This window comes from Durio zibethinus, chromosome 12 (assembly GCF_047325235.1).
Source record: "Durio zibethinus cultivar Kanyao isolate XHJ-2024 chromosome 12, ASM4732523v1, whole genome shotgun sequence".
Classification (NCBI taxonomy): domain Eukaryota; kingdom Viridiplantae; phylum Streptophyta; class Magnoliopsida; order Malvales; family Malvaceae; genus Durio; species Durio zibethinus.
In genome coordinates this window covers 26,415,631-26,476,578 of record NC_143173.1, presented here as the reverse complement: position 1 = coordinate 26,476,578, position 60,948 = coordinate 26,415,631, and the positions used below count along the sequence as shown (strand labels likewise).

General features: G+C 34.8%; 5 protein-coding genes, 2 long non-coding RNA genes and 5 pseudogenes across 10 annotated transcripts in view; 4 read left to right on the top strand and 8 right to left on the bottom strand.

Moving 5' to 3' along the window:
• Nucleotides 1-920: 920 nt before the first annotated feature.
• On the top strand, nucleotides 921-2,778 carry LOC111297268 (uncharacterized). Its single transcript, XM_022891942.2, has 5 exons — nucleotides 921-1,358; nucleotides 1,448-1,524; nucleotides 1,659-1,695; nucleotides 1,804-1,924; nucleotides 2,009-2,778. Exons 1-5 carry the CDS (start codon nucleotides 1,103-1,105, stop codon nucleotides 2,613-2,615), a joined length of 1,098 nt encoding a protein of 365 aa, XP_022747677.2. The 5' UTR covers nucleotides 921-1,102; the 3' UTR covers nucleotides 2,616-2,778.
• Nucleotides 2,779-3,100: 322 nt separating this feature from the next.
• On the bottom strand, nucleotides 3,101-6,361 carry LOC149515939 (uncharacterized). Its single transcript, XR_016326310.1, has 3 exons — nucleotides 6,148-6,361; nucleotides 3,365-4,187; nucleotides 3,101-3,256 (listed from the first exon to the last, which is right to left on the bottom strand). It is a non-coding gene; the product is annotated as an uncharacterized LOC149515939 (long non-coding RNA).
• Nucleotides 6,362-8,615: 2,254 nt separating this feature from the next.
• Nucleotides 8,616-11,132, top strand: LOC111295892 (nudix hydrolase 15, mitochondrial-like). The gene is made up of 4 exons (XM_022889691.2): nucleotides 8,616-9,842; nucleotides 10,046-10,188; nucleotides 10,273-10,392; nucleotides 10,770-11,132. Exons 1-4 carry the CDS (start codon nucleotides 9,551-9,553, stop codon nucleotides 10,986-10,988), a joined length of 774 nt encoding a protein of 257 aa, XP_022745426.2. The 5' UTR covers nucleotides 8,616-9,550; the 3' UTR covers nucleotides 10,989-11,132.
• Nucleotides 11,133-11,872: 740 nt separating this feature from the next.
• Nucleotides 11,873-15,970, top strand: LOC111295889 (ammonium transporter 2-like). Its single transcript, XM_022889686.2, has 4 exons — nucleotides 11,873-12,653; nucleotides 12,744-13,029; nucleotides 13,128-13,231; nucleotides 15,287-15,970. Exons 1-4 carry the CDS (start codon nucleotides 12,009-12,011, stop codon nucleotides 15,719-15,721), a joined length of 1,470 nt encoding a protein of 489 aa, XP_022745421.1. The 5' UTR covers nucleotides 11,873-12,008; the 3' UTR covers nucleotides 15,722-15,970.
• Nucleotides 15,971-16,753: 783 nt separating this feature from the next.
• Nucleotides 16,754-19,532, bottom strand: LOC111295890 (BAG family molecular chaperone regulator 4-like; annotated as a pseudogene). The gene is made up of 4 exons (XR_016326225.1): nucleotides 19,111-19,532; nucleotides 18,290-18,609; nucleotides 18,037-18,183; nucleotides 16,754-17,074 (listed from the first exon to the last, which is right to left on the bottom strand). The product of XR_016326225.1 is annotated as a BAG family molecular chaperone regulator 4-like (transcript).
• Nucleotides 19,533-19,810: 278 nt separating this feature from the next.
• LOC111295891 (cytochrome c-type biogenesis protein CcmE homolog, mitochondrial pseudogene) lies at nucleotides 19,811-21,760 on the bottom strand (annotated as a pseudogene).
• Nucleotides 21,761-21,906: 146 nt separating this feature from the next.
• Nucleotides 21,907-26,035, bottom strand: LOC111296341 (receptor-like protein 49). Its single transcript, XM_022890602.2, has one exon. It carries the CDS (start codon nucleotides 25,410-25,412, stop codon nucleotides 22,002-22,004), a length of 3,411 nt encoding a protein of 1,136 aa, XP_022746337.2. The 5' UTR covers nucleotides 25,413-26,035; the 3' UTR covers nucleotides 21,907-22,001.
• Nucleotides 26,036-30,516: 4,481 nt separating this feature from the next.
• LOC111297862 (uncharacterized) lies at nucleotides 30,517-38,067 on the bottom strand (annotated as a pseudogene).
• Nucleotides 38,068-45,173: 7,106 nt separating this feature from the next.
• Nucleotides 45,174-53,982, bottom strand: LOC111297861 (receptor-like protein 7; annotated as a pseudogene).
• A 980-nt stretch (nucleotides 53,983-54,962) lies between these two features.
• LOC149515938 (uncharacterized) lies at nucleotides 54,963-55,292 on the top strand. Its single transcript, XR_016326224.1, has 2 exons — nucleotides 54,963-55,093; nucleotides 55,166-55,292. It is a non-coding gene; the product is annotated as an uncharacterized LOC149515938 (long non-coding RNA).
• A 729-nt stretch (nucleotides 55,293-56,021) lies between these two features.
• LOC149515937 (dnaJ protein ERDJ3A-like) lies at nucleotides 56,022-58,702 on the bottom strand (annotated as a pseudogene). The gene is made up of 7 exons (XR_016326358.1): nucleotides 58,574-58,702; nucleotides 58,342-58,532; nucleotides 58,167-58,243; nucleotides 57,607-58,118; nucleotides 57,177-57,516; nucleotides 56,608-56,981; nucleotides 56,022-56,451 (listed from the first exon to the last, which is right to left on the bottom strand). The product of XR_016326358.1 is annotated as a dnaJ protein ERDJ3A-like (transcript).
• Nucleotides 58,703-60,267: 1,565 nt separating this feature from the next.
• Nucleotides 60,268-60,948, bottom strand: part of LOC111297197 (ERBB-3 BINDING PROTEIN 1-like) — a 3,861-nt gene continuing 3,180 nt past the window's right edge. For both annotated transcript variants that reach the window (XM_022891833.2, XM_022891834.2), the window contains exons 9-10: nucleotides 60,775-60,948; nucleotides 60,268-60,647 (exon numbers count right to left, since the gene is read on the bottom strand). The exon at nucleotides 60,775-60,948 is cut by the window's right edge and continues 6 nt beyond it. In XM_022891833.2, the coding sequence (XP_022747568.2) occupies nucleotides 60,565-60,647; nucleotides 60,775-60,948 (257 nt within the window). In that variant the 3' untranslated portion in view covers nucleotides 60,268-60,564. The remainder of the gene's footprint in view (nucleotides 60,648-60,774) is intronic.

Below are 60,948 nucleotides of genomic sequence, written 5' to 3'. Positions count from 1 at the left end.
CCAACGAAACAGGTTTAAAATTGATAAAATAATAGTAGTAAGAATTTATATTTGATGTATTGTTAATGTATAAATTTTATACAATATTAATAAATCAGGTGATGATATTTTATTGATGAATAAATATTAATCCTTAAAATAAATATATAAATATTAATATTTTTTTCAAAAAAAAACTTATTCATTAATGAGATATTTTTATCTAATTTACTTTATATTAAGGACATTCTCTGATTTGTTAACGGTATATAAAATTTATATATTAATAGTACATTAAATATAAACTCACAATTATATATAATAATAAATTTTCTAATTTCTTAAAATAGTAAGATGCATATCTCTAATTAATTTGTTTCGGGTTTCAAATTACTAAGACACCCTGATTTCATACTCATTGCATTTGCTAATAGACCTGTCAAACTCTTTTTTTTTCATATTAGTATTACTTATTATTTTATATTTAATTAATGCGTTTCTAAGGGTAATTTCTAGTGTTATAAAAAAAAAGAGTAATTTCTGATGTAGTTAAATCATGAAAGAAACCCACATGAGGGGAATATATATTATATATGTATGTATTGGTCCATATATATATATATATATATTACACACCGTATATATATACTTCAATGCATGACTTGACATCCATCCATGCATAAACATGTGTTGCATGGCATGGATGATATAATATATTCCTAATATATACGTAAGGATATGAGTACATATTATTGTTTACTAGTCCCGTTCCCAAGAGAAAGAAGGTAGGGCAGAAGAAAACTGGTTTGTCTGTCTTCCCTGTCAAGATCTAGGGTTTCCCATATCCTCACCTCTGTTCAAAGACCTGTAGCTTTGCTTGGGGTTTGATGCTTCCTTTCACCTAGTTTTCTCTCTGTCTTGCGTCTGCAATAGGAGAAAATAAAATAAGCTTATTTTGATCAACCAAGAAAGCTACACCCTACTTTTTGTTACAAGTTAGAATAGTATATGGCTTAATTTTAAGCCTCCATGTTCATAGCCCTTTGTATTTTTAGTCTCTTATTTTGTGCTATGATTCCTAGACTTGGATACTGATGATAGAGAGAGGAAGCTAGCTGGAAAGATGGAGGGAAATAGTGCAGGGGAATGTTCAAAGACAAGCCCATCAAAACATAATCAGGCTGAGAGTGAGAGTGAGGAAAATGATGGTGAAAGTAAGCCTAGAAATGGGGGAAGCTCAAGCAACAGCACGGTGGAAGAGAATGAGAAGAAGCCATCCGTAAGGCCTTATGTCAGATCCAAGATGCCAAGGCTCCGTTGGACACCCGATCTGCACCTTCGTTTTGTTCTCGCAGTAGAGAGACTCGGTGGACAAGACAGTGAGTTCATTTCTACCCTTACCAATCTCAAGTCTGATCTAATTTGGTGGTAATTAACTAATTAGAAAAGATGATCTTCTGACTTACAGAAGCTACCCCAAAGTTGGTTCTTCAACTGATGAATATAAAAGGACTTAGCATCGCACATGTCAAGAGCCATCTACAGGTTATTAATTTGACCATATAGAAACTAGTAAAATAGCTAATATTTTCTCATTTTATATTCATTGATAGAATGAAATTGTTTGATTTTGTTTTTAACAATATTTTCCTTGTCTACCTTTCGGTATTTCTCATCAGATGTATAGAACCAAGAAGATTGATGATCCAGGACAAGGTTCGTACTTTAATTTCTCTATCTTTCTTTTTTCTTTTCCATTGAATTGATATTAGGTTTTCGATCAATGGTCGTCCCTAATGCAGACAAGTTTACTTTACATGACAGTCATAAGCGATCATAGGCATCTTGTGGAAAGTGGAGATCGAAATATTTATAATCTCAGTCAACTTCCCATGCTGCAAGGATACAATAACCATCATCAAGGCGATAGTTCTAGTAGTTTCAGGTACCAAAATTAACGATTAATGTACGTACTAGACTATTTCAAATATGGAATTAATTTCTACGCAAAATTTCACTTATTTTCAAGATACGGAGATGCTTTCTGGAATGGCCGCGGGTGCATGATGAGTAATCCTTATACAAGCAGTCGTTTCATTTATGAAGCAAGACCAGGATTGAATGGAACAGTGACAGAGAGGATCTTTGGCAGTAACAGTAGCAACAGGACCAATTACAATTTCAGGATGGGCACTTCCCCTTTCAATGCAATATCTAGCTGGAAAAGCCATGAACTGAAGAATGAATTCTCATCACCTCACAATCTTGAATCGTTCCAAAACCAGCCAAGATTAGACCCAATTGCGCTCAACCCCACAAACCAAATGCAAGCTAAAGGAGAAGATCATAAATATTTTAGCAGAAGCTGCCCTTCTGATTTATACAAAACTAACGCACAAGACTTTAAGACGATGAAAAGAAAGACTTCAGAATGTTGCAACCTCGATTTGGATTTATCTCTACGGCTAACGCAGGTGAACGAAGAAAGCCAGAGAAGTTCCAAGGAAGGCGATATTGTCAGTGAGTTATCTCTGTCATTGTACTCACCGTCATCCTCAAAGCTTAGCAGATTGAAAGGAGAAGATCATAGTAAGAAGAGTGCAAGAAGGGTAAGTACTCTAGATCTGACTATATGAATGGGACAATTCTAAGTGAGATCTTGAGGTACTTATCCGAGAGGAAGGTTTTCCTTATTGTATTGTACCAATATTACAGCAATTGATATAATAAACTTTTTGTTTTTATAATGATTCTCTGTCGTTTCTTGTGCATTATCTGCCCCAATGAAAATTGAATTTAGAATATGTCGAAACAAGACATGCTACAATTCCAGATTCATGTTCTTGCTAACAAAAAAAGACGAGCCATGTCTAGCTTGCAAGAAATTGGGGCAGAGGGTCCTATATATGTTTTCCCAAAAGTTGCATGAATGGCTTCATATTGATTCATCGAGATAGAAGTAAAACTGCTATATATAGAGAGAGAGCAGGAACCTCCATTGATCCATTATGGCCTTAAACAGAATTCTAATGATTCGAAAGCTTGCTTGATTTCACTTATTTGAAATTATTTTAAAGTGAATTGCACTATGAAAATAGAAAGGAAACTAACAACTTTACGAATATTAATGCAACAGGTTGGGTCCTGAGATTTTGATTTCAATATTGGATCTTGCAATCCAAATCTATATAGCTTTATTGTTTCTAAATGCCTTCTAGCATCAGGAAATAGGTGGAGGCAAGCATGTCTCTCTCGTCCTTCAATGTTTAGAATTCAGCTGCAACCAGAAGTAGGCTTAGCTACTCAATGTCTCAATTGCTAATGAACTTAGAAAAGAAAAATGAAGAAAAGATAAACTGATCAGTCTAGAATATAGGTGCTCCACCATAATGCACGATGATCAGATAAAGTTACTAATCCGCCTTCTTTTTTCGCCATTTCTGTCTCAAGAATTTCCATCCTTTCTTTTTGCAATATCATGCGTTGAAGTTCATAGAAAGCAACCTGTGGTGCTATCAACGATACTCTGGCCTGCAAATGTCACCTAAATAGAACATGACAAATGGAAGGAGATTGAGAGTTTATAATGTATTAGGTATTATAGGATATTCAATTTTTAATCATATATATAGGAAAACATTGAATTTTCAACTACTTGTTCAGTATTTATATCATTTTTTAGTTTTTCTATGTATTCCAGGTTGCTCAGCCGCGATTTCTGAGCTAAAACTCTGTTCGCAAGCAGTCTACAAAATTGATAAATAAATACTAGTATATATAGTATAATAGGCAAGTCCACCGTTTGATCTTGGGGTCCATGTTAGGATCAAGGCTCCGACCCCATATTTGTGGCTCAGTTTGGCTATGGGCCTTTGTTATGAGAGACGAGGCTGTTGATGAATCCTCAGATTTTTTTATGTTTTTATCGATAGCCTTTCCATCACTGTACCTCCATTGAGTTTCGAGCACCCTTGGAGCTCTGAAAAGATCCTGGTACAAGTGTTCAACCAAATAAGGCTTGTTCAGTAAGGGCCGGAAGCCCTGCTAGCTGGATTCAGTGACCTGGATGGACCTCGTCAACTCCAAAATGTCAAGGGAAGAGGATGAATAGCTCCTCTCTGGGCTCATCGTCTAATCAGGATTAACTTGGAGAATTTTGATACTTTGGAGGCATAGAGATATTTCTTGAGCAATGAGCAATACGCCACCTGCAAGGCAAAAGTTACAGTACTTATCTAATTTAGCACAGAAATAAATGAAAGCCATGAAAATCTGAAGGGATAACCAGCCATACTGTTAATTTTGTGTCTTCTCACTTAAAAAGACCTTCAATTTCTAAGATTGGTTCTATATTCTTTGCTCTATATAAGAGTATCCTGCTTTGAAACCATTATATATTTGTGGTTAGCTTCTCTATAACTGGCAAGGCATTGATAACAAAGTCTTTTATAAGTAGAATATATTTATACATACATACATACACACACACACACATATATATATATATATATGGGGTAAGTCTATCTATAACAAGCTGTAACAACTTGGCTAAATAAATGGTAATTCTATCGACCCTCTTCAATGCAGGTGTCTTAGCTTTTAGTAAAAACAAACTCATCCTAAATATTTTTAAAATTATAATTAAAAAGAAATTATTACTTACAGCAAAGATACATGGATGTTTTTAGTTTTTTTTTTTTTATTCATTTTGAGAAAGTCTAAGAAGAGAAGAGATTCAAACTTTGGAGTTCAATCTTTTTAAGGAGAACTGCTAAGTTTTATTTTTTTTATATAAAAGAGGATATCGTCTATCAAAAAACGTTGCAAGTGTTAACATTTTTTTTAACACAAAAGAGATTGCAATTTAGAAATGAAAAAAGAGATTGTAAGTGTTAAGATTCAAACTTTAAATTTATTAATGTCATGTCTTAAGAGTAACTAAATAAATTAATTAAGCTAATTTTCAAGTTTAATTTTTAACATTTTCCCATCATAATTTTCATTCCAATTGAAATTCAAAAATTGGCTGATTGAATGTGCTTCTGCTACCAAATTGCATATTAAATACACAACAAATAAAAAGAAAACAAAACAAATTAAGAAAGAAGAAAATGAAACTATTATTGGAATATGGAAAGACATGCCAAAGATTAAACGGGCTTGCAATGTATGAACTAATGGTGGGCCAATATACTAATCTATACGTTATTAATCAGTGCAACTAACCGAGTTAATCTTTTAAGAAATAAAATAAAATAAAATACGTGTGCCTCGTCAGATTGATTGAGATAAAATTTCATTCTAAATATTTTATTGAAATGTACATTTAATTTTTTAAACTCACAATTAAAGCTTCAGTGAGAATTCCCCTTACTCCAGACAATAGACAAGGATACAGCCCATAACAGGCCCTCAATCCGATATTCACCACGAGAAGTTTGGTTTCACACCAAATAAAATATTTCTTATCCCTTCTATTTCCTCCTCAAAATCTCGTGAAATGTACAATTTTCATTTTTGTTAGGCCGAAAAAGAAAGACAGAAAAGGCATTTTCATTTTTTCTTATTTCTCTTCTTAATTCTTTTTCTTTGAGCTCTTATATCCCTAAAATATTGCATTCATGATCAGAAAATGTTGAAATTAACAATATTTAGAACTAACGTATAATGATTATCTTTATTGTTAAAAACAATATGAAATTTAACAAAAAACATAGATGAATTCTTTATATTAGTATTGCTGAACTTTAGAAAAGATTTTACCAAATACTTATTAAACTTTTTGTTTTGGGGTGTTTTCCCACAAAAAAAAAAAATGGTCACTGATCTATTCTGAAATCATGCAGCTAATCCTTAATTGATGATGGAGACTTCTCAACAAAAAAAAAAAAAAAAAATCAAATTAGGCCATATGAGCTACTTGTTAAGAGAACTATTTTGATATTGCAAATCAAGCCAATGAAGTCAAATTAATCTCAAGTTGAGTTTTGATTTATAAATTAAATTCTAAACTAATTAGACTTGTAAACTATATTAAAATGGCATATGTTAAATGCATAGAATATCGACCTCTATTCCCTCCAGCTGGCTAGATTTAATTAATTTCTACATCCAACAATTACTATCCACCAGACCGTAGCTGCCACCCCATGGGGATTTTATCCTTACCTGCAGGATATGTCGCAATGAATCCCTGGTGGCCGGCCCTCCTCCGTGAAGTCGAGAAAGAGAGAACTGACAGGGGAGGAGAGGAACCCAAACTCCAAAATACACATATTCATAACTTTGATACCGTACCATTGGCTGGCTACACAGGTCGATTCATCAACACCTTTGAACCCCTTACGAACTGGGCCTTGGCCGGATGGACACCGGAGAATTTATAGGGCTACACTTGCTCGGTTGAATATTCTTGCAGACTAGCGTTACTGCGGAAGCCTTTTATGTAGAGGAAGAAGAGCAGAAAGGAAATAAAGGCAGCAAAAACTAGGAGAAAAATAAACATCATAATCTCCCCATGCAAAGCGAAGTTTTTATCACGAGAGAAAAGAAGTTGATCGTCTTGTTGAGGACCATAAGGGGCCATGGAAGATGATAGTTGAGGAGGAGGACTAGCCATATGGGAATCAATGGTGTATTATATGTAGGTTTAGCTAAAGGGCTGGGGCTGATATCAGAGGGTTTTAAATAAGATTCATAGAGTTAAATATTTCTTTCATGAGTATTTATTTATGCGTGGAAGCCGTGATAAATGGTGCGTCATTGTTTAAACAGTCAAGAATATTGTTTGGTATACAATTAGGATAACGAGGAAACAGTGCCAATGTCATACTTAATTTTTATCAAGAGCATAAGGGCGAGCGACGTGGCCTCCCCCTATCCCTACCCATGACTTCTCTAACTTGCGTATTGTTTTGGCCTGTTCTTTGTGAATCATGATTTGGCACCATGGCTTGGCCTCAAATATTCAAAGCTATATGCTTCCCAAAAATACTCCTTAATGAAACAAATTAAAGGGAGCAATTCTTAGGAATAAATCTTGAAAAAACAGCACTAAAACCAATAATAATTCTCAAGTACCCCCCTTCCCAAAAATTTATGGTGAAAATCATCATGAAATACCTAATTATTATCTATAAGGAGGGAATCTTTGTAGAAGAAGCTATGAAAGTCTCTATAAATAATGGAGATATTAGCAGCTTATAGACCTAGCAAGTTAATTGCTTCTGTAAAAACTTGTAAACTTGCAAAGATATATACCCCTGCGTCTATTCCCAGCTATAGTATGTATATATAGAGAAGAAGATGATATAACCAAAGTATAGCAAAAAAAAAAAGTTTTATTTTTATTTTTATAATTATACATTGGAAAAAAAAATGAAATGAAGAAAAACAAATTGATGATTGATATGGAGTAGGGACGTGTGAAAGAAAGAAGAAATAACCAAATATTGAGTAGTTAGGGATGTGCAGTCCTTAATTTGTGTGATTTAGATGTATATATGCATCTAAGAAATCTTTAGTTTATAATTATTGGTTAAGTCATCGTGTATGTTATTTCATGTAATGAAATAGCATAATTCCAATTAATTGGAAAATGACAATATGTCCTATATCTAGCAACGACTTAACATTCAAAACAAAGGGTGCTTGTCCAATGTCTTTCCGACAGACAGGCCTCAAGAGGTCCACCTTATATGACAAAATTGGAGTGGGGTAATGTTTAATTATCTATTCTCTTCTTTGTTGGTGATCTCATGATAGATTTTTCATCTTTTATTATCATTTCACCGGCCTTTCTTTTCCCTGATATGGTAAGAAATTAATTTATGTCGAGAACCATTATGAAATATCTGTAATTATATTATATATGTGGGAGGTTCCATAATTGACCTCTCACCTTATAACTAAGTATATAAGTTTCAGTTAATGAAATTTCTAAAAATTTACAATTTTCATCTCAAACTTCAATCAAGCTTCCTTCTGAACCCCGTTTTACCTTATGATATCATCCAATTTTTACTTTCTTTTTCTTATCGATAAACCTTTTGATGTGGTTTGCCCTCATCAGTCACCTAAAGTAAAGAATTTGCAGCCAAAAATCGATCAACCAATCAATTAATCCGAATGATTCCAAAATTTAAGTGAGACCCATGCCGTAAGAAACTGTAGAAGCATGGCCACAAAATTTTATTGTACATGATGATTAGACAAGTACTTTAACCTACGACAGCGATAATCCCGATAATGATTTCCAGGCGGACGGGGCTGAGAAGTGAGAAGTAGAAAATAACGAAAGTACTACAGTTATGTTCTCATCTCGTTAAGGAATCCTAATTTTCTTGGGAACTACTACTTTCCCTCATCAATGTCAACTTTCAGACCATTGGTTGCTAGCCAGCTGTATAAACTAACAAATATTTTCTAATTGGCAAGGGACAGTTAGAATCTTACTTTGTTTTCTGTCGGTGGTAGGACAGATTACATATCATTCCAACCTCTTTCTCTGTTTAAATATGAACTATACAAGCTAAGTAATCAAACACATAACAGCGTGCAATATTCTCTCCAATACTTCAAAATCATTGGAGGCAATAAACACAAGGCACCTACTAATTAATGAGACGAGAAAAATAAAACATCCTCCCTGCTAGCAGCTTAGACAGAAGAATCTCAATTGCCTTTTAACCCTTTTACATCACGCCTTACAAAACTCCCCAATGGCTGTCAGACCCGTCATCTTTTCTGTTTTTTCTTCATCTTGACTCTTTGAAGGTTCAAGACCTATGATTTACAATGGCTATGATCCATGGATCTATTCAGCCGTACATTGGCATACTACAAATCTTTCTCCAGCTCTTTCTCTTTCTTCTTTTGTTTGGATTCTTGGGTTGTCATTATGCAGGGAAGGTGTCTTCTCTTCCTATTGGGTTTGAGTCTAGTTTAAATATTTGTTCTGGATATGAGATAAGCCCATCTTATATAATCAGTTCCAAGGCCAAACCCATGTTGTTTCCGAAGCAAACAAGTTCACAAATTTGACTTTAATGGACTAATAGGCCCAACAATAACTTTACCCGAGTCAGGATCACGACAATTGGGACGAGCACGTATAGATGCAGCTGCAACTTGGACAAATTTCCTACTGGTTTAGAATTCCATCGTATTCTAGTGTTCCAACGAATATGCTTTCGGTGAGAATGAGTTAAATCGGTTTCCAAACTAGCTTGTCATTTTTATATCATTTGCTTCGATCAGTTATTTTCTTTCATTCTCAGTGAATGCTCCTAAAAACTGCATTTCCAGATTAAGTTATTTCATTGAACTTGACATTCCCACAAATTTAAACGTCAATTCTACTAGTGGGGAAGATTCGAATCATAATTGTTCGAGCATCATTACTCAATCTTGCATGAAAGGCATGTCCACCTAATTCAAAACTTGGAATCAAAGATATGTGATTTTCCTCCAGGATAGTTCTGTATATATGTTACAGAACTTGTAAACAACTTGACTAGGATCAAACTCTCGTGTGGCCAGTATTGGTCCACCTATATGCATAAGCAGGGCGATGGAATGCCAAAGAAATGAGGATTTGGGACCCCAAACGCTCCGAAGACTTGCAGAACAGCTTCAATGTTACAAACCATCTAGTCGGGTTGAAGAATTGGAGAACACTAACGGTCGTAATATCGGTTCTAATTTTGGAATCACTGATCCTCTAGAAGGTGAAAATGAGCAGTTTACTTGTGCAAACTGGAGGAAGAGGAGAGCAGCTGTCTTGATATGCCTCTTTGAGGGCTACCAAGGCGATCTACGCGTTATTCTTACCAAGAGATCTATGAAGTTGTCATCTCACCCTGGTAACATTGACAAATAATTCCAGTTTTGACCTGCAATTGAATGCTTTTTTATTTCTTGATTGAAACATGTTAATATAATTGTTATACCATGTTTGAAGCAACAAAAATTTTGAATTCTTCTCAAAGAGAGAACTTCATAGACGTAACTTGTGCCAGTTTCAACATGTCAAAAATCCTGAAGCATTTTTCTTTTAAGGAAATAGGAGATGTAGCATTGCCAGGAGGAAAAATGGATCAAGGAGATACGGATGACTCTGCTACTGCATTAAGAGAAGCTATGGAGGAGATTGGCTTGGACTCACGTTTGATTCAAGTAGTTGCAAATTTAGAGCCCTTCATCTCTCAGGTATTGTGAAATTCACAATTTTTAATAGGCTTTTTTTTTCCCCTGTAGATGCAAGTCTAAAATCTAAATCTAAACTTCATGCAGAACCAACTCAGGGTTGTTCCAGTGGTAGGACTACTTGCCAAGATTGAAGACTTTAGGCCTGTGCTTAACTGTGAAGAGGTTGATGCTGTTTTTGATGTCCCACTGGAAATGTTTCTCAAGGTCCAGAATTTGGTCAATTAATTAAGTTGAAAATGGGCAGCGAATGTTCCTGAATATATATTCCCATAATCACATACAATTGCTATGGCAATTGAAACAATTAATGTGAAGGAAGGTTATTAAGAGAAAAGGCGGTGAATCAAAACCAAAAAAAAGGCAGCAAAAAGATAATTACTTTCCTAAATCCATTCTTTAGATTCAGGGTAGTGATAATTGAAAACAGGGGGGACTTGGGGATATAGCGACTGTCATTCTATCAACTTATTAGCCAACCTGTCAAAATTAACTCGGAAAATCACATTCATATTATTGCAACCCTTACCATTGATGAAGAGATTCAGGATTTTGCAACTAACTTATATTCTGCTATTCTGCAGGAAGAAAATCATAGATCTGAAGAAAGGGAATGGAATAGTTGGAAGTATGTTTTCCATTGTTTTGACTTCGAAACGGAGCAAGGAGCTTTTACCATATGTGGTTTGACTGCAAGCATTCTTATTAGAGCAGCCTCGGTTATCTACCGGCGGATTCCATGTTTCGCTGGCGATCTCCCTGACTTTCAACAGTTGCAAAGAGCGTTGATTAATGCAACATAATAGTTGTGCTTCCATCGGGTTCAAAATTGCATAAGCATCAGCAAATCAGTGACCAAGATTTGATGCCTTCTTGTTTCCATGTAATTGTCAATCAATATATTAGGCTAATTTTGTTGAATATAACATAAATAATCTTTTTTCCGAGTCTCATATTTTATAAGAATAGCAAGTATATAGTATTACAAAGCAATTCTGCTTCTTCTCAGAAACTGCTTATAGTCTTCAGCCATATGTTTTTCTCCAAACTCCTGAGAGAGATGATATGAGCTGGTTTGTCAAAGTTAAAAACAAATCTGAAACTATTTAAACAGTTGGGTAACTTGCCAAGTTATCAATCTTTCTCCTTTTCTTAGAAAGACCCCAAAGACCTGACTTAGGTTTGAATGACTTTGAAGCTTCCATCGAACGACCTTGGTTTATTTGCAACAGGCTGGCAGATGGAATAGCAAAATTTTCATGTACTAATATACTATCTGCTCCTACATTCCTTAGAATATGTTTGAACATCTGTTTCACTCCTAAACAAATACTCTATGAAACCTCCGAATTTGAACACAGATTCGCGCCTACAAATTGAACGTAAGCATGATACCATGGAATTGCAATTGCAGTTGCATCATATCATATGTTCTCATTATTCAAGTATCACATGCATTGACCGACCAAGCTTAGCAAGTTCGCTACGGTTTCAGGTCGAATTCACGTGGGTCAAAAGATGGAGACCTTTTCCCAATTCAATATTTTCAACTTGGACAAGTCTAATTCATATCACCAAACACCAAAAAAAAAAAAAAAAAAAACCTTTCATTCTTGACACGAACCTTCCAATTAATTTACAAAAAAGAATAAGTTAAAATAAGGAAAAAAATGTTACTCCGCAATGCATTCACTTTCTTCTATTCAAAACCTACCGAACAGATATATAAGACTCGGGAGTAGTTAAACACGATATTTAACAATACATTTTGCCCAGGTGGATGCTTCTGAGTCAACCCTGCGCATCTCACGCTAATTTTAGCCATGGATGCCGGTCAGGTAGCCTACACAACACACGAGATCTCTCCAGCAGTGCCCCCATGGCTAAACAAAGGAGACAATGCATGGCAAATGACAGCATCGACTCTGGTGGCGATTCAGAGCATGCCTGGACTTGTGATCCTGTATGCGAGTATTGTGAAGAAGAAATGGGCCGTGAACTCTGCCTTCATGGCCCTTTATGCCTTTGCTGCGGTCCTTATTTGCTGGGTCCTTTTATGCTACCGCATGGCCTTTGGTGACGAACTCCTCCCTTTCTGGGGCAAGGGTGCACCGGCTCTAGGCCAAAAATACCTTGTTGACCGAGCCAAGGTCCCTGAGAGTAGGCACAGGGTCACCAAAGATGCCTATGAGACCACCGAGCCTTTTTATCCCATGGCTACGCTAGTATATTTCCAATTCACTTTTGCTGCTATTACTCTTATTTTGCTCGCTGGTTCTGTTCTTGGTCGCATGAATATTAAGGCCTGGATGGCTTTTGTCCCTCTATGGCTTATATTCTCCTATACTGTTGGAGCTTTTAGTCTCTGGGGTGGAGGCTTTCTCTATCACTGGGGTGTCATCGATTACTCTGGCGGATACGTTATTCACCTCTCCTCTGGGATCGCCGGTCTCACTGCTGCATACTGGGTAACATAAATCACAGTTCTTTTATAATCAAATTTCTCAAGGTTGATAATATCATTTGTTATTCTTACAATTATATACAATATGACACAGGTTGGACCAAGGCTAAGGAGCGACAGGGAAAGGTTTCCCCCAAACAATGTTTTGCTGATGCTTGCAGGTGCTGGGTTGCTCTGGATGGGGTGGTCAGGGTTCAATGGAGGAGCTCCATATGCTGCAAATATTGACTCTTCAATAGCAGTACTCAACACGAATGTTTGTGCAGCAACGAGCCTTCTTGTCTGGACATCTCTTGATGTTGTGTTCTTTGGGAAGCCTTCCGTGATTGGAGCTGTTCAGGGAATGATGACAGGACTTGTTTGCATCACTCCAGGAGCAGGTTCGTAAGTTTTAATAAAAACAAGAATTTGTGGAATCATAGTGCAATTTTGCAGCAATCGTTCAATTTAAAACTTTAAAGTGTTCGTTTTGTTCCAGGCTTGGTGCAATCTTGGGCTGCTATAGTCATGGGAATGCTTTCTGGCAGTATTCCATGGGTATCCATGATGATCCTTCACAAGAAATGCAGTTGGCTACAAAAGGTATGTACTATTTTTGTCCTAGCTTTTGTTTCGTCTGGTACGTGGCTCCCATCCTATTTGAGGCTTGACTAACTGTTGCCTTAGTTTGATTATTCGCATCACTCTTTGCACATTGAATCTATACAAAATTTGAACCAAAGGGTAGAGTTCTAGAAAAATTAGGTGGGTGGGTTTAAGTCTTTAAGAGCACTAGTGGGAAATGTCCAAAGTCATTGAATTTAGGACTCCAAAGGTTCTCATTTGCGGCCGGGCCACATCACACAAATCCAAGAGAGGCGAGAAGATTGACTATCTCCTCAACTTGCAAGCCTGCATGCTGTGACCATTAATTAAGGCTATTTCAGAAAGATGCTTCATTGAATATCGCCTCTGGAACAAAATTATTGGAATTTGTCATGGTGGTATGTCAAAGAATTTATATACCTATTAGATACCATTTAAATTTAAAAGCTTTAAGTTATTAGATTTTTAAATTTTTTAAAGATATTTTATTTAAATTTTTTAATAATATAAAATTTTTTACTCATATATAAATCATTTTAATAATTTTTTCTATTAACTTGTGAATTTTTATCTAGTTTCACTTTAGTTTTCTATGACAATAAATTCTATCAACATCTCATTTAGGTCAAACAATCTTACATTTGAGTGTACTTTAAGCCTAACATTCAACCTTGCCTCTATGTGAAATTAGGTTATCTCAATATCTCTCAAACTTGTATTTAATCACAGCACACAACCTTACTACTTAAGTAATTTCAATGCTTCTCAAGCTTGCAATCAATCATAGTTTTAACCTTATATTTCATCACAAGTTAACTCAATACATTACATTTTTTTTAAAATATTTTGATTCTATACACTTGTTGCATTCAAAGTCGAATTTTTTAATCTAATACTGATATTCGAGTACATAAAATTGATATATGTGATCAATATTTGATTTGTTAATAATTTCTTTCAGCAACACTATGAAATTCGAACCTGTAACCTTTAGCTTTAATATCAATTACTGAAAAATTTATCATACTTAACGCTCATAAAAATACATTAAAAAACACATACATATTGTATATCATTTGAATTTAAAAATTAAACCTATTAAATTTTTAAATTCGATACATATATATATGATATTTTATTCAATTTTTTTAATAACATAACTTTTTACTTACATAGCAACCATCTCAACAAAAATGTCAGCTTCACAAAAATTCATCTCCTTGTCTGTCGTGGGAGAGACTGATGTCCTAAGTTTTTTTTCCCTAGAAACTATATGCTATACAAGTTAATCGCTGTAAAGTCTCCTGTGCTGTACACAAGTTCCACGCAATTTACATTAGTTTCTTGCATCCATTTTTCTTAATTCAAATTGAAGATGTCGCCTCCTCGTCCTGGTTAGTCATCCGTATAAAAGAGAATAAAGCTCGTTGACTTTATAACCCGATGGGTGGGTGCTTGTCTTTTTGGCCTTTTCTCCTTGCTTAAAGCATCGTTTATCCGACACGAAATGATCAGGTTGGCCCCCACCTTTAGAAATTAACCCCCTGTCACTTTCAATGATGGAATTCTGAGCATTTTTAATCATGTTTCCATCTTAATTCCTGAATCGCAGAGTATATAATTCTTGACAATTTTTTACGTACGGATTGAAAAAGACCATATGTAAAAATATTGACACTTACCCTTGGTTAAAAAAGATCCCATTGGATTTTCTGTGAAGTGAGATTCGATCTTTTACTTTGTCCACTTCTCACGTTCGAAATCCTTCTTGTTTCTTTTCTTTAACAAGTTTAGTAGATTGAGCTATTCTTTTGTTTATTTTACCTTATACAAAAAATATATATATTGCGAGTTTAGAAACTATAATTGCCAATTCAATGTCTGTCCATAAATACAATAAGCAAATAGAAGACATGTAACAAACTGAATTTTAGTTGAATAATAAATTTCACTTGGATAATCAAGGCCTAAAATTCTTCTGAAATATTAGTACTGTTTTTCATATGTTTTGAGGTTTGAACTTGACGTTTGTTGGCTTTCATGTGACCACAGATAGATGATACTCTTGGTGTTTTTCACACGCACGCGGTGGCTGGCCTGTTGGGCGGCCTTCTCACTGGCCTATTGGCAGAACCAGACCTCTGCAAGCTCATACTACCAATCAACACAAGGGGTGCATTTTATGGTGGGAATGGAGGGATTCAATTCGTGAAGCAAATAGTTGCAGCCTTGTTTGTTATTGCTTGGAATGTAGCGTCCACAACCATAATTCTTCTAGTAATAAGGCTGTTTATACCTTTAAGAATGCCCGATGACCAGCTCGAGATTGGAGACGATGCCGTCCACGGAGAAGAAGCATATGCTCTCTGGGGTGATGGAGAAAAATATGACCCAACAAAGCATGGTTGGCATGCGTCATCGTACTCAGAGGTGACAGCACCTTCACCTTACGTGAATGGTGCAAGAGGAGTAACCATCAGTCTGTAACTGCATGCAAACATTAACAAAATATAGAAATATTTGCTGTAAATATGATTTTCCTGGTGTGAGATTGCTTGATGGGAGGTAATATAGTATATCAGAAGTAGGGGTTCTCACTTCTGAGCTCCAGGCCTCTTGAATTTTGAGAATGGAGACCATTGTAAGTGTAGTCTGCTTGTATTATGTACCCTTCAGAGGGGATCTGATTGGCACTGTTTTAATCTCAGCGATGTTCCTTTGTCTCTGTGTGTTTAATTAGTTGAATTACTTTAAGGCGTTTGTTGAAGTTTGTAATAAGTAAGCTATCATTTGCGAATGTTCAACCAAAATTTTGTAACGAACCTATGGATTCTGGAAGCATATCTAGTATCTATCGGCTGACACCTTTATTCGAAGCAAATGATTTTACAATTAAGATTGAATTATTATAAAATGAAAAGAAGCGGTAAAACGGGTGATGATTTCTTTAATTAAAACAACAGGTAACATCAGGCCTAGCAAAGACTTTAACGAGCAAATGTCAAGCGGGCTCTATCTGCAGAATCCATGATTCACGCTAGTTACCTTTGGGCCCCCCATGCGTCCTCTTCTCCTAATATACCATTCCTTTTTTGAACCCAATTGCATTTATATCCCATAAAAGTTGTTCAACAAAAGGATACATGCAGCAAATGTTATGTTTTCGAGTGAAAGAAAGCCAATTGGTTGGAATCTGCATTCTTATTCTTCCCAAATCCTATATAAAAACCTTGGGAAGTGGATCCCACCTGACGTTACTAGAGATCAAGGACACATCTCTTGTTATGAGTAAACTTGTTCGTGCAACCTGTAAGATTTGCGTCCGAGGGCAAACAGAACGAGAATAAAGCAGAGAAGCATGAGTTGAGTCCACAAACCTGCTTAAGAGACCATTTCTAAGGGTATAAACACATCTAATGGGTCATATGATCCCTTTCATGTGAACTGAATATCTCCAAGATACTTCGAAAATGGTAAAAGGCTAGTTAACAGCTCAACTACAACTAATGGAACAATTCATAAGGCACTAATTTAAGACCATTCAATTTAAGTATTATATCCCGATCGTTAAGAATCCATTCATGATACATATGTTCTGCTCCACAGATATGTTTTATAGGCCAAAGAATTGGAAAAAAATTAACTAATCAAACTGTTCCCGATCCTGCGTCATATTTGTTGAAGATGACATAGGAGGAGGGGCAGTGAAGCTTCCCATTCCAGAGTCAAATGTCTCCCATTTTGTTGTCACGACACAGCTTTGCTACTGTTGCTAAAAGGATCGGAATTTCTTGCCTTCAATTTGTCCAGTGTCTCATGGAAGTTTTGGACACGATGCACCTGATCAAGGGAGCAATGAGTCGATATAACAGCAGACAGCAGCATATACGCAACTCATTTGCTAGATACAGAATTTACAATTTTGTAAGCTTGACACATGATCCCACAAAATATTATACAACGCTGAAAATAATAATTGCATAAAATCCTTTCCTCTTTCAGCACAAAGCAAAAGATTTTTATGTGCTGTGAGAATTGTGCATGAAGTGTACATTGCCATGACTATGTCTACATGCTTATGTGTTGCCTCCACACTTGTATTCTCTTGTCATGTCATAGTTGACATGAAGGAGAACAGGTTTATAGTGCAAAATATAAGGAGGAGGATCTGTCATGGATTTGCTAGTGCTCGGTCATTACAAGGAGTGGCAAGTTACAGCATCACCAACTAAAGGAGTTCCAAGGAAAAATAGCAGTATTCTCCTTACAACAGGTGTCAATATCAAGGCAACACACAGCATTTCCAAAAGAGAAGACCATTGGAACCAGGGACTGGATATCTTCCATTTACCAGGCAATTTGATTGAAATATCAAGCAATAATGGTCCTATATTTCTCACGTAGAGTAGTTCTCGGCTGGCATAAAAATGCAATAACTTAAGACTTACTAACCACATTCCCAATGATAAAAAATGGAAACAAGGATTCCGGTTGCAACGCATTCCCAAGGCCTAATCTTTCAATCCAAAATAGCTAGACTGGACATTACATTTCACAATCGTTTCTAACAACATATAATACAGGGCATGGGCTAGAAACAACTTAGCTTAGATAAAAGGATATAAATACACATTGATATTCATCCATAAGGACTATAGTTGACCAATCTCAAAAAAATTGGTTTAAGTTCGACTTTTTTTAGATAGCAAATGACGCAATAAATGAGTGCAACAAAAATGATGCAACATGTGAATATTGTCCAAAAACAAAATCTGATAAACCTCAATTCCTACAATACCAACCTCAGCCTTCCGCTGTAACTTTGCTTCTCCTTCAGCCTCAATCCCATCCAATTTCAGCAGCTCTCTCATTAGTAACTCCGTTGATACATCAAATTCCTCATCTGCAACCTTGGTTCCACCGTTCACAGCCACTTCTAATGCAGCCACCTATCCAAATGAACAAAATATAGAAAAAAAAAATCCAATTAAGTCTCAATTTATTATATAGGCTTCACTGTCCATACTAATAAATACAACAAGCTAAGAAACTCACTCTCTCAGAAAGCTTGTCAACCTCTTTGCTGATGCCAGCAACTGCCGCAAAAGCCTTTGACATTTCTCCACTTTCCTTCATCTCCTCAACCTTATTCTCTTTGCTAGCTGTCGTCTCTTCAGCCTTCTCTTTGCTACTCGTCATCCCCTCAACCTTCTCCTCCTTGCTTGCTGGATTCTCTAGAACCAAAACCTTCGAATTATCTTTCACACCAGCCGAGTGCAAATGCACCTTGCCCTCTTTCTGTTTCCGTCTGAACAAAACCCTTAGTTTATCAGGTTCCAAACCCATTTTTTGAGCAATTTCTTTCTTCAATTCCCCTGCCATCACTCAATGAATACAAGAACACATGAATTTGTATCAATACAATAAATCATAATTCATAACAGGAAAACATAGTTTCTTTTTACCAAGCTGAAAACATCCAATCCACCAATCAAACAAGTCTTCAAAATTTTTGAGAAATGTTAAAAATTTGGTGACCAAAACAGAAAATCTTGAAGTTAAAATGGCAATAAACAGACAAATTTTACAGACATGTGATACTAATCTTAAGTTCACACAAAATAAGAATCCATTTACGAACTTAATAACTGCATTAAAAAAACAGAGAGTAATACCAGAAGCAGGCTTAGGAGTGGAAGCCCCAAGACCCATATGAAAGGCGGAAGCAAACGACAAAAACCCTAATTACGCCTCATTCTTTATCCACACCATAGCTCCAATAGCACGGGCATGAAGACAATATTAACCTCAAAAATAAAAAAAGAAGTCCTCTTTGTGTTTTAATTTGAGGAAAGAATTAAGTACAAGCAAGTTACCGAAAGTAGAATGGGCGGGGACATAGAGCTGGTGCTGGGCCGGGCCACGCATGACGTTGATCTTGATCATGGGCCCTCCAGAAGAAGCAGCAGCAGTTTCGTAATTGTGTGTGTTTGTTATGAAGATCATCATCTTCATCGAGGTCGTCTCTTCGCTGGACCATAATGCCTCCTGGTCTCACCTCGCGATCCGTTTCTTCGCTTTCGGCGTTGGGATTTTTCATTTGGGAAAAAAAAGCGTGCGATAATTCTTTTCTTTATATCAGTTGAAGGAATATTTGACTATAAATCTAACCAGCAAGACGAAAAGAAACTGAAGAAGAAGAAGAAGAAGGAGAGCGTGCTTTTTCCAGCCCAAAGATTTGGGTGAATGGTAACACTGGGTCTGTCGGTTCGGTCGGTTTCCATGTGGGATTAGAGCTCAGGCGGCTCCATTTTACATAACTAAGGTCCAATCCAAAGGCAAAATCTTATTTAATCTAAGCCAATACTTCCAACGGTGTCGTTTATCTCGAGTTTTAATAAATTGGAAGTTTTTTTTTTTCTTTTCTTTTTTTAGAAAATCAGTACGACAATTTTTTTTTTTTTTTTAATTTCATCTGCTAAAACTAGCAATGATGGAAAAAGAAGATAAAAAAAAAAACACGTGGCTTCATATATAGATCTGGATGTGCTTTGCTTTGGTCGTAATCGTAAATCTCATGTTAACTTCATTATCAAAAGTGGGTCATACCAATCAAGCGACCGATTCCCTAGCTCCTTCCAGCCCTTCCTCAGTCTTCTTCTTGTTCTTCTCAATAGCAGCTGCAGCCTCTTTAGGCATATACTTTTCATCATGCTTGGCAAGAACCTTAGTCGCCGAAAAATAACAGTCTCCGCTCCTAGCTTTCGCTTAAACGCTTCTCGACGAAACGTCCCTTTTAATCTCTTCAGTAAACGGCTTAACAAATCCTTCAACCACAACGGAATGTCCCTCTCTGAACAAATCTGGTAAGGAACCTTCGTACCTAATCAACATATCGGTTATCAAATCGGTAATGACAAACTCCATTTCTTTAGAAGAAGCCGGCTGAACCACGCTTCCTTCCAGAACCAGACCGCCGAGTCTAAACTTTGTTTTTGATGGGTCTTTCGTGTATTTTTTGAGGGCGTGGCGTCGGTTGGGGTAACGTAAAAGACTAATTGTTCTTGAAAATTGTTGAGAACTAAAACTACAAAGCCCGCAATGCAACTGAAGGTTAAGGCGTAGGTCCGGAGGCGGCGGGTCTGGGGTTGGCGAGCTTGGGCCCCGATGTCGACTTTTTTGAGCGGGGATGCGGCGGGAGGAAGTGGAGAGGAAGCGGAGGGTGGAGGGTGTGAAGAAATAGTCAATGGTGGCGATGGAAAGAGGCGCGAGATGCGCGATCTACGGTGGAGATTGAAGGGCAGAGAGAGTTGATGGTTTCTGGTTGTGGAGCCTGCGGAGGAGATAGGATCTCAGACGGAGGACGAGCCTAGTGGCCATTTGATTGATCTTACCTTTTGGTTTTCTCGCGAAAGGGATGGAAAATTCTGGGAAGTTTGGGGTTTGGGATGTACGGAAGATGGAAGTTTGTAACTATAAATTAATTAATATAAATCTTAATTGAAATATATTTTTAACAAAAAAATTCTTAAACGTTAAAAAATAAAAAAAAAATAATTTTCGTCCATTTCTTTGATTTTATAAAATATATAAAGTTTAATGGAAAAAATTGATTCAAATAATGCATTAATATTGTATAAAAGAAAAACTATTGTTGTGACAAAATTTAAATTATCATTTGAATAAAATCTATTATATTAACTATAAAATATATGTTTTTGGTTTTGAAAAGATACATAGTATTCGCTTGATCTATGTAAAAAATGGCTAAATCTTTTCATCATGTTAAAATCCATTTAAAAAATTTGTTGAAATTTACTAACTTGAATTATACTAAAGTGAAACCTTGGTTCGAAATGCAAGGATAGCTTTATTTGACGAAACCTAATAATAAATTCAAATTAAACTAAGATTTGATATAGTAATTAGCGAGATATCTAAGGTATACTAATATTTAACCATAGTGACCAGTACAAGAAAAGAAATAGAAAACAAATATTGCATAGAGAAATGCATGAAGCTCCAGATACAGAACTTTTTTTTCTTTACAAGCTTTAATTTTATTTATTCAAAACTACCAGAAAATCTGTTAAAATACAATTATTTCATCATCTTTATAAGATATCAAAGAATAATATTCTAATAGCAGCCTTTTATACTATAGTTATATTAAGATTTCGACCAATACAAAAGTCATTTGTTAACTGTATCTCCTGCAGTCCAACTCAGCCCATGCCACATGTTCTTGACAATGTCCTTGATTTGTTCTCTTTATAAAAGAGAACATACTAACTAATAAATGGGCTCCAGAGCTCTAGCTAATTTAGAACATGGAATGCCCCAACATTCCGTCGATCAACTCATGAAGGGGAAATGTCCGGCCGATCAACAACAGAGGGAACGAGGACACTGTTTTTTAGACCCACACACTGATTCAAGGCCGTTGATATATGCACATCAAGAGAATGGCAATAGGCACATCCTAATTCCTAAAATCTGTAAGTGTTATTTTACTCTCAGATTGTGCTTAAATTTCATGACTAGTTTTAGCATCTACGAGTCTTCAAGTGTTCGGCGAAATTCCTGAACGAAAATTATTGTTCTTGTCATATCGTGTATTTGCTTGTGAGGGAAGTTTAGCAACAGGCAGATAGAGCCTCTGACTGAGTCTATTGAGAGGAAAAGTTGCTTTGAATTATTTATTGAGGATCCGGAGTTACATGTTCATTTCTTATCACCCCATTTCCAGAATTGATTCTTTCCTTATCTATATACAAAACATACAAACTAAACCAAAAAACAAGTGAAGGGTCTGAGGAGAAAAGGAAGAAGATGTGGAAGAAGAAGGAGATAAAGATGGTGAATCATAGCAGGTGCAACATAGGTCATGAATTACCTTCTTCCTAGTTTTGTCAAGTTTGGAGCAAAACACACAGTATCTCCCACGAAATTCTTCACCTTTTGCCTCTTTTGCCTTGCTTTCTTCTGCTTCATCGTCTTTTTCTGTGTTGTCTTCTTCAAGATTTTCTTCTGCCTCAAACTTTGCATCATCAGGACGTGTGTAAATCAGACCCACCTTTGGAAGGATCACCGCAAGGATTTTATCGACATTATCATTGACCCATTTACTTGCACTCTTCCAAAATATTAAGGGTGCAACAAATGCTGCTGCACCTACACCAAAGCCCACCCCAATGAATATGGTCTGCCAATCAAATCCATCCGTTGATCGAAATTCTGGTATATTTGGTGCATTTTGACACGGTACACTTAGAGGAGGCCCACACAATCCTGTGTTGTTCTCAAATGAAGCTTCTGAAAATGATTGAAGCTGGGTGCTCGTTGGGATCCGTCCCACTAGCTTATTGTTTGAGACGTTAAGGAATGAAAGGAAATTGAGGTTTACTAGCTGGAAAGGGATCCCACCATCTAAGTTATTACTTGAGAGGTCCAAGGACTCAAGCTGTCGCAGGTTTCCTAAAAATGATGGGATTGTCCCTGCAAAAGCGTTATGTGAAAAGTTAAGGACATAAAGTGCATTGAATGTTGAGATCACTTCTGGTATTGGCCCTTCAAACTTGTTGCATGAAATGTCAATAGAGGTAAACACGGTTAGGATCTTCTGCAGCTCAAACTCTAAACCTTTCATGGTAATTTTTATTGAGTCCTGATAGTAATATGGATTGAGTTTTAGGAATTTAAACTGAAGATGTTTGAGCTTTGATTGGGCTTCATTTTCGACAGCCTGCATAGCCTCCCAGGTCGCCAAACATGTTTGATGCAGTTTGCCACTAAAATTGTTGGATGCTACGTCGACAATCTGAAGCATTGGCCAGGCACTATTGTTCCCAGGACAATGAATGTTACCATTGAATTTGTTGGATCGTAAAACAAGGACACGCAACTTGGTTATATTCTTCAAATGGCATGGGAACATGCCGTTGATCTGATTGTTGCCAATATCTAAAACCTCCAGCTTTTTACAATTGGCCAATGATTGCGGAACCTCTCCTTCCACTTGGTTTCGATTGAGATCTAGGGTTTGTAATCGACAGTTTTCTGGAAATGTGTCAGAAATGATGCCACTGAGATTGTTTCGCCTTAGATTCAGTACTCCAAGAGACACACTCATCTGAGTCAAGCATTGAGGAATTGGCCCACTCAGGGAATTATTAGATAGATCAAGTACTTGAAGATATGAACTATTGCATAGCGACCCGGGGATACTCCCAATAAAGTTATTACCTGAGAGGGAGAAGAAAATTGCAAACTGGAGGGAGTCACCAATCTCAGGTGGCAAAAGAGAGCTGAGATTATTGTTTGAGTAATCCAGATAGGTGGCATATGGTGGAAAACTTGGTATTTTCCCTCGGAGCTGGTTGGCATGAAGGTCAACAACAATTAGAGAAGAAGAAATATACTGCAAAGGTCCTTCAAATTTTGCAAGAAAATTCTGAGAAAGATTCAAGTAAGCAAGGCTTTTAATTTCCCAAATCCAATTTGGTATTTCCCCCACAATCTGGTTTTTTGAAAGGTCTAGATGGTTTAACTTGGCTTGAGTTTTCAAGAAAGCAGGGAATTTGGTCAAGTTGCAGGAAGCCAGCTTTAATGTGGTAATGTTGGGAAAGGAAGACAAAGCAAAATTAGTAGGACTTGCATCAATAGACAAGTCGTTATATGACAGATCAAGATTGGAAAGATTCCTCAACTTTTGAATGTCATACCATTTTATGAAGCCACTGAAGTTGTTAGAAGAAAGTGTCAGGATCTTAATACCTTGAAGTTCAAATACAGACATTGGAAATTGCCCTTGTAAATTGTTGCTGCTTATATCAAGGGTATCAAGCAGTAAAGAGGCCTTACCAAGGAGGTCACCAAGGCTACCACTGAATTGATTTTGGGAAAGGAAAATTTTCCGCAGTGATGGAATGGCAAACAAAGTTGGTGGAATGGTTCCTCTTAACTTGTTGTTTCGTAAGTCAACACTTACTAGCTTAGAAAGGCCTGACCACTCCGTGGAACGAATTGTGCCATTTAGCTGATTAAAAGCAAGGTTTAGCTGTGTGAGATTTCTTGATGATGAGAACGATGGCATTGGACCAGAAAATTTGTTGGTTGAAAAATCCAGATAGACAAGCTGTGGAAGTTGTAGCATCGATTCAGGTATTGGTCCACTGAAATTGCAACGTGCGAGCTCTATTCTTGTCAATTGCCCAAGGTTACCAATAGATTCTGGTAGTTGCCCACCTATATTTGTGTCACTAAGTACCAATGTCTGAAGAGATGTATTCAGAGGAAAATCTTGAAATGAACCTTTGAGTAATTTGTTGTAGGACAAATCGAGAGTCTGTAATGTACTTGCATGGAGGACTTCTTCCGGGACTCTTCCAGTCAGGTCAGTAGCACTAAGACGAAGGGAAGTTAAATTTCGAAAATCTGCAAAGAATTTTGGAAGTGGAGCAGACAAATTATTGCTGTCCAAGCGGATTACTGAGAGAGACCGAAGATTGGAAAAGGAGGAATCTATAGGTCCTGAAAGATAACAGTTGGACATGCTCAACACTTGCAAATTGGTCAGTGACGATAAGGCCTGACACCACTCTTTTCCACTAGCTGATATATTTACGCCATCAAGATGGAGAAATCTTAACCTCGTGAGATTTCCAACAAGCATCTTTAGGTTTGGCTTCTCAAGTTTCAAGGACTGTCCAAGATAAAAATTTGTAGATAAGTCAAGAGTAACCAAACTTGTCATGCGTGAAATCTCAGCTGGAATTTGCCCTTTAAAGCCAGAATTTGACAAATTAAGATAATTCAAATTTGCAAACTTGTCAAACTCGGAAGGAAAAGCAAAGATGAGTCTGTTGTGAGCCAAATTGAGTCGCTGCAGATGCTGAAGACGGAAAAGACTACTTGATTTGTTGATTGTTCCAGAAATTAAGTGGTTGCTCAAGTCAAGGCCAATAACCCGACCATCGGCTTCGCAACTTACACCATCCCAAGAACAGCAATCCGTGGTTTGATTCCAATTCACCAACTTTCCTAAAGAAGCAGAATTGAAGCTGCTTTTCAATTCGAGCAACAACTGTCTCTGATCGCTTTGACATTGGCCAGAAACCAAAACAACACTGATGCTAAAGAAAACTGGTATAAGCCATGAAAAGAGTGAAATCCTCATCAGTAGCGGTAACGAGTGATATCTACACAACTAGGAAATATGAGGAAGATGGCAACGGGAGTAGGTTGAGGTGAGGGCAGGCTCAGAAAGCATGAGGTTTTGGCATATCCTGTTCGAATGGTGGCCGACCAAAGACCACCCTTTTTGTCAAAGAATGGCAACAAAAAGGTGTAGAATGGGGGATGAGAGGCAGAGTATGGGATGATCACCGTCGAAGGTAATCCGCCGCGTACTTTATTTATTGTGGCTTGTTGAACATTCACTACAGTCTACACTCTGTATAAAACGCGTTCTTTTTTGTCGGCTTTCTACTATCATTATTTTGTTAGAAGACTTTGGGTAGCTTCTTGTTTTTCAAGTTTTAGCTAACTTGGAAAAATCAAACCAAAGACTTGATTGGCGTTGATGCAAAGCTGCTGGCCACGCTTAAATTAATATAATCAGACCAACAACAATTCACACCTGGCTTATTTCTTCACTATTCTCAGTTGTGTACTTTTAACCAGTTATGAGAACATGAAATTAAGCAGTCCCCCGAGACTTGTTAACAGTTAATTACAAATATCTAATCTTTTCCTTTCTTATTGGCTGAGATTATGATTTTATTCTCCTTTCACATAGAAGGAAATTCGTGTCAAAAAACCAGAACAAAAATCAAATAAAGGGCTCATGTTTTGCTGTACTCTTGTCATGAGGATTTGGCTTTTTACTATTTTATTTTATACTCCATAATACTAGTATATCACTAGGCTGATTGCCAGCTAATCTTATTTTGACCTTTTGTAGTGATTCTATTTTGAAACATGGAAAACCGAAGTCAAAGTTATTAAACCAAATACTATCATTTTCAGGCTTCCCTTCTTTTCCCCCTTATTGGTGAAAAAGAAAACCCAATTGTTCCAATTTTCAAACCAGCCCAATCATTCTGATTTTAATAAAACTGAGAACCAAATGCTGAAGGAAACAACTCAAACTGCAAATAATGTGGCAATTAAATAAAAGGCTCTTGGATTTAACAAAATGAAGGCCAAATAAAAGGATTTTAGAGTTTCTCTCACTAAACAGGCTACAAACAATTTGGTGCGATAAAGTATAAAAAAAGTATGGCATCCAAAGTCTTTGGTTGAGATAAAATTATGGTACAATTCGACATCATTTGCCTCTCTCTTCTCCCTTCTTTTTCAAAGTCAGAAAAGTTGAAAACTAATCGACTGACAATTTCAAATATATGAGCTTGAAGACATTGACAAAGTCACAAACTGACAAGTCACTGTTCCTGGAATTCTTTCTTATTCGTCACGGATGAATGTTGGGTTTTAATTCATCACGGATTTTCAGACCTTATTAATCTGAAACATAGCCTTTCTCCAACTTCAATCATTTAATGTTTATGACTAATATCGAATTTACTTCCCAAAAGATGGTTTATCAGAATCCATTGTTGGAAACATTCTTTTTCTTTTTAATAAAATTTTATTTTTATTTGATTTTGAGATCAATTATAGTAAATGACTTTTGAACAGTAACATCACATGATGAGGTTAAAACTCATGTCTAAACATTAAGAGTTATTGGTCATTTGATCTAGAAGCTGAAAATTACGAAACATTATACAATGTTTAATTTTAATTATTTTTTGTACATTCTATATTTAATTTAACTTATACATAATATGTAATTAAACACTTAAAATTACGAGACATTGCAATTATAAGAGTCAAAACTGTTCTTAATATTATAATAGACATAGGAGTAGTTTTTAAGCAATGGAACCGATTTGTTTTTGAAAGTGAAAGTAACTACTGCTACTACTTTAGTGGAAACAAGAGCAGCCAAACCAAACAAGAAAACATAGGATAAAGTTAAAAAAAAAAAGTAAGCATAAAGACCTAAGTAAACAATGTTAAAAATGTGAGCTGTGGACAAAACATGAGTAGCAACAAGAACAGACTAGGATCACAGGCATTTATTTATCCCTTAATAAGACATGGAAACGGAATGACGGTTTGAAGATGGGTCCCGTTTTTCATGGGTTTCATACACTTAAGAGAGAGAGAGATAGGACAATGGAGAGACTTTCTGCCCAAAGAGCAGCCCATCGTCAGCCCCACATTTTCCAGGGCTCTGTTGGAGCGGAGTGGAACTCTTCGAAAAAATTTTTGCGAGTGTCACGGCCACGACGGATCTCTTTGACTTGGACTCTTGGAACCATATTCTCCAAATCAAACCAGGTTCTCTGGCGGATTCACATGCATGCTTTCCATTTATTGGATAATTTGGTTTTGATGTTTTCCATTTATTGGATAATTTGGTTTTGATGTTTTTGGTGTATATATGGGTTTCGGATTATATTAGCATGGCCTATGAATAAGCTATTAGCTCCTCCTGAATCAAGTCATGGTTAAACTTATCTGGTTTTGACAAGTATTATCAACCTTACAATTAATAGGTCCATCGTTCACTTGCTAATCTCAAAAATTAAAGATATATAATAACACAAAATTAAACTATAGTTTGACTGGAATCACTACTTTATGAATATTGTTTTGATGGGATTCTGCCAGCTATTAATAATAACATTTAAGAAAGTCGAGAACCGTACCAATAAATTCTAGCAGCAGATTGAAGGGGCAAAATGACCCTTTAATGCAGAAGATAGACTGGATAGTGGAGAGTGGGTAAAGTTCCATAATGTCTTAAATCCAAAATGACTTTCTTGTTCATATTTCAACTGTCCCATGAGAAACAAATGCCCGTTCGTTCTAAGAACTAATGCTCAACCAAGACCGGCGTTTATTTATTCACACCTATTAGTCTGGTTGGACCTGATGCATGTGAAATATTCCTGTCCTTTAGGTGAAATACATGTGAAACTGATGTATCATCTTTTGTCCCATCCCATCATTATTCTTTAGTTTTCTTGGACCATAAGTTGTTTTCTTCAATTGTCTTTCCCCATGGAATTTCATCTAACTAATACTAATTTTATACGATAGTATTAATAGGGAGAATAGCCAGTTTGTCTAAAAGTAAATTAGTGAATGTTGCCATTGATTATATGATTATCGAATAAGTCTTGGGGTAAAACTGGTGTTTACTACAAAAGGAAAAAAGCCGATGTTAGTAGGATGTGTTGTGTAGATTAGATTTGGTAATTTAAAATATAATATAAATATGATATAAAATAATATAAAAATGATATAATTTAAAATTTTAATAATAATTATAAATATATTTAATAAAATAAAAAATATATTTTATATTTTTATATTAATATAAATTATGACATATAATTTTTATATAAAATATAAAATGAATATATAAATTTTAATATTTTATATGATATAAAAATATGAATTTTCAACTCTTTTGTACGCCAAGAATATATAGTAGGGAGAAAGCAACAGATATTGAAGATGAGGTTTGAAGCTCAGGCGAGAAAGGAAATTTTACGGTGTTGAAATAGATATGCAGCGTCATGATTATGCACCAATTGCTGCAATATTCTGCTGCAAGAGTTGGAAGAAGAGAGGAGACTGCAGAAGCCTTAGCCTTTGACTATTAGGTTGGTTGAATGTCCATGTCAAGAGTAGCAGTCTGTTTTCTAAATATTTCGACGTCTTGGCAGAACCAAGAATTAATTACATAGACCTTTTTGTCACAGACATGCCAAAATCATTGACTTTGCAGTCTTTCATGGAAAGCAGATTTTCATAGAAAAAAAAAAATAGAAATGACTTGGTCCGTCTGCTGAACGGAAGGATAATTCAAGAGTTAAATAGGAGCTCGATTAGAAATTTAACAATTATTCAAATAATTTAAGTAATTCTGGCAAATCATATCTAACTGTTATATGCTTGCCAATCTGGCAAGTTGCCAACTATATATAATTCCGTAAAAAAGCATATCGATATTATGCCATGGCATAGCTTTTTCATTTGGTAAAGACACATTCCTGCATTTGCTTTAGCTTTCCATTCAAATTAACCAGCAGAGCAACGGAAACTGAAACTACTCCGATACGGTTACCTCTTCACTGCATTTATGAATGTAAGTTTAGGAATAAGTCAATAAGAGTTCGCTGAGAAATGATGCTGGAATGGTGCAAAGTGTTGAAATTAGGACACTATTTTGGAAAAGTAATGGTTGGTGTTTGTCAATGCGAAATTTCCAAAGCACAAAAACACTTACTGGTTGAATACTCAAAATCTTATATATTAAAATCCTAACTGTAAAAGATAATTGAATATTTCATTTCAAATTATTACATATCTAGTACTTTGTCAGCAGTGGTAATCATTAATATTTCATACTAAATCCTTAAATGCTCTCTCAAATAATTGTTTAGAATCTAGATCTTTGCAAATCATACTTAATCGCTAGATGCAGGTACATCTGCAAGTCATGCCAAGGCTCCTTCTACACCTACTATGCGCTCAACTGTTCAACTTAAAGATGCTTTCCTGCATTTGCATTTCTCTCATCGATACAAGCAGAACCAGTAAAATAAAAATCACCGATGAAGAATTGCTCCACAACTGCAATAGTTTCGCTTCTATAAATTCTTCGGCCCCTCTCGCATGTCAACTTCTTCCTTTAACTAGTTGAGGATAAATCTCTATTATGAATTACTACTGAAATGTTTTAAGCAAAACTTTCCTCATCTGAGGTGCCCTGTGGGTGCTCAGAATGCAATTTATTCCGGATTTCAGGCAAGGCAAAATAGACGTTAACTTTTCACAGCACAGGGAGGTTGAGTTGTTGGTGCCCAATTCAATCTAATTAGTGGGTCTCAGTAAAAATGGTTATGATTTAGTACCCTCCAAACATAAGATAAGAACAAGACAAATTTTAAAGACAAAGGACAAAAAAAAAAAAATCTTGAACTAAAATTCAATATTCATCTAAGCCTTTATCCTTTTTTTGCAATCATTTAAACACTACAACATCTATTTTCACCGGTTGAGCTTTTGTTAGAGGAAAAAATGACTAACTATTTTCGTCCAATGGATGACTTCATGGAATGAAAATAGATTTTTAGAGGTTCAACTGATTCATTATAAAATATTCAGGCTTTGATTAATTGTAATAAAATGTTAGTGACTTAAATGATTATTTAATTTTGTTTGAAGGTTTTTTTGACCGTTATGCCAATTTTAAATTATTTTCATTTATTTGATAATAGACTTCTGCCACAAGTATCATACTGGACAAGTTGTTCTGACTTCTGATGAGCCTTACTATTCTATGAAAATGCAATCATCCAAGGATGTTCAGCCAGCTGAATGAAGGCTTTTCTTATTTACCTAAAACTGAAGAGATGCTGGCTTAGTTTGCAAAACATCATTGCTGCAATGCTCGTTTTCATTATTGCTAGAGCCTCCTACCCTGACGCCGGTGAGCCATCCTCCCATGATTTCTGCTTTTGAGATCCAGCTGAGGGAGAAGCCTTAAAAGAACACGATCGATGTGCTTATAATACCATACCCTCCATCTCTTCCAAAATATAAGAGGTGTAATGACAATACCTAAGCCAAAGAAAAATCCTATCTTAGCACCTATCAAATTCCAGTCGATGTGGCTACCAGTCCCAGAATTTGACGGGCTGTCTTTAGGATCTGGTAGCAGTTCGCATTTTATATCCAAAGGAGGTCCACATAATCCTGCATTGTTTTCAAACGAAGCTTCCGAAAATGATTGAAGCTGGGTGCCGGTCGGGATCCGTCCCACTAGCTTATTGTTTGAGACGTTAAGAAATGAAAGGAAATTGAGGGTTACTAGCTGGAAAGGGATCTCACCATCTAAGTTGTTACTTGAGAGGTCCAATGACTCAAGCTGTCGCAGTTTTCCTAAAAATGATGGGATTGTCCCTGCAAAAGCATTATGTGAAAAGTTGAGGATATAAAGTGCACTGAATGCTGCCATCATTTCTCGTATTGGCCCTTCAAAATTGTTGCATGAAATGTCAATGGAGGTAAACATGGTTAGGATCTTCTGCAGCTCCAACTCTAAACCTTTCATGGTAACTGTTGTGTCCTGATAGTAATATGAATTGAGTTTTTTGACTTGATATTGGTGATGTTTGAGCTTTGATTGGGCATCATTTTTAATAGCCTACATAGCCTCCCAGGTCGACAAGCATGTTTGATGCAGTTTACCACTAAAATTTTTGGACGCTAAGTCAACAATCTGAAGCATTCGCCAGGCACTATTGTTCCTGGGACAATGAATGGTACCGTCGAATTTGTTGGATCGTAAAACAAGGACACGCAACTCGGTTATATTCTTCAAATGGCATGGGAACGTGCCAGTGATCTGATTGTTGCCAATATCTAAAACCTCCAGCATTTTGCAATTGGCCAATGATTGTGTTACCTCTCCTTCCACTCGGTTTCGATTGAGATCTAGAGTTTGTAATCGACAGTTTTCTGGAAATGTGTCAGAAATGATGCCATTGAGATTGTTCCGCCTTAGATTCAGTACTCCAAGAGACACACTCATCTGAGTCAAGCATTGAGGAATTGGCCCACTCAGGGATTATTAGACAGATCAAGTACTTGAAGATATGAACTGTTGAATAGCGACATGAAGGTCCTTCAAATTTTATAAGAAAATTCTGAGAAAGATTCAAGTAAGCAAGGCTTTTAATTTCCCAAATCCAATTTGGTATTTCCCCCAAAATCTGGTTTTTTGAAAGGTCTAGATGGTTTAATTTGGCTTGAGTTTTCAAGAAAGCAGGGAATTTTGTCAAGTTGCAGGAAGCCAACTTTAATGTGGTAAAGTTGGGAAAGGAAGACAAAGCAAAATCAGTAGCCCTTGCATCAATAGACAAGTCGTTATATGACAGATCAAGATTGGAAAGATTCCTCAACTTTTGAATGTCATACCATTGTATGAAGCCACTGAAGTTGTTAGAAGAAAGTGTCAGGATCTTAAGACCTTGAAGTTCAAATAGAGATATTGGAAATTGCCCTTGTAAATTGTTGCTACAAAGATCAAGGGTATCAAGCAGCAAAGAGGCCTTACCATGGAGGTCAATAAGGCTACCATTGAATTGATTTTGGGAAAGGAGAATTTTCTGCAGTGATGGAATGGCAAACAAAGCTGGTGGAATGATTCCACTTAACTTCTTGTTTCGTAAGTCAACACTTACTAGCTTAGAAAGGCCTGACCACTCAGTGGAATGAATTGTGCCATTTAGCTGATTAGAAGCAAGGTTTAGCTTTGTAAGATTTCTTGATGAGGAGAACGATGGCATTGGACCAGAAAATTTGTTGGATGAAAAATCTGTTGCGCCTGAAGCAATAATCACAACAATACAGAAGCAATAGACAATAATCAATAATCAAATGCGCAGGAAAAATAAAGCACACCAAGATTTACGTGGAAAACCCTCCAGTGTAGAGGGAAAAACCACGGGCCACCAGAAAAATCTTCACTATCAAATAATAGTTATACAAAGTTTTTCTCTAGCTAAAACTAGAGCTAATCAACAACTAGAGAAACAATTGGAGAAATCTCACCAAATAAGTGACTCAATAAATACACCCTGGATTTGTTCCTAGAGAGCTTCAAACCCGATCTTCACCGTTCAAAATGTATAACTCTGAATCATAAACCTCCTGACAAGGTTCCAACTCAATCGGACCACGGATCGACTTCCGTTTAATCAACTCTCCCTTCTCCTTTTTTTCTCTCTGCTTTTCCTGGCTTTTCTTCTTTTTCTGCTTGGTTGTCGACACACACATAAAACAACCCCACCTCTTTTTTATTAAGTAGCTAGGGCTCTGTGTAAAATAAAAGATCAAGGCCCATGGCCTTTACTTGGTCTAAAACCACTTATATGGGACTGGACCCCATTTTCCTAACAATCTCCCCCTCCAGCCCCATTAAGAGGAGATTCATCACCATAGCAGTTTCATTTGAAACTTACCTTGGCCAGGGAACTCATTCCGGCCAAGTTACTGCAAAGCTCAAGCTTTTCCCTGGGAAGTTTAACAAGATCATAAGTACCATTCTTTCGTAATGGCTCCATCTCTTCTTTCATTGCTTTTAACCAGTGCTCTCTATCCGGAGTAACCTGCACATCTTGAAAGCTTTCTGGCTCCCCTTCACTGGTAACTAAAATAAAATCTGAACTTGGATACCTGGTAGATGGCCTGCGCTCTCTAGTAGATCTCCTGGGCTGAGACTCTACATCACTTGATGCTGAAGGTAGCTCCCCCTGCTTAACACTTTCAGGTAGAGAGGATTGCTCCCCCTGCTCAAAACTAATAGCATCTGGCTCATCACCAACTGTGGCTGGCTTATTCATATACCCAAGTTCTGTTTCTGGCTCATTTTCACTATCTGTGGCTCTTTCTTGTGAAATCTCTATCGGTGTTGAAACATCACACTTAACAGTAACTCGTGTAGTCTTCTCATTTTTCTCAAGGTCTGCTATGATTTTTTTTTCATGAAAGACCACATCTCTGCTTCTGACTGTCTTTCTCTTTACTGGACCCCATACCCTGTAGCCAAATTCCTCATCACCATATCCTACAAACACACATTATGTGGCTGTACTGTCAAGCTTTGATCTCTGCTCTTTCGGTACATGTATGAATGCTTTACACCCAAAAACTTTCAAGTGAGAGTATGAAGCATCTTTCCTTGTCCACACTCTTTCTGGAATGTCAAAGCCCAAAGGAACTGATGGTGACCTGTTAAGTAAATAACAAGTTGTGTTGACTGCTTCACCCCAGAATGGCTTTGGTAATTTTGCCATCCTCAACATACATCTGACTTTTTCCACAATGGTGCGATTCATTATGCTGCGGTGTTTCAGGTTCTGTCATCTCATGCCTGATCCCATGCTTTGAGCAATACTCTTCAAAGCCTTTAGATGTGTATTCCCCATCATTATCAGTTCGAATACACTTCAAGGGTAACCCTGTCATCCTTTCAACCATGGCATGAAATTTTTAAAAATACTGCAGTACCTGACTTTTATATTTCAACATATACACCCAAGTCTTACGTGAAACATCATCAATAAAAGTAACAAATTATCTGCTACCACCTAATGACTCAACCTCAATGAGACCACATACGTCAGAATAAATTAATTCTAATCTATTTTTTTTCTCTGAGAACTTTTACGAAAAGAAACTCTATGATGCTTACCAAACAAACAATAATCACATGAATCGAGAGACATACCTTTGGTCAAGGGAATGAGAGACTGCCTTGCCAAAACCTGTAACCCTTTTTCACTCATGTGTGCCAGCTTCCTGTGCCACAAGTTTGCTGAAGCATCATTTTCAACGGTATTTACCTGGTTACCGTTCAATTGCATCTATGTCTTATACATTGTGCAGCATAGTTTTTCCCTTGCAACTATCATAGATCCTTTGAGAAGCTTTCACTATCCATTCTTTTGTCGACTTTCATATCCCTCCTTATCAAGGACATTAATAGCAAGCAAGTTCATTCTCATATCTGGAATATGTCTGACATCCCTCAAAGTTAACATGCAGCCTATACTAGTTTGTACAACAATATCACCAATCCCAACAATCTGCGACACACTCTTGTTTCCCATCTTGGTACAACCAAAGTCTCCTGCTTTGTAAGTTGTAAATAACTCTCTCTTAGGAACACAATGATATGCCGCACATGTGTCAACTATCCACTCAATGTCGAGATCACTAACATGATTACAATCACCATGTGTACAAATCAAAGTAACTGAATCACTATCTGAATTCACTGCTGCAACATTGTCATCATTTGAACTCTTGTCTTTCTCATCTTTTCGCTTTTGCTTTAAGATTCTACAGTTTCATTTTATATGACCCATCTTACCACAATGAAAACACTTCACTTTACCTCTAGACTTGGATCTATGTTTAGATTTACAAGTTGTAATCTTTTTAACAAGCATAACTTTATTCATACATGTTTTTCTCTCATACAATGCTGTCAATTTTTCCCAAACAATGTGAGCATCTGATTCCTGCGCTACATGATGGAACACGCTGATATCAACCCATTTTTTGATTGTAGCCAGCGTCTTTCTACCTAGCTTCTTCCAGCTTTCATCTTTCATATCTGCTGGTTTAGCCGAATCACCCAATACTGGCTCATACAAATCTTTGCAGTATAGATGATCCTCCATCATAGGCTTCCAAATTGAATAATTTGATGCTGTCAATTTTATCATGGAACATGTATCACCCTTCATGATCTCAAACAGAATTTACTTCTATCCTGGGTTGCTTCTGTATCGATGTCTCAAAATAACTCTCGCTCTGATACCACTTGTTGCGCCTGAAGCAATAATCACAACAATACAGAAGCAATAGATAACAATTAATAATCAAATGCGCAGGAAAAATAAAGCACACCAAAATTTACGTGGAAAACCCTCCAGTGTAGAGGGAAAAACCACGAGCCACCAGAAAAATCTTCACTATCAAATAATAGTTATACAAAGTTCTTCTCTAGCTAAAACTAGAGCTAATCAACAACTAGAGAAACAATTGGAGAAATCTCACCAAGTAAGTGACTCAACAAATACACCCTGGATTTGTTCCTAGAGAGCTTCAAACCCGATGTTCACCGTTCAAAATGTATAACTCTGAATCATAAACCTCCTAACAAGGTTCCAACTCAATCGGACCACAGATCGACTTCCGTTTAACCAACTCTCCCTTCTTCTTTTTCTCTCTCTGCTTTTCCTGGCTTTTCTTCTTTTTCTGCTTGGTTGTCGACACACACATAAAACAACCTCACCTCTTTTTTATTAAGTAGCTAGGGCTCTGTGTAAAATAAAATATCAAGGCCCATGACCTTTATTTGGTCTAAAACCACTATATGGGACTGGACCCCATTTTCCTAACAAAATCCAGATATACAAGCTGTGTAAGTTGCAGCATTGATTCTGGTATTGGTCCACTGAAATTGCAACGTGCGAGCTCTATTCTTGTCAATTGCCCAAGTTTACCAATAGATTCTGGTAATTGCCCACCTATGTCTGTGTCACTAAGTGCCAATGTCTGAAGAGATATATTCAGAGGAAAATCTTGGAACGTACCTTCGAGTAATTTGTTGTTGGACAAATCAAGAGTCTGTAATGTTGTTGCATGGAGGATTTCTTCTGGGAGTCTTCCAGTCAGGCCAGTAGTACTAAGACGAAGGGAAGTTAAATTCGGAATTCTGCGAAGAATTTTGGAAGTGGAGAAGATAAATTGTTGCTGTCCAAGCAGATTACTGAGAGAGACCGAAGCTCGGAAATGGGAGAATCTATAGTTCCTGAAAGATAACTGTTGGACATGTTCAACACTTGCAAATTGATCAGTGACGATAAGGCCTGACACCGCTCATTTCCCCTAGCTGATATATTAACGCCATCAAGATGGAGAAATCTAAGCCTGGTGAGATTTCGAACAAGCATCTCTAGGTTTGGCTTTTCAAGTTTCGAGGACCATCCAAGATAAAAATTTACAGATTAGTCAAGAGTAACAAAACTTGTAATGCGTGAAATCTCGGCTGGAATTTGCCCTTTAAAGCCAGAATTTGACAAATTAAGATAATGCAAATTTGCAAACTTGTCAAACTCGGAAGGAAAAGCAAAGATGAGTCTGTTATAAGCCAAATTGAGTCGCTGCAGATGCTGAAGATGGAAAAAACTGCTTGAATTGTCAATCGTACCAGAAATCCATTGGTTGCTCAAGTCAAGGCCGATAACCCGACCACCTGCTTCGCAACTTACACCATCCCAAGAGCAGCAATCCGTGGTTTGATTCCATTTCACCAGCTTTCCTAATGAAGTAGAATTGAAGCTGCTTTTCAGTTCGAGCAACAGCTGTCTCTGATCGCTTTGACATTGTCCAGAAACTAAAACTACGATAATGCTAAAGAAAATTGCAATATATGAATTGAAGAAAAGCCATGAAATCTGCGAATTTCTCATTGTTGTGAGGATAATCAAAGACTCCGGCACAGCTGGAAAGTTAAAGATTGCTGTACTATATATTAAGATGGGGGGTAAGGGTAGATCGAAAAAGGTTGGAGGGAAAGCAGTAGAGGAGAATGGAATCGCTCAATCTCTTGAAATAAATTCGGTTTTCCTGTGAAAGAAATCTTGGATTGTGCCTTGGAGCGTAATGGATGTGGTACAACTTGCATAGTTTTATTGCAGGAAGACTCGAACGGGTAATGGAGATTGTAGAGGAAAATTCCACTACCGGAAAACCTCCAAACCTCAATTTTGTTTTTTCATTCGGCTTCAAGGTGTCAGGCCAGCTTGGAAATTTTAACATAATAGGTCAAAGTCTTTGATATGATATGTCCTTCCTAGTGGCCAAGTAGGTTCTAAGAGAACATTAAGGTCTTGGTCTTGAGCTATGATCTCTTCTTTTCCTCTAGGAGCTATACTCCTGTCGACCAAAAAAAAAAAAAAAATCTTTGATATGCGGCTTCAAATTATCTGGTCAGCTTTCCAAATGAAGCTATAGTCAATCAAGTCTTTGTAATGCGTCTTCGAAGTAGTTGCTTCGGTTGTTGTTCTTTTTTCTTTGTTAATTAATACTAGAAATTCTAAATCGTGTTGGTTGGGAGCTTTTTGATTGCATGCTTACACCTTTTCTCCATTCTTGTTGCCAAGGAAAAACTAAAGATGCAAATTACATTATTCAAAAGTCTAAAAACTCAAGAAATGACTTTAATTATCATGAAATAGGTGGTGGTAATCTACAATTATTTTTATTACAATATTATAATTAATCTATCATAATCCAGATTTATGAAAGAATCTATTATTTAAAATTGTGAGCTGTAAATAAATTTTTAATGAATCTTACACAATACTAAATTTTATTGATTAATTACATTATATTAATTACAGATGATATGCTCACGTGGTAATAATAATTTTGAAATGTTTTGTGTAAGATTATTCAGATGTAACAAAATCAATTATCCAAAACATTAGTGAAATCCAAGTATATATATAAGCGTAATTGTTTATTATAAAATCTAATTCTTACTTCTTTTTTTTTTTCAAATAAATACTCCTCATATTCTTATTAATTTTATTGAGAATACAATATTTTCCTTTTAACAATTAGAGAAAATAAAAACGTACACTAAAATATAAAATTTTTTACTATATTCACCATTTGCCTTGCAGTTAAATATAATATATATATATGTTTTTAATGGTCCAATAACTTAGCTTACATAAGAAACAGAAGTTTCGAGTTTTAAAAGTTTTTATGTTTTATGAAATTTATAGTTTCTTGATCTAATTACTAACTCAAAAATAAATACAGTAACTCAGTATCTTTTCTTTGATATTTTCTTTAATTAAGAAAATTTAGGATTTAATTAATATAGATCGTCATCAATCAATCATAACTTATACACTTTTTTTCTTTAGTAAGTATATTTACGATTTAAAGGGACATGCCTTTATTTCCACATGATTATTTTCCAAATTTTTTCTTACAAAATTTGTTAGCAAAATCTTCATTTGAATATAATAGTGTTTTTAGCAGCATTTCATTTATTTATTCATTTGAGCCACTTATAAACAAGTGATCTAATTTCTGGCCCAATTAATCTAACATTGTTGACGGTGGATTTGGACTGGGTATCACGTAAGCCCCTAGGGCTTTTTTATAATGATGTAAACGAAAAAGCCCCATGTTTTTGGGATGTCGGATGTGTTGCGGGTGGATTAGATTTAATAATTTAAAATATAATATGATTATATAAATATAATATAAAAAAATAAAAATAATATGATTTAAAATTTTAGTAATAATTATATATAAATTTAATAAAAAATTTTCATATTTTTATGTTAATATGAATTATAATATATAATTTTTGAATGTAAAATATTATATAAATATATAAATTTTAATATTTTATATAATATAAATATATAAATTATCATATGTAATGTAGACAAAAAAAAAAAATTATATAGCCAAGAATATAGAGCAGAGAGAAAGCAAAGATACTGAATATGAGGTTTGAAGCGGCTAGGAAGGAAATTTTTATGGTGTTAGAAATAGATATACAGCGTCATGATTATGGCACCAATGGATGCAATAATCTGCAAGACTTGGAATAAGAGAGGAGTCTGCAGAAGCCTTAGCCTATCACTATTAGGTGATTGAATGTCCATGTCAAGAGTAGCAGTCCGTTTTCTAAGCTTTTCCACGTCTTGGCAGCACCATGCATTAATTCCATACGCATTTTTGTCACCGACTGTAGATACTCAAATTTTCTTGAGATTGTAATTATTTATTTTTGTAAATATTAAAAAAAATAAAAAAATTAGAAAAATTTAGGATAATTGAACTTATTCAGGATTTTTTTTTTTTTTTGGATTATAAAGTTAGAGTTGAAATCAGAATATGAAGTTTAAACCAAAAAGAAATTGAGATTTTTTTTTTTAGGGATCTTATAATTTAAATCTTGTAAATACCCCATCAGATTCAATATAAAAGGAAGCAAAAAAAAAAAGGAGAGAGAGAGATATATATATATATATATATATACACAACAAAAAAGCATAGAGAAATAGTCAAAAAAATTAAGAGTTTTTTATATAATTTTTTCTAGCATTTTGAGTTTAATAATTAGGATTTTTTAAAAAAATTATGTGTTGGAGAAAAGAGTTGAGAAGAAACACAAAAGGGAGATATTTAATAAAAAATTTTGGTAGCATATTACAAAATGTACTACAATCTCAGTAAGATTAAATTTACAATCGCAATGAGGAGGCATACTGATTCAATCACAATAGCAAATATATTACAAAAAATGTATTTTCATCAACCAAAATGAAAGCAATCATAATGAAAGAAGTAATAACGAAGAAACATCCCAAACTTAAGTTTTCTACCCTACACTCATCATTCATAAATGTGTCTAAACTATTAAAATTATTGTTTGTGAAAAATTAAAATAAAAAAACTTGGCTTCGATCATTAAATCTGTCACACCCAAAATTGAGGCATAACAAATATCGCACACCTGCAAGATGTGATCTTACATATATGTAAAGCTGGAAAACATACTAAGACTTATAAATATAAATGGGACAAACATGACTGAAAACGAAAAGTTCATAATATTTAGTATCTTTTAACACGAAAACGAAATACTTAAAAATTCATAAATCCTAAAATATCTAGTTAAAATCATAAACAACTAATTATAAAAGTTTGTATGTCTAAGCATCTAAGAGAATCCTAAAAGTCTTATAGCAGCAACTAAAGTTTTGGAATATTACTCCTCTAGATTCTCGCAAGCATAATTAAAATCTAAACCTGAAAAAAATATTAAAAAAAAAAGAATGAGTACAATCACTCAATAAGCAATCGACTTTTCTCGATTGAATTAAGCATGACACAAAGTATTTAAGCCAAAATATTAACTAAATGAATCAAAAATATTTTTGGTAATTTTTTATTCACAAATATATTCTCAAAACCAGATTCTCATATCACAAAACATAATCAAATATCATAAAATTATAAATTTTATTAGTTTTCTGTAATATACTACGACCACATTTAACTCGTGGCATAAATCAGAATCAAAAAATTTTCTTTAGTGCAATGAGACAAAAGTATATCAGAGGCAACTAGATCATTGCACTGACAATAATAATTAATCAATTAGTGCAATGGGATCGAAGTATATCACCAATGGTACAATGAACAAAAACTATTATTCTCAACTGGTGACATGGTTTGAAATTGGTATCGATATCACAAAATATATGTTGACTTGGCCAACAATTAATCACCATTGGTAGGGTTAGAATATAGTTATACTAAAAGACAAAACCAAAACATATTTTCATATTACCTAATATAGATAAAATTGATATTCATATACTTTTTTTAAAATATAATCCATACAAAGTCAATTCCATAATTATTCCAAAGTAAGTTCATGGGTCATCCTAAGCAAATTAGATTGTATAGCAACCTTTTCGATAATTCGAAACTATTTGAAAGTATTTTTTTTAATATATAAAACAAATTTTCTTTTAATATAGTAAAATATTTAAAATTAAGTACAAAAATGAAATTAATAATTAAAACAAAAAAAATCAGTAGTAATGTATATTTTTTACAAATATTTAATTTTAACATTTAATAGTTTTTTTTTTTGTAAATCTAAATATAACTTAATAGTCATTTAACAATATAAATAATATGAAATTAACAAAATAAAAATATATTAAAATAAGTAAAAATTCATTAAAAATAATATAACTAAAACTCATGTAATTTATAACTAAATAAATCAAATATTTGCTGAAAATAATTTTTTTAAATAATTAAAAGTGAAAATTTTAAATTCTAAAAATTTCACATTTTGTGATCATTTGGCTTATTTTGAGTTACAAAAACTCAAACATCCTACACTTCCTAATGACAAAGAGAAGCACAAATTTAAAGTAGAGATGTAATACTACAACCTAGAATTTTGTTCTAGAAAAAATTATTTTCCAAAGCCTAAGTTTTGAAGGTTAAAATTTGATAATTTATCACAAACGACCCAAATTTTTTGAGTTTTAGATTCATAAAGCTTACTTTAGAACTTCAATTTTCTTAGCTTATAAATCATCTAAACAAACTAATTGTACCATTAGAAATTTCACATTTTGTACTATCAAAAGAATCTAAAGTTCGACCAAATTAGCCACCAAGGTAAAAAGTTTCGGTAGCTCAAACTTGGGCATCTGTAATTGTCAAAAACCCAAAAATCAAAAACTTAAAACACTAAATTCTCCTAAATTATTCAATTAATTGAAGTGCCACACATACCATTATAAAGGTCTTGAAGAGATTTTTCCATTGGTATCCACAATTTTGCTGGATTGTCACCGATATATTTTTGAAGGTGAAAAGATACAAAATATAGATTGAGATTTGTAAAAAATTGTACAAAATATGAAAATTTTAAGAGTTTTAAACAAAAATTTACCTTAATTAGAGATTTTTAGAATCGATTTACATTTCCTCTTACTCTATTCTTCTTCTCAATGGTTAGTTTCTCCCAAATTCTCAATTTCTTTTTTGGACAGAAAAATAACACCTAAAGTAAAACTACCTATATATTAAAAAGGCATGTTAATAAAATACTTTTATTGTAAATAAAAAAGTTCTATTGGGTCAAGTTTTTTAATTATGATAAAACATGGGCTGAAAAAATAAAATTTTGAGAATTAGTTTTGTTTTTAAGACATAAGTCATATAATATAATTAAAATCATAGGTTAATTTTGTAGGTATTACAATAACAAAGATTGTATCTATATATTATTCGATCCATTTCCTTAAAAAATTCAATCATCTTTCATAATTTAGTTTCTCATTTTATACATATTTGATTTTTGGAATTGAATTTCAAGAAACCTTTTGATTTCCTTGCTTCCCTTTTCCTTTTTTTTTTTTTTTTAAGTTTAAATTTTATAAAATAAATAAACAAAACAAAAACAAAAATAAAGATAAAAAACTTGCTTGGCCATAGCCCATGCCAAAGTAAGCCATATATTGGGTTTAAAGCCTAAACAAGATTAAGTTTTCTGTTGGGCACAAAACCCAACTACAAACGGGAGTAGACTTATTGGAAGCCCAAAAGGTCCAATAGACGTCTCAAAGACCCAACTATCCTGACAATCGAAACTAAAAAATCAAACGCAAGCTTGAACGAAAAGGAGTGTTTATATATAAGTTTAATAAAAAATATATTTTATATTTTTATATCATCACAAATTGTAACATATAATTTTTTAATATAAAATATTATATAAATATATAAATTTTAATATGACATAAATATATAAATTATCAGATCTAAAAAATATATATATATATATAGCCAAGAATATATAGAAGAGAGAAAGCAAAGATATTGAATCTGAGGTTCGATGCGGCTCGGAAGGAAATTTTTATGGTGTTGAAATAGATATACAGCGCCATGATTATGCCATCAATCGTTGCAATATTCTGCAAGACTTGTAATAGGAGAGGAGTTTGCAAAAGACTTAGCCTATCACTATGAGGTAGTTGAATGTCCATGTCAGGAGTAGCAGTCCGTCCTCTAAGCTTTACCACGTCTTGGCAGAACCAAGAATTAATTCCATAGGCCTTTTTGTCACAGACATGCCAAAATCATTGACTTTGCAGTCTTTCATAGAAAGCAGATTTTCATAGAAAAAAAAAAATAGAAATGACTTGGTCCGTGTACTGGACGGAAGGATAATTCAAGAGTTAAATAGGAGCTCGATTAGAAATTTAACAATTATTAAAATAATTTAAGTGTTATCTGCTTGCAACTCTGGCAAGTTGCTAACTATATATAATTCCGTACAAAAGCATATTGGTATTATGCCATGGCATAGCTTTTTCATTTGGTAAAGATCCATTTCAGCATTTGCTTTAGCTTTCCATTCAAATTAACCAGCAGAGCCACGGAAACTAGAACTACTCAGATACGGTTACTCCTGCACTGCATTTACGAATATAAGTTAAGGAATAAGTGAATAAGAGTTCGATTAGAAATGATCCCGGAATGGTGCAAAGTGTTGAAATAAGGGCACTAGTTTGGAAAAGTAATGGTTCGTATTTGTCAATGTAAAATTTTCAGAGTACAAAAAAACTTACTGTTTGAATACGCAAAATCTTATATATTAAAATCCTAACTGTAAAAGATAACTGAATATTTCATTTCAAATTATTACATATCTAATACTTTGACACCAGTGGTAATCATTAATATTTCATCCTAAATCCTGAAATGCTCTCTCAAATAGTTGTTTAGAAGATAGACCTTTGCAAATCATATTTAATCCCTAGATGCAAGTACATCTACAAGTCATGCCAAGACTCCTTCTACACCTACTATACACTCAATTGCTCAACGTAAAGATGCTTTCTGCATTTGCGTTTCTTCTTATTGATGCAAGCAGAACCAGTAAAATAAAAATCACTGATGAAGAATTGCTCTACAACTGCAATAGTTTCCCTTCTATAAATTCTTCAGCCCCTCTTGCACGTCAGCTTCTTCCTTTATCAAGTTGAGGAAAAATCTCTATTATGAATTACTACTGAAATGTATTAAGCAAAATTTTCTTCTTCTGATGTGCCCTGTGGGTGCTCAATATGCAATTTATTCCGGATTTCATTTAAGGCAAAATTCAACTTTTCACAGCAGAGGGAGGTTGAGTTGTTTGTACACAATTCAATCTAATTAGTTGGTCTCAGTAAAAATGGTTATGATTTAGTACCCTCCAAACATAAGATAAGAACAAATGAAATTTTAAAGGCAAAAGGGTTAAAAAATTTTTTTTCTTGAACTAAAATTCAATATTCTTTTTTTTTTTTTTTCGATTAATTAGACACCCCGAACATCTATTTTCATTGGTTGAGCTTTTGTTAAAGAAAAAAATGAATAAATATTTTCGTTCAATCGATGACTTTATTTAATAATAATAGATTTTTAAAGGTTTGATTTAAAATAAAATATTCATAGTTTAATTAATTATAATAAAATATTAGTTACTTAAAATTATTTATTGAATTTTTGTTTAAAAAATACTTTTACCCTTATGCCAATTTTAAATTATTTTCATTTATTAGATAAGTGGCTTCTGCCACAAGTATCATACAAGTTGTTCTGACTTCTGATGAACCTTACTATACTATGCCAATGCAATCATACAAGGATAGTCAGTCAACTGAGTGAAGGCTTTTCTTATTAGCCTAAAACTGAAGAGATGCTGGCTTAGTTTGCAAAACAACATTGCTGCAATGCTCGTTTTCATTATTGCTAGAGCCTCCTCCCCTGACGCCGGTGAGCTATCCTCCCATGATTTCTGCTTTTGCGATCCAGCTGAGGGAGAAGCCTTAAAAGAACACGATCAATGTGCTTATAATACCTTACCCTCCATCTCTTCCAATATATAAGAGGTGTAATGACAATTCCTAAGCCAAAGAAAAATCCTATCTCGGCACTTATCAAATTCCAGTCGACGTGGGTACCAGTCCCAGAATTTGAAGGGCTGCCTTTAGCAGCTGGTAGGAGTTCGCATTGTATGTTCAAAGGAGGTCCACATAATCCAGCATTGTTTTCAAATGAAGCTTCCGAAAATGATTGAAGCTGGGTGCCCGTTGGGATCCGTCCCACTAGCTTATTGTTTGAGACGTTAAGATGTGAAAGGAAATTGAGGTTACCTAGCTGGAAAGGGATCTCACCATCGAAGTTGTTACTTGAGAGGTCCAAGGACTCAAGCTGTCGCAGGTTTCCTAAAAATGATGGCATTTTCCCTGCAAAAGCGTTATGTGAAAAGTTAAGGACATAAAGTGCATTGAATGTTGCGATCACTTCTGGTATTGGCCCTTCAAAGTTGTTGCATGAAATGTCAATGGAGGTAAACACCGTTAGGATCTTCGACAGCTCCAACTCTAAACCTTTCATGGTAACTGTTATTGAGTCCTGTTAGTAATATGGAAGGATTTTTAGGACTTTAAAACGGAGATGTTCGAGCTTTGAATGGGCATCATTTTCAACAGCCTGCATAGCCTCCCAGGTCGACAAGCATGTTTGATGCAGTTTACCACTAAAATTGTTGGACGCTAAGTCAACAATCTGAAGCATTGGCCAGGCACTATTGTTTCCGGGACAATGAATGTTACCATTGAATTTGTTGGATCGTAAAATAAGGACACGCAACTTGGTTATATTCTTCAAATGGCATGGGAACTTGCCGTTGATCTGATTGTTGTCAATATCTAAAACCTCCAGCTTTTTGCAATTGGCCAATGATTGCGGAACGTCTCCTTCCACTTGGTTTTGATTGAGATCTAGGGTTTGTAATCGACAGTTTTCTGGAAATGTGTCAGAAATGATGCTACTGAGATTGTTTCGCCTTAGATTCAGTACTCCAAGAGACACACTCATCCGAGTCAAGCATTGAGGAATTGGCCCACTCAGGGAATTATTAGACAGATCAAGTAGTTGAAGATTTGAACTGTTGCATTACGACCCGGGGATACCCCCAATAAAGTTATTACCTGAGAGGGAGAAGAAAATTGCAAACTGGAGGGAGTCACCAATCTCAGGTGGCAAAACAGAGCTGAAATTGTTGTTTGAGTAATCCAGATAGGAGGCGTAGGGTGGAAGACTTGGTATTTTCCCTTGGAGCTGGTTGGCATGAAGGTCAACAACAACTAGATGAGGCGAAATGTTCTGCAAAGATCCTTCAAATTTTATAAGAAAATTCAGAGAAAGATTTAAGTAAGCAAGGCTTTCAATTTCCCAAATCCAATTTGGTATTTCCCCCAAAATCTGGTTTTTTGAAAGGTCTAGATGGTTTAATCTGACTTGAGTTTTCAAGAAAAAAGGGAATTTGGTCAAGTTGCAGGAAGCCAGCTTTAATGTGGTAATGTTGGGAAAGGAAGACAAAGCAAAATTAGTAGGACTTGCATCAATAGACAAGTCGTTATATGACAGACCAAGATTGGAAAGATTCCTCAACTTTTGAATGTCAGACCATTGTATGAAGCCACTGAAGTTGTTAGAAGAAAGTGTCACGATCTTAAGACCTTGAAGTTCAAATACAGACATTGGATATTGCCCTTGTAAATTGTTGCTGCTAAGATCAAGGGTATCAAGCAGTAAAGAGGCCTTACCATGGAGGTCACCAAGGCTACCACTGAATTGATTTTGGGAAAGGAAAATTTTCTGCAGTGATGGAATGGTTCCACTTAACTGGTTGTTTCGTAAGTCAACACTTACTAGCTTAGAAAGACCTGACCACTCAGTGGAATGAATTGTGCCATTTAGCTGATTAAAAGCAAGGTTTAGTTGTGTAAGATTTCTTGATGATGAGAACGATGGCATTGGACCGGAAAATTTGTTGGATGAAAAATCCAGATAGACAAGCTGTGCGAGTTGCAGCATTGATTCTGGTATTGGTCCACTGAAATTGCAACGTGCGAGCTCTATTATTGTCAATTGCCCAAGGTTACCAATAGATTCTGGTAGTTGCCCGCCTATATTTGTGTCACTGAGTACCAATGTCTGAAGAGATGTATTCAGCGGAAAATCTTGAATGGAACCTTTGAGTAATTTGTTGTTGGACAAGTCAAGAGTCCGTAATGTAGTTGCATGGAGGATTTCTTCTGGGAGTCTTCCAGTCAGGCCAGTAGCACTAAGACGAAGGGAAGTTAAATTTCGGAATTCTGCAAAGAATTTTGGAAGTGGAGGATACAAAATGTTGCTGTCCAGGCGGATTACTAAGAGAGACCGAAGCTTGGAAAAGGAAGAATCTATAGGTCCTGAAAGATAACAGAGGGACAGGCTCAACACTTGCAAATTGGTCGGTGACGATTAGGCCTGACACCACTCATTTCCCCTGGCTGATATATTAACGCCATCAAGATGGAGAAATCTTAGCCTGGTGAGATTTCGAGCAAGCATCTCTAGGTTTGGCTTCTCGAGTTTCAAGGACCTTCCAAGATAAAAATCTGTAGATAAGCCAAGAGTAACCAACCTTGTCATGCGTGAAATCTCGGCTGGAATCTGTCCTTCAAAGCCAGAATTTGACAAATTAAGATAACTCAAATTTGCAAACTCGTCAAATTCGGAAGGAAAAGCAAAGATGGGTCTGTTATAAGTCAAATTGAGTTGCTGCAGATGCTGAAGATGGAAAAGAATGCATGAATTGTCAATTCTACCAGAAATCCATTGGTTGCTCAAGTCAAGGCCGATCACCCGACCACCTGCTTCGCACTTACACCATCCCAAGAACAGCAATCCATGGTTTGATTCCATTTCACCAGCTTTCCTAATGAAGCAGAATTGAAGCTGCGTTTCAGTTCGAGCAACAAAGAATACTTTTTGATATGATACATTTGTTGATAATAAATGTCATCGAAAAGTCACCAAATTTTTTTTTAAGATGAAAAGGTACAAAAATATAACTTGAAGTTTATAGAGAATTACAGAAAACATAAAAATTTCAAGAGTTTTAAATAAAATCTTACTTTAATTAGTGATTTTTAGGATTGATTTGTCTTTCCCTTCCTATCTTCTTCTGCTAGAGGGTTAGTTTTAAGGGTGAGAAAAAAATTGAGAATTCCAAAAATCAATTTGAAATCGTAGGGTTATTTGGTTCGGATTAATTTTTTTTTTATTCGGTTTAGATAAAATTCATATATTAAATGTATATATTATGTTCGGATCAAATTTTGGATTAGGAGGTAAAAAATTAAAAAAAAAAAAAACAAACCGAATCAAATTATATATTTTTCTTAGTTTTTATATATTTTTTAAATTTTTATAAAATAAAAATAATAATTTTATATCAAAATCTACTTAAATATAATAAAATTATATTAAAATACTATATAAAAATTAAAAATCAGTAAATCGAACCGAACCGATAAAATTCAGTTCAATTCAATTCGGATCGAATGAAAGTTCGGTTTGAATTCAGATCGAATTTTAAATTTTCATTATATTATGCAATATCCAAAAAAATTGAAGCAAATTCGATTTGAACTGAACCATTATCAACCCTAATTAATTTCTCTCAAATCCCCTATTTTTCTTTCTCATAAAAATAAACATCGTAAAATAAAACTACTAATATAATAAGAACGTTTTTATAATAAAATAACTTTTATTATAAATAAAGAACCTACTGAATCAAATTCAATTATGATTGTAATACACAAGCCCAATTCATACCTTAATTAGTAGACCCAGCCCATATGTTTAAAAAAAAAATAGAAGAAAAGCTTTGCCAATTTTCTTTTGATAGTTTCTCTAAGAGAAAAAAGAATACGAAAACTAGAAAAAAAACAACTCTAAAAAAGAGAAAAGAATGGCTGAAATTGAGAATTTAATCATACAATTGAAGATTTGGAGATTTGGAGGTAAAACTTACTTTTAAACTCTTTAATTTTGGTCTTTGTGAGAAAAACCCAAGTATTAGGTTAGGATTTTTAATATTTTAAATTTTCAAGCAACATTTCAGTAACTTTTTGATGAAATTATAGGTACCAATGGAAAGATCTCTTCAAAGCTTTTCTAATGGTATATGTGGTACTTCATTTGGTTAAGTAATTTAAGAGAATTGAAAGTTTGAAATTATTGATTTTTTTTATTTTTGATAGTTATAAATGCTCAACTTTGAGCCGCTGGAACTCGTTACTTCGATGATTAATTCGATTGAATTTTATGTGTTTTTTATAATACGAAATGTAAACTTTTTAATGGTAGAATTGGTTTGTTTAAATGATTTATAGGCTAAGTGAATCGAAGCCCCAAAATAGGCTTTATGAATCTGAAACCCTAAAAAATCTAGGTTGTTTGTGATAATTTGCAAAGGTTTGGCCTTTGAAACTTAGGCTTCTGGAAATCATTTTTGGTGAAACGAAGTTTTAAGTTATAGTATTACATTCCTACTTTAAATTACTATTTTCCTTTGTTACTAGGAATTGTAGGGTATTAGAAATTTTGTAGTTCAAAGTAAGCCTAATGATTACGAAATACAAAAATTTCAAATCATAGAAACTTCTATTTTCAATTATTTTAAAAGTTATTTCCAATCAATATTTAATGTATTTAGTTATAAATTACTTGAATTTCAGTTATATTATTTTAATGAATTTAACTTATGTTAATTTCATGTTATTAGTATTATGAATGGACTATTAAATTATATTTGTAATGCCACAATCTCACATTAGGATGCTTTGAGAATCTGCTATAATATATATGTAAAAGCTTAAACCTAAATCTGTGAGGCACTTTTTCTAAAACAAAATCGTGAGATCTTTGGGTGAAAGCGCACAATACCTCATAGGTTGGGTACGGATATCCACAAATGGTATGAAAGTGGTTACCATTCGAATAGGAGCTAAGTGCTATATCGTGTAAGCCACCTCTATAATCTTACAGGAGGTAAGTGCTACACGGTGGGAGCCACTTTTAGAATCTTAATGTTTGGTGTGATCCTATGATTTGTGTATTCTTTGTGTTAGGCTTGCCCAATATTTGGTGTGATTCAGTGGATATATGTGGTTTATGTTAGGCTTTATAGGGATGTCAAGCTTTAAGGAGAGAATTTTGTAACACCTCAATCCTACATCAGGATACTTTAAGGATATGTTATGATATATATGTAGAGGCTTAAACCCAAACTTGTAAGACACCTTTTGTGTGATAAAACCGTGAGACTTTTAGGTTAAAGCGAACAATATTTCACAAGTTAGGTGCGATTTTTCACAAATGGTATTAAAGTAATCACCAGTCAAATGAATGCTACATAGTGAGAGCCACCTCTATAATTTTAATGTCTAGTTTGATTTTATGATCCATGTGTACTTTATGTTAGGCTTGATAAGGATGCCAAGCTTTAATAGAGAGAGTTTGTAACGACTCAATCCTATATCAGGATGCTTTGAGGATCTACTATAATATATATGTAAAAGCTTAAAACCAAGTCTATGTGGCACCTTTTGTAGAATAAAATAGTGAGATATTCGAGTCAAAGTAGACAAGACTTTATAGGTTAGGTGCGAGTCTCTACAATATTCATATTTACAAAAAAATAATTACTATTAAATGTTAAAAATTAAATATTTGTAAAAATTTATGTTACTACTAATTTTTATGTTTTAATCCTTAATTTCATAGTTATACTCAATTTTAGACATTTTGTTATATTAAAAAAATATTTTATATGCTAAATGAAAATACTTTCAAATAATTTTTAATTGTCAAAAAGGTTGACACACAACCCAATTTGCTTAGAATGACTAACGAAAAGTTTGCTTTGTTAAATTTATATTTTTGGGTTAAATTCTGATTTTTGAATATTTCTTGAATTATTAAAATATTAAGAGAATTGAGTGATTTGCTACTTAAGTTTTGGTCTAGCGCATCAAGTAAGTGACTTAATATCATTTTCGATTTTTATATCCCTAAAAATTAGCCTCAATATGTTTAAAGTTGAAATATATAATATATATTGTTTTGTCCATTTGTTTTGCAAATCGGGTTTAGCATGTAAAATGTATATGACTTCTTTGTTATGAGTTTGGAATATAGTTTGATATTATTTTGATTTTCGAATATGATTTCGTAATAATATATTTTTATATCCATCATTTGTCGAAATATGAAATTTTTCTTTGAAATGATTAAGGAATTTACTTTGTATGGATTATGTTTTGAGAAAATTTATAAATATTGAATTGTATATGTTGGGTAATCTGAAAATATATTTTGTTTTTGTCTCCTAGTATGACTATGTTTTGACCTTGCAAATAGGGGTTAATTATTAGTTATATCGACATGTACTTCGTGATATTGATACTGGTTTCAAATCGTGTCATTGGTTAAGAATAGTGGTTTTTGTTCACCATGCCATTTGTGATATATTTCTATCCCATTACACTAAAGGGGTTATTGTGATTTTAGTTATGTCCAATTGCATTAACATGTTAATTATGATTGTTAGTGCAACGATCTAGTTGCTTTTGATATACTCCTATCCTATTGCACTAGAGGGAAAATTCTAATTCTGACTTATACGACAAGGGTTAAGTGTTGTTGTAGTATAGTATGTGAGACTTATAAAATTTATAAATTTATTATATTGATTCCATTATGTGAAATGAGAATCTGGTTTTGAGAATATATTTATGAATATAAGATTACCCAAAATATTTTTAATTCATTTAGTTAATGTCTTGGCCTAAATATTTTGTAGCATACTTAATCCAACTGAAGAGATGTCAGTTACTTGCTTAGTCATCGTACTTATTCTTTTAGTTTTTTTTATTTTTTCAAAATTGGATGTTTATATTTTAAGAGGTTTAATCTTGATAATTAATTGGATTAGCGAGATTAACATCTATCTTTAACTTGGCATAGCTTTTAAATGAGTATTTTATTATTGATTCTAAAAAATTTGTTAGTAAGAATTTTAATATATTTAATCAAATTGTAAAGAATATAATTTTGTAAACTTGAGATTTTGTAAAATATTATTTTAAAAATTATTAAAAATTTTGATTTAGTTCAATATCTATTATTTTGCATGTTTGTGAGATTCATCTCATAAATATACAAAATTGTTACGTTATAAATGTTAGGTTTGAGACATGACAATGATAAAACAAGGGCCTATAATAAAATTTTAAGAAATAAGTATTTTTTTTAAATCATAAATCATATAATATAACATTTTAATTGTATGCTAATTTTATGAGTTTTACACAAACGTCACTGTTAATATCGATTATCGTTGGTTAAAATTAAAGTTCGAATGAAAAGTACCATTGGCTTTGTTAAACTATCGTCCTCGACACAAACCTAGGTGCAGAACTCAAATTTCACAACTGAAAAACCTCCAAATCTCAATTTTGCTTTTACGTTGGGCTGTCGGCTTCAAGGTGTCTTGCCAGCTGGGAAATTTTAACATAATCAGTCAAAGTCTTTGATATGATTTGTCCTCCTCCTCTTTACCTGGTGGCCCAGTAGGCTCTAAAGGTCCTGGTCTTGAGCTATGATCTCTCCTTTCCCCGCTCCTGTCGACCAAAAAAAAAAAAAATCTTTGATATCCGGCTTCAAATTATCTGATTAGCTTGGAAATTTCCAAATGAAGCTATAGTCAATCAAGTCTTTGTTATGCATCTTCGAAGTAGTTGCTTCGGTTGTTGTTCTTTTTTTTCTTTGTTAATTAATACTAGAAATTCTAAATCGTGTTGGGAGGGAGCTTTTTGACTGCATGCTTACACCTTTTCTCCATCCTTCTTGCCGAGGAAAAACTAAAGATGCAAATTACATTCTTCAAAAGTCTAAAAATTCAAGACATGCCTTTAATTACCATGAAATCGGTGGTGGTAATCTACAATTATTTTTATTACAATATTATAAATAATCTATCATAATCAAGATTTATGCAAGAATCAATTATTTAAAATTGTGAGCTGTACATAATTTTTAATGAATCTTACATAATATTAAATAATTATTAAATAATTACTTTACAATAATTATAGATAAGATGCTCATATAATAATAATAGATTTGAAGTGTTTTGCATGGATTATTCAATGCAACAAAATCGGTTATCCAAAACATCAATGATATCCAAGTATACAAGTGTAATTGTTTATTATAAAATGTAATTCTTACTTTTTTTTTTTTTCAAATAAATACTCCTAATATTCTTATTAATTTTGTTGAGAATAAAATTTTTTCCTTTTAACAATTAGAGAAAATAAAATCTTACACTAAAATATAAATTTTTTTTCTATATTCACCATTTACCTTACAGTTAAATATAATATATCAATATAAATATAATATATATATATATATATATATATGTTTTCATGGTCCAATAACTTAGCTTACATAAGATACAGAAGTTTCGAGTTTTAAAAGTTTTTATGTTTTATGAAATACATAGCTTCTTGGTCTAATTACTAACTCAAAAACAAATACAATAACTCAATATCTTTTATTTGCATATTTTCTTTAATTAAGAAAATTCAGGATTCAATTAATATTGATTGTCATCACTCAATCATAACTTATACACTCTTTTTCCTTTTATATCTTTAGGAAGAATATTTACGATTTAAAAAAAATGCCTTTATTTCCACATGATTATTTGCCAAATTTATTCTCACAAAATTTGTTAGCAAAATCTTCATTTGAATATAATAATGTTTTTAGTAGTATTTCATTTATTTCTTCATTTGGGCCACTTACAAACAAGTGATCTAATTTCTGGCCCAACTAATCTAACATTGTTGAAGGTGGATTTGGATCGGGTAACACGTAAGGCCCCTAGGGCTTCTATATAATGAGGTAAAAGAAAGTGTCGCGAGTTTTGTTGCCGCCTCTGTCTCTGCTAGGGTTTCTGGAGCAACTAAGAAAACGAGACTGTAAGCCTTTCGTCATCCAGTCACCATGAGAGCCAAGGTAATTTATATATATATATATATATATAAATACTAAGCTGAGTAAATACCATCTTTTTTTATTATTATTATTATGAAAGCCGTCCTTCAATATTAGTAGTATTTTATTGGTTTTCATTTGTCATTTGTTGAATGATTCTTAACAGTGGAAGAAGAAGCGTATGAGAAGATTGAAGAGAAAGCGCCGAAAGATGAGGCAGAGATCCAAGTAGACATAGCAAATCTCTCCCGTTCAACAATGTTTCAGTAATCGCCAATGTTAGTTCATTTTTAGGGTCTAAGTGATCTGTCAGTCGGTTTTGATTCAGTTTTTGAGCAGTGGATGTTTCAGTTTTTAAATCGTTGAGAACTGTTGATGGATTCTATCAAAAGGGTAGTATTTTACTAGTATTATTTTTGTTTTTTTTTTTTTTCTGATTATTAAATTTGTGATTTCACTTTGACTGGGAATGTTGATGAATGTCAAATTGTTGCGTGGAATGGCATCATGACAGGAATGTTATGGATTTAGGAAGGTCCTTATCAGATGATATGAGAGCTTCATTCGATGTTGTCAGTGGATTAGGACTCATTAACAAGGACTTGAGATTGTCGAACTCATGAACAAGGACTTTGAGATTGTGAACAGAGTTCCACAATCACATGGTCGAGTCGAGTATGTCATCAAAATACTTTATTACCTTAAATCTTGAAACTTTGATTGATTTATTCCTGTTTTTTGTCACAGTATCCCAATCCTAAAACTACTCTTAACAGAGAAACCAGAATTTCAGGCCATGGTGGTGTGTAATGTGTATGAATCTGTAAATTACCAGAATTTTTTTATAAACGACGGCCGTACAACTTTTAATTAATCCTTGCTGGTAAACTTAACCAGTAATCAGAATTGCATAAAATGGAAAAGAAACATGAAAGATACATTAGCCGTTACATATTGGTATTATGCGTATAAACAATTGAATTTAATGGATTGGTGACTAAGCTCTAACAACAAATTACTAAATCAAAAAAAAAAAAAAATCATCCAACAAAAAGAACGAATCTCATCCTTTTATAGTCATCCCTTTTTTTAAATCTAATGGAGATGCTTAATTACTAATTAATAGTGCGATAAAAGGTAATAATAAAAGGTAATAAAAGTAATATTATAACAAGTAATGATAAATTCGTTTTTAAATTACCTTCGTGCAATTTTTTTTTTCATTCTCTTAGTTGTTTTGGATAAAAACTTTTCATCTATTCTTCTGTCCCCTTACATATAGATGCCTTGGGCTTGTCGCGAAAAGAAGTCCAATTCCCCGTAACCAAACAGAGACCCGAGAGAAGCAGGGGTAGGCGGTCAAATCATAGGAATAATAAGGGAACTAGTTACCTTCTAACAAGTCTGTTCGACCTTGTAACAAGCAGTGGAAACTTGCAAGAGAGCCTTGGTCTTGAACAGTTAGTGGCATAGAATTGCAGGAAAAAGCCTATCAACGATGGAAATGAACATCAACGGCCAAGGTACGAGCAATGCTTTTATAAAACTCCCCTTTCATGATGCGTATGTTCGTCAACTCATAAAACGAACATGATGATGGAAGAACACCACTCGAGGTGGCATGTAGGATGGAGCCAAGGTGTTTTGTATTGTTTAAATGTTAAGAATTTCTGATAATGCGATGACTCTGCACTCTGTACATGGATTCGGAAACCACAACCTGTACTCATAACACCATTGACTGGTTCACTTGAGAACAGGCTTCTGGCGTGTGCTGGTAAATTTTGTGTCTCCATTAAGAACCGAGCTCATGAATTTTTCTACTTCTTCCATGGTCATGTCACCCGTAAATGCTGCAAACTTCCCCTTCCGAGGTTTATAGGCCACAAGGAAGTTGCTGATGATTTGAATCCATATTTATCAAACACACTTAAGAATGATGGCTGCTTGGTAGCATCTAAGAGGACATAGGATATGGAATCTCTAGAACAAGAGGCCGAATTCTGTCTCCTTGATAGTGATTTCTGAGAAACCTAAAGCACAAATTATGCCACAAGTAAGAAGATTGAATTTGTATGTAACAAGGGCCGTAGAAACTAAATTATAAGACTACAAAATTCCTCTTGCACCTTTTGGGTTGTTTTCACCAACTGATAAATCTGTTCTTAGGAGAATGGAAGTTTTCTCACCTCAGATAAAAGGGAATCCAGCTTCTCCCTACCTCTGGATGATCGGAATGCACCTATAATACAGACATGAGTTTTATCCCCACAAAGAGCATCAAAGTTTGACACTGTCAACAAAGGTAACTGTCTCTCAGTGGAATCTGGTCTCTCCATGGAATCTGTCTGCATTTTGCTAGTCTGAGATGAAGCCATCTTTTTGTTCTTCTTCTCAAAACTGTCAAGCAACATACTGAGATCTTTGATTGCAGACTTCAAATCCTTCACAGAAATACCAGATTTCAGGATGTGTTTCTCTCCGTTGGACAGCAACCCAGCAATAGCTGGAAGTGCATCGACACTTAACTTCTTCACAGCTGGATCAGAAACATCGTGAACCTACATAAATAGTGAAAGAGCCTGAATTTAATAGAAAATCAATTAAATATTTAATAATTTCTCTAAAATTTCTGAAGTTGTGAACGTATCTATCCTTTGCCAGGAGTAAAATTGACTAGAGTAGACATGTTTCTAATTCATAATAAGGTTTCAAAGCAGCATATTTCCTTTTAAACTGGATCTTGAAAACATACCCTCTGCATCATAGAAAATGAATCTTTTATGATGCAATCCACTGAGAACACGCCAAATCACAGGCGTATCCTTTTTGGTAGAAAGAAGCATCACCCTTGGGTATTTTTCTACAGTACTAGAAGACAAGTCAAAATGATTTAGGCTAATCCTTTTTGAAAACCTTGGTAAATGATCTTGGCAAAATGTTTTGACATTCTTAGCAATCAAATCACCCTTGTATTCTTCTAGAGAACCCTTCTCACTTCCTTTGTATGAACAAGCAAACAACCTTGGTAATCTCCCAGGAAGCACAGCAAGATCCTTACAGAAAGACGACTCAGTTTCACAATTTATGCTCCCAGCCTATTGCAAGAGACCAAAAGAAAGGTAAGATAACGGAAGCAATGATTAGCAAAAACAAAATTATAGAAATATTTTAAAATGCAACAGTACCTTTATAGCTCCTCGCAATAAACTGGCCACCTCCTCTATGATGGACTCGTAATATTGTTTCCCCTGTAAGGACGGTGTATAAGATAACAAAAGCCAAGTCATCCCTTGGTCAGCTATTTCTTTTCTAAAGACCTCAGAATTTATGGCTCTGATGCTATTAGGTGAACTCCCAGATCGAGAATGAGACCTGCTCGAACCACTAAAATCACCACCAAATTGAGCACCCTGATCTTTCATACCATCGCCAAAGAAGCCAGAGAAAATATCATTAAGATCAAAACCAAAGGAACTTGATCCACCAGGGCCACCAAAGGAAAATGAGAAAGTCTGGGAACTTCCCTGCCCACCCATATGCTGCCATCCACCAGGTCCAGATGTAAACCCACTCTGTCCAGGTCCACCGCCAGTGAAATAACTATATCTACTGTAATCCCCAGGGTGGCCAGCATCAAATCTACTATATCTACATATAGAAAGAGAGCAGAAATTAGAAGGGACCCAAAGTTCCCTACCTTGTAAGGGTCAATGGTTTTGGCCTCTGCGTATAAAACTAGTAACACTGATAAAAGAGCAAAGGAAATTGGCGATCGAATTTTCATCTTTGTCACAGCCGGAGATCTTTTCTTGAGTTGCGAATCTTTTATTTTGAACCGAATTGTGGGCTGTATCAAGAAACAGACCGGGGGGATTATGATGGTTGCAAAACAAATAAGTCGGGGCGGGGAATTGAAAAACTTCCAGTTGGTTCGGGGTCCTGAGACCATTGGACACGTGGCATATGGATATGCTCCCACGCGCTCTGACCAGTAGCATTTCAAGAATGCCTCCAAGTGCAAAACTAAACGCCTCACCCACTGCCGATGTAAACGTGCTTTAAAGTCTTGGCAACAGCCTATAGCCATCAACATCCCGTTATCTGTCTGTTCCTATCCATCTAAACAAAGAAGCTTCATAAAGGACAAAACACTGATAACCTTAACAGCTTTCCCTTCAAGCCAAATGAATTACCCTCAGAATCAAATCCATTTAGACAAATAAACAAACCATGTCCATCCCATCCACAGGTTTCCAACATAATTTGATTGTTAGCGAACATTAATCTCTGAAATCTGTGGGAAAAAAAATATCATTCCTTGACCACTCCAAATCCAGCGTATAGATGCTCTCTTTTCAGGTCTATGCGTTTGAAGCAGGCTCATCTTTGTTGGCTTCCTCTGTCTTGGCTTTGTCTTCCCCGTCTTCCTTAGCCTCGGAGGCAGCATCACCCTCTTCTTCTTCTTCTTTCCCATCGCTTTTACTTTCTCCCACACTCAACTTCTCAAGGAGACCGGCAGTGGCTGTGGCATCTTCGTTTTCCTCTTTCTCTCTCTGACATTCAGCAACCTCTTGAACCATCTCCATGAAAGACTTGCAATCTGAACATAGTCGAATATTGCAAACAAACATTGTAGTAGTGCACCAAAAATTGGTGCACTATTTTCACTTTGCATGCATATACACAAGATCATCTACCAAAATTGGTACACATTTTCCCACATTTACAATTACAACAGTATAATATTGAACAGATTTGGTTAGAAAGAATGAGAACTCAAAAGTGGACATCTGTTAAAAAAACCAACTGTAGTCTACAATATGCTACAGAGAATTCAACCCTCAAAGCACCCATGAAACATGAAAATTCACATGCACAGGAATAAGAAGAAGGACAAAAAAGGGTAGCAACATCTTGCATACTTTCCCAAAACCCATAATGAAGACGGTAAAATCATAAAAAAAAAAGAAGAAAATAACAGGGTAAATATGGATTCTGATTTGCCTTTTTCTAATTATTAAGTCTCTGTTTGTAACCCTTCCTTTAAGCAATTAATTCAACTTATTTACTCTTTCTTTAGTTAGTTTAGCAGAGGTTAGTAAGGGGTGATTTCTTTGCATCCCTAAGACTTCAAAGCAATTTCCTACATAAGTCAGATAGCTCTCTGCAATCAGAAAAGTATTTTCAGTAGCCTTAAATGAAACCTCTTAATCGAATTTTAAGAGCTTTAAGATGCTGTATCGCAGAACATTCCACTCTCCATCGAGTCCCCACTAAAGGTCACTTCAAAATCAAATAAAGATTTTTAAAAAAGCTATCCTTGTAAACTAGACATCAAAATACTATACTTGATTTGACTTCTATATGATTTACTCTACTTTCTAAACCACTATTTGTAGTAATTAAAATAATTAAGAAAAAACCCTCCATTCAACAGTTAGAACTCATCTCAGCAGCACTGTTGCCGCCGTGCTTAAGCTTCGAGAGGGAATATATAACGAGTAAAAGTGAAAGAGCCTAGTGGGAGCGGAGAAAACGGAGGAGGGCGGTTTGGTTTATAATTTTAGGGCTTTGGTGTCGGGCGGGAGCCGGGTGGTAGGGTTGGTGGTGCCAAGTTATAACGGGAAAAAACTAAAAAGAAGAAAGAGAAAGCAAAAGGGCTTGCTCAGTTGTAAAGATTTTTTTCTTTATTATTTATAATTTTACGATATTTTATTTTTATCCTTTTTGCTTTAACATTTGGAGTACGGTGAAATATAACTGTCATGCTTCCTGTCATATCCCCCACTCCCACTACCAAAGAATTGAACACGTTTCTTATGCTATCAGACAATCACCAAATATGGTTAGAGAATATTTGGTAATTTTTCTCCCAATTGAGAATCATCACCCGTGCATCGTGTACTTGTAACAAAGAAATTGTTTACATATGTTCTTCTAGAGCTCCAGTAACAACCAGGTTTAACCAACACATGCCAATAAAGTTATTAACTTCGCTTACTAGGAGTTCATTTGGATAAGACACGAGGACATGTGAGACAACCCAATTAGGGTCAATGAGTAACTTATAACCAACCAGATACAAGTGAACAAAGTACCAAAATTGAAAAATACGAGGAGACAAGAACATGATAATGTTTTTTTTAAGATGCACCACCATTTGTTGATACATCCATAGGCTCAACTTCAGCTTCAGCGGATTCCTCAGCTTTATCATCCTTCTTACCTGCAACGCATGTACACCTTGTGTTTACTACATAACCCTAAAAAATTTGATTCCAATATATCATAATATTTGATCTCACAATCTCACAATCTTAAACCATGTTAGTTTGTCCTTCTATACATCATACCTTTCTTCTTCTTCCCACCACCTTTTTTCTTCGTCTTTGTTCCCAAGGCTAACCAGGCCTTGACTTCAGGATCATCTATTACCTTGGTTGGCTGCAGCTCCTGCAAAGGATGGGATGTAATCCGATCTGATCCGTTAGGCATTAGCAACACGGTGAACTTGATATGAGCAACAT

Coding starts and splice junctions, on each gene's coding strand:
- LOC111297268 (XM_022891942.2), top strand. CDS start 1,103: ATGGAGGGAAATAGTGCAGGGGAATGTTCAAAGACAAGCCCATCAAAA. Junction 1,359..1,447: donor GAGACTCGGTGGACAAGACA/GTGAGTTCATTT, acceptor TCTGACTTACAG/AAGCTACCCCAAAGTTGGTT. Junction 1,925..2,008: donor GATAGTTCTAGTAGTTTCAG/GTACCAAAATTA, acceptor CTTATTTTCAAG/ATACGGAGATGCTTTCTGGA.
- LOC111295892 (XM_022889691.2), top strand. CDS start 9,551: ATGGAATGCCAAAGAAATGAGGATTTGGGACCCCAAACGCTCCGAAGA. Junction 9,843..10,045: donor GAAGTTGTCATCTCACCCTG/GTAACATTGACA, acceptor TTAAGGAAATAG/GAGATGTAGCATTGCCAGGA. Junction 10,393..10,769: donor CACTGGAAATGTTTCTCAAG/GTCCAGAATTTG, acceptor GCTATTCTGCAG/GAAGAAAATCATAGATCTGA.
- LOC111295889 (XM_022889686.2), top strand. CDS start 12,009: ATGGATGCCGGTCAGGTAGCCTACACAACACACGAGATCTCTCCAGCA. Junction 12,654..12,743: donor GTCTCACTGCTGCATACTGG/GTAACATAAATC, acceptor AATATGACACAG/GTTGGACCAAGGCTAAGGAG. Junction 13,232..15,286: donor AATGCAGTTGGCTACAAAAG/GTATGTACTATT, acceptor ATGTGACCACAG/ATAGATGATACTCTTGGTGT.
- LOC111296341 (XM_022890602.2), bottom strand. CDS start 25,412: ATGAGGATTTCACTCTTTTCATGGCTTATACCAGTTTTCTTTAGCATC.